The following is a 72089-nucleotide window of genomic DNA, read 5'->3' on the forward strand; positions in this document are numbered from 1 at the left end:
TATTTCATGGCTGAGCAATTTGAGTTCTCTAAATGCAAGACACTAATGTGAAAAAGACCTTCAACTCCACACACAAACGCCACTTTACACAAACCTCTATCTCATACTTTCATAAATAAACAGTATTGGAGTTGTATAATCAGGAGCAACATCCTTAGTCTGGAGTAACAACACTGCTTCAAATTCGGCACAACACTAGTTCAAATTTGGCTATCCAAGTCTCATCAACTGAAGAGTCCTTGGTCATCTCATTAAAAGAGGTCATCTCATCAACCTTCTTAGCGAAATGGGGTGTTACCAGATTACTTGAGTGTTCGACACATTGAAAGTTGAACCTTATGTGAACTTCACAGTGACTAGCAACGTTGTCTTCATGGTCTAGAACCTAAGGCCAAGGCAGACGTGTTCCTTATCACTCAAATATAGGAGTCAGAAGCGCGTTCTACACCACCACCACATTAATTCTGCCAAAATTGGCACGCCGGCATTCACTAGAAGAACGTAATTAGTTCTTAGTTACTCGGTCTATGCCCCACGTAATCTTGGTAGGTTTTAGAGTCAACAAATTCACAATGCAATTTGTAAACGTGGTACAAATAACTTTTCATATATTGCTCATTCTAAATGAATGAATTCGACGGATTCTTGGTTTTATTTTTTAATTTTTTAAATTTAACTAGTATATGCCCACACACAAAGTGTGTATGAAATTTTTTATTTTTGTTTTTAAAATTGCAGAAGAGAGTGAGAGAGAATGTGAGAGTGGGGAGAGAGGGAGAGAGGTTTAATTTATTTATAATTTTTTTAATTTTTTAAAATTAGTAAACAATAAAATTTTGTTTTGTAAAATTACGTTACAGCCCCTTTTTTTTTTTGTTGTGATAGAAGACTAAATAATATTTTTCACTCTTTTTTAATTGACAAACAAAGTTCTATTAAGGGTTTTTATCACCAATGGCCCCTGAGATTGACCAAACTCATCATTTTTGTCCATCACTTTCAAAATCAATCAATGTCGTCCCTAACATTCACTACCACACATCAATTTGGTCATTCCATTTAGATTTCGTCAATTATTCTGTTAGTTTGTATGTGGGACCCACAAATCCAATAAAATTGTGACATGTGAATTACAGAAAAGAATGATTTTTATCACAAATGGTCCATAACATTGATCAAACTCCTCATTTTGGTTCCTGAGTTTCAAAAATCAATAAATTTGGTCTCTGGCTTTCACTACCGCACATCAATTTAGTCATTCTATTAAAATTTCGTCAATGTTTTATGTAAGCATGATAATATGGTCCCATTAATTTAATCATATGGCGCCACATGGATTAACTATAATTTTTTTTTAAAGATTTAAAACTAAAAGTAAAATAAGAAATTAAAAACTAAAACTAAAAAAAAAAAAAAAAAAAGACATCATCATCTTCATCCATGTATGCTCAAAAAGAAAAGGAAGGCATCATAACATCACTAAAGCTCTTGACCTCCCAAAATCCTCATTCTCTTTAGTTAGTTATAATCCTATCAAATTTGAATTAAATTTGGATTCGATTATATCGAATTTAGATTGAATTTTATTTCCCAATTGGAATTGTGGGATGGAAGAGAAATGCTAGCGTGGAATACGTCACTCTAAAAAAATAGTTTCTTATAATTAATCCACTTAATGCCATATGATTGGATTGGTGAGATCACATCAGCATACTAACAAAAAATATTGACGAAATTTTAATGGAATGACTCAATTGATGTGCGATAGTGAAAGTCAAGAACCAAATTTATCAATTTTTGAAACTCAAGGACCAGAATGAGGAGTTTGATCAATGTCGGTGATCATTTGTGATAAAAATCATTCTTTTGTGTAATCCACGTGTCACCATTTTATTGGATTTGTTTGTCTCACATACAAAACTAATAGAATAATTGACGGAATCTAAATGGAAGGACCAAATTGATGTGTGATAGTGAATGTTAGGGACAACATTGATTGATTTTGAAAGTAAAAGACCAAAATGATGAGTTTGATCAATCTTAAGAACCATTTGTGATAAAAACCCTTCTATTAATACGTAATATGTAGTTTAAATACTTGTACAATGTTCCTGCTTGTCGAAACTACCAAGTATTCAATTAGATGTTTTCTTTTGTGTTTTTTTTAAGGGAGTTTTAACGAAAAATCCGCGATACTGTTCATTTTAACGAAAAACTACATTTTTACACTAAAAAGTCAATCATGGTACTATTCACTTTATTCTTTATTTTGTCCTTATCGTTAAAACTCAAAGTTTTCAAGTATTTTTCATTAGTTTTTCTATTTCCAAACCCTTTTTATTAGTTTTTTTTTTTTTTTTTTTTTAATTCATAGATAAACCCCTTTGATTACTGCCTTGACATTTTGGACCAACGCCAAGACAAATACGGCTCATCTGCCCTCAGATTACAACGAACCAAACACCGACCCAGCCAGGATGGACTCCCTAACCCCCGACGCCAAACAGATCTTCATCTTATCCGGCCAGAGCAACATGGCCGGCCGCGGCGGCGTCTTCAGGGACCACCACCACCACAATCGCCAGCGATGGGACGGCGTCGTTCCGTCGGAGTGCCAGCCCCACCCTTCCATCCACCGCCTCGACGCACATCTCCGGTGGGTGCCCGCGCGTGAGCCGCTACACGCCGACATTGACGCCAAGAAGGTTTGCGGCGTGGGCCCGGGGATGGCGTTCGCGAACAAGGTGAGGGAGTGTGCGGGGGAGGTGGGGCTCGTGCCGTGCGCGGTGGGCGGGACGGCGATCAAGGAGTGGGCGCGTGGGGAGCACTTGTACGAGAGTATGGTGAAGCGGGCGAGGGAGAGCGTGAAAGGCGGGGGTGAGATGAAGGGGTTGTTGTGGTACCAAGGGGAGAGTGACACGTCGACGCAGCATGATGCGGATGCGTACCAGGGGAACATGGTGAAGCTAATTGAGAATGTGCGCCAGGATCTTGATTTGCCTTGGCTTCCAATTATCCAGGTTGGTGAGCTTGTAAATTATTCTTCAGTCTTTGCATTCATGGCCATTTTATAAGCATATAATTTAGTTACTAACCATTGCAATTCAAACGCAATAGTTTTGATTTTGTGCATAATTACAACGAAATTAGCACATGAGCATCTTCAACCGATGCTTCAAATTGTCAAGTGGACGCGTAACCGTGAAAAATGGCATCTGGGAGATCATCAAATTGAAATTTAACATGATGTTAAACTGCCACGGAGATCATCCAATTGAAATTTGGTGTTCATCATTTGACGTCTCATTTGAATATGCTACAAACTCACATGGTAATTTTGTTGTAATTAAGCTATTTTCCTTGAATTGGAACAAGTAGTCAATTACAACTCTGAAATTGCGAAAACTGAAACCTCAAAACATAATTTGATCAATTACATAATTTTTTTTTTTTGAACAATTACCATTATCTAAACTAAGGGGAGGGGTTGGGTTTAGCCTCACAATGAGTTAGCAATAATGCGGTTCAAATTCGCCTTTGGCGGCGAGAATCGAACCTAAGACTTCTTACTAACCAGTGAAGAGGAATACCACTAGACCGTAACACTAAGTGGCATAATTTGATCAAATTTAAAATTTCTTTCTTTTATATTGCTATTGATACGTTTTTGATTTTTTAGGATCTCGATTGTTTCGGTTAAAAATGCTATTAATACTTTGTTTACAGGTAGCTATTGTGCCCGGGGACAACAAGTATATAGAGAAAGTGAGGGAGGCCCAATTGGGAATGGAAATCCCAAACGTCGTGTGCGTGGATGCCAAGGGATTGGAGCTCGAAGATGATCATCTGCACCTCACCACCAAATCCCAGGTTCAGTTGGGTCACATGTTGGCTGATGCATACCTCCAGCATTTTGGACCCTCAGAACCCAATTCTCATGCTGCCCTTTGAAGTACACTATCTAATTTCACGGCGTTACTTCTTTTAAGGTGCGTTTGGACCAAGAACTTTAAACCTAATTATTGATACGGTGTTTGTTGGTGTATGACTAATGACTACGACTTTGGTGGGATTGTGTTTTCATTTGGTCGTATGGTTTGGGGACGAGGCCTTACAATGAACTGAATGCAGCTTTCGGGATTTGATCCAATGGGCCTAACATGCCTTGCACTAATGCACCAGATCTTTGTGTTGATGAAAAAATAAACCCTAATCACGTTACGATGTATTGACTTTTTATCTCTCTTTTTCACGTGATTGAAACCGAGGTACGGTAATCTCTAATTAACTGATGACAGGTTTATGGACTCCGTTAATTTGATTGAAACCTTTTATATGTTGATTCCGTTTGTTAAGTTAATTTTATTGTCGCTGATTTTATAGTTTGGTCCCCCTCATGAAGTATACATAGAAAATTATATATTATGATTAAGACAGACTATTTGAGTATATTATGTTAAGTTGCTAACTTGCTAATCATATATGATTTTTACCTCTTCATTTTATAATTAGACAACATAGGGTTGGGTTACACCGTACTATAGCAGATTTTCGTGTTTTACCATCTTATAAACAGAGTAATCTCCGATTTTCATGCAATGTAATAACGCTATTTATATATGATTTGTAAGCAAAAGAAGTAACAAATGGATTGAGCAAGGGCTGGTTGGTATTGTTGTGCTTTGAAAAAAAAAAAATACTTCTGCTATGTTGTGAGAATAAGCCGCTGTGAAATAAAGCGACAGAGTGTTTGGTAAACTTTTTTGTAAAAGTGATTTTGGAAAAAAAAAAAGAGCAGTATTATAGTGTTTGGCAAACTTTTATGTAAAACAGCTGTGATTGTGTAAAATGATCAAAAAGGGTTTGGTCTTATTTAACATGCCTTGGGGGGCCCACTCCTTTTATTTGGTCTCCCTCTTCTTCTCTCTTTCTTCCCTTTTTCCCGTGAGACTCTCCTTTCTCTCTAACTCTCTCTCTATGATACTCTCACTCTCTCTAATTACCGAGAGAATCACCCACACCAACACCAATTTTCGAGTGAAATCCATACCAATATTCCTTGTTTTAGGTGTAGTTTGACCTATGGATTTGAATGGTGGCGTTGCATGTGAAGATCAAGTACTCAAAAATGAAGAAAGCCAACCCTTCCCTCTTGGTGAAAATCTCTTTGACGAGTTGACCTGAGGCTCGACGAAATTGAGGTGCTTCAAACTCAATTCAACCTTTATTTAATTTCAGGTACAACTTTTGTATCCTGCATATCGAATTTTCGCATGAAATTCTTGGGATTTAACCCCAAATACCCTCTGTGTTCATGCCCAGAAATCTGGTGACCTTCTTGGTCATTTTTCCAGCGAACTTGAGATTGAATCTTCATCAATCGCCAAATCTCAACTCTGGGTAACTCTGAATCTACACTGAGCCGGAGAAACCTGGGAGAACGAGAGAGATATGGGATTGAAGTTTTCTGGTTCAGGTTTTGCGAGAGCTGAAAGTGTGAGGAAAGGAGGGCAATTTTGGGTTATTGAAAAATTCATCAAAGATTAGTGTTCACTCGTGTTTTTAAAAATAAGCTAGGTTTTGGAAGCTGCTATTTGCAGCTTCATGTTTTGGGCTTATTTTCATCCAAAACTTTGAAATAAAGTTGATTTTGAGAGTTTACCAAACACCAAATACCTTCCCAACTTTCTTTCATACCCACTTTTTTAAAATCACCTCAATGCCAAACCAGGGCTAAAAGGACCTAAGATATAGTTTGAATGACGTCATCCGTGCAATAGATGTTGAGCTAGGATTTAGATCCCATCCGGATCTTCTTAGGGATACTTCGTACGGTTAGAAATCATTTTGAATTTTTTTATTAAAATTAAATAGAAATAGTACCTAACGAAAGTCGGCCGCACAATGTATAGTGAACGGATAGGATGTGAGGATTCTTAGGATCCTCAAAAAGAAGATTCGGAGAGGATCCTCCGTTGAGCTATTACCGTCACCTATGTTAACGCTCAAAATTTGCAGGTTAATAAATTAAAATATTGAACCCTTGGTGGGTTTGGGGTATGGGCTGAAATGAAATGAACACAAAAGTGTAAGTGGTTCACCGCTTAAAATTGGGCTACTTCCACTGTTTTACTTGGATTTAATTGATTACAAGACTAAAATAGAACTTGGCTAATACATGAACTCTTTTTTTCATCAGACCTCTATACAGATGGTCCTCACCCTTTTATATAGGCCCTCAATGAACCTCCCAGCCTTAGGTCTCCCTAACTTGGCATTTAATATGTCACCTATATAGACTAGGCTGCCAATGAAATGCCGTGTAAAGCCAAAATGGTGCATTATGTCAAAATAATGCATGTCGAGCGTCCCGCTCGCCCTTGGTTATCCAACCCTGCCTGTATGAGTGTCGTTCCGACTATCTTTACATTTCATCTTAGGTCTCTGCCCCAAGTTGGAAAAGTTTCCAATACAGCTGTCAGTCTACTCATGTGCCTCCTGCCCGTCGGAAACTCTTCATATGTCCTGGTCGAGTTGAGCTTACAGGAAATTGGCTTCAGCACTCGGGAGCGCTCCTCTTAGGCTTTGGGCTTCTTGATCTTTTTAGGGCTTCTCGTGACTTCTTTTTAGGTCTGTACAGTTAAATGGGCCTAAAAGTGCCTAACATTAACAATCCGTCCCATAGGCCGTTTAACTTACTACAATCAGTATATTAGTGACCATTTGAATGGTTGTGTTAGGCACATGTTTAATTTAGAGGGTTGCAAACTAGGACGTTGATCTCGCATCCGAGAAAGTGCGGAAAAGTAGTTCAAGAACTTGGATATAATAATAAAATCCGAAAGGGGCTAAATTTTACTCATTTGGTGCATCCAGTCATCCTTTTTCTTCAATCTAATATACCAACGCTGGCATGCCTTACCAAATTTCTGAACTAATTATATGCTGCTGTTTCTTTTGTTTTCATTAAATCATACATTGCTTCAAGTTTTGGAGGCAAGGATGACTATCCCAATTGAAATTATTAAATTCATTTGGCCGGTTCGTTTAGAGATTACAATGTAGAAAGCGAAGGGCTGAAAAGCGTGGAGGAAATCTATCGATGGAACCACATTAATCAAACGTACGATGATTTTGTGAAGAAGATGAGGATGAACGTCCGATCGAGAACTTGTTGCAAACAGCTGAATTCATGACCTTGAAAAAGTGCTTCTTCTTTCGAAATTTGGAGGACTTACCCAACGAGATGTCGTCGGAGACACCGCCTCTAGGTTGTGCTTTTGATGACGGCTTGTTCATCATCCACTAACACTCGTTTTATCCGTTATTGTTTGGATCCGATTTTACATTATCAGTCCGTTGTATTGAAGCCGTTGGATGACTCCGAAGATGAAGGAAACTTTGTTGTAAATTGTAATTACTGTTATAGTAATTACTTTAGAAATATCTTTGACGTTTACAGAGTTGACTTGTGCATGGGATTCTATTAAAATTAATTATTAGTCGATCCAATTGGTATGGGATAAAGGAGGATATGGACTGAATTCGTATTCCATAGCCGAAAACCATGCATGCAGGTTGTATTTTGGATAATAGAGGGATTTGTTGATCATCATCAGTATGGGATAAAGCTACAAGTGCGATTTGATAAACAAAGTAATCCTGATGCTGCACACATTCCAAGTGGTGCACGTGGGTTTGGAGGTAAAAGGACTGGATTCATACATGTACGTAGGGAATTAGGAGACCATTTTCCATGCAATTCATGCATGTAGAATCGTAGATGATCTGGTGAATGGGTTATAAGATATGGCGCGTGGTGCTAGGAATTTGAAGTTGGCAACAATTCTAAATATGAGCCTTATCAGGAGACTAGTGTATCTGGTCTGGATGCAAGGAAAATGCAGTTGCCAACTATTCTAGGATATCAAGATGATGACAAAGGCTTCTGTGATAGCAATCTCAGATGAGTGATCTGCTTTGGGTCGGAATTGCACGGGTTAGCTAGTAAATACTTCACTACTATAAATATGAGGTGTTGTGCAACGTGCAAGAGCCCCTCCAAACTAACACACAACTGCGCTGTGCAAACAACTTCTCAAAGACCTTGAGATTCTTTTTTTTTTTTCTTTTTCCCGCCCACACACTTTCAGTTTGGATAAATAGCACCGTGGAGGCAACCGAAAACATCTTCATCATCAGTTTGGATAAATAGCACTACAGCCGTAGAACCAGCCGAGGAGGAGCACCTTCAGTTTGGATAAACAGCACTGCTTCGAGATCGATTGGTTATTTATCCAAGTCTCGATCAACAAGGATTTCCAAGTCCTTATTGGAAGAGGTCATCTCATTAGCCTTCTTGGCGAAGTGAGGTGTTACCAGGTTACTACACTGAAAGCCGAATTTGATATTGAACTTCGCAAAACTAGCAGCTTTATCTTTAGGCGTCTAGAACCCAAAGGCCGAGACGTGTTCCTTCCTCGGTCGTAGCCGAGAGATCAAGAAGTCAGTAGCGTGCCCAATGCCACATCAACATTCATTTTACTCCCCGGTCGAGCTCGATCGACAAGTTGGCAGGCCCTGCATTCAACTGAATGATGTAGTTAGCTTATTAATTACTCCGCCTGCACACCACATAAGTTAGGTAGTTTTTAGGATCAACAGTTACATAAGGCTGGTACATTGCATATAAAGACTTCATGAACAAGGAAGATGAAGAGAATCTCAAGTGGATTCAAATATTCAACAAATATGACGTGTACTACAAGGGAGCCCTACATTGATTTCTTTTAAGTTATAATTGAAGCAAAAATGAAATTTTATTCAAACACTTACTCTTTCACTCACCAAGACAACAACATACCAACCTAAGAATCATGTAACATGCACCATATATCCCCACCCATGCACAATTTGATTTTTGTTATAAAAGCAGTGTGAATGCCCACTGAAAAGGTAGTATGGATGAAGATTTTGGAAGATAATTAATGTTTACTATTCACTTGATGGCTTTGGTTCCCATTAATATATTAAAATAACTCATGTGATACGTTTGTTAAGTCTTGACTTTTGCTTATAAAAGATTGAAGAATACAAGAAAGCAGTGAGGTGAGAAACATACGGAGGAAAGGAAGAGAGAAAAGAAGGAAGAGATACAAAAAAGGGAAAGAAAGAAGAGAGATGCAACAAAAAAATACCAGTGAGCCAGGCTAGAGAGGAGAGAAACTAGTGAGAGTTGTTTATATTCTAGTACTACATCACCTGAAGTTGGCGCTAAGCGCATCACATACGAATCTAAACATCTAACCTTGGGACAAGCTGGCGACTTTGGATCCAAAGCGAACACAAAAAGTGCATGTGAACATACACGTGAAGCTGGTCCTTGGCCAGGACAATACAAATAACTAAGAGACATTGTGCAAATATGTAATAATGAGCAGATAATATGCAAGGATGTCATGCCACAAGTTTAATACTCACAAATAATATTATAAACATAAAATGTACAAAATGTCTATTTGTAAAGCTAAACATGGCATGTCACATCATAGTACATTAAAGCAGTCGTCGGGGAAAACCACATATACATATATATACATAAAAATGAAAACACCCACTCACAGTTACTTGCGAGGTCGTAGCCGTTCTATCTAGAAAAGGCAGGGTCACAATAGTAATCTCAACTAAACATAATATAGACTCATTAGTAAAACTCAATTAAAACATTTGAATTTATAAAAACGGAGTGCGAAAATGGAACTAGTATGTTGGAATACCTGAGAAGGGGTCTGGGGAAATTTTCGAAAGAAAAATCAACACCAGACAACTTTGACAGTCAAGGGTTAAAGTTAACAGAATATTACATAAGCAACAAAAACACATACACCATTAAAGGGTTATAACCACCAAGAAGGACTAAGCAAGAACTAAACGAACTGAACAATTCAAACAGAAAATGGGGGTGGACATGCCACCCGCGAGAAAACACTCCCATAATGCAAGAAAATAAGGCGATGTGCATTTTGAACGCCACTTGTGTGGCGATCAGTCGAGTCGGTGCATAACCTCTTTGACTCGTCTGGTATTTTAATTCAATTTGATAGGCAGGAACTTAGACTTTCCTCCATATTAATGTTCACAACGTCTTGTTACCGTGATAGTTTTAGAGATATCTAATCACCAACTGTAAAGACTCGATTAGTAGGGTGTTCATCAAAGTATTGAAGAAATGCAGATCTTAGCATCCTATGTATTTGGTCAGTTCTCTCAAATTGTATATCCGTCTAAGAATGACACGCGATGATGCAGGGTAGACGAGCACCCAAGGTTGACAGGAATGCCTTCCAATACTTAGAAATGTAATTGGGATCACGGTCAGAATTGATGCTGACCGGGATAATAGAGAATCTGACAAACTCTAAAATGAGGGATTCTACCAAGTGGTCTAGAGGGAAGTCTTCGTGGACCGGCAGAAGATGCGCTGACTTAGTGAGTCAGTCGACAATCACTGAAACATCATTATAGTATTCACGTGTACAAGGTGTCTCGTACAAAAAGTGACTGCAACAACTCGAACAATTTCTTTCTTTCTGCTTTGACCTGTTGAAATATCAGATTTTTACTTACTGACTCCATTTTCATCTCAAGTAAAAAATATACAAGTTGAACTTGGAAATTAGTTAAGGAGGTATCTTGATGATTTGTAAGTAATGTCACATCAGTACTCATGAGTTCTAATTGAAATGGGATATGATAGGTTAAAGGGTATTTAGTCATCTAAAAGGTTCTTCTAGCGAAGGTGTCAGCTACTAAGTTTGTACGACCGGGTTAGAAACTTATTCACATTCAGCGTCTCAAACTAAATTGACTCTCCTTGGTCAACTTGTGAGGAAAAACACCATAGCCAAAAAATCGTTAACAACCCACCAAAAGTAATTGAAAAGACCAGGACATCTTGTATTTCACAACACTTTGTGATAATTTTCAATTTTCTACAACTGCAATCTTTTGGGGAATAACAAGAACGACATCTGTTAAGATTATGTGTCTCAATAGAAACTTAATCTAAACAGAAATGGCACTTGTTAAATTCATTGTAAAGTTGATTCTCTCTGAAATCGATCAGGTCTGATTGTCGATGTTTAGAAAGTTTGACTTTGTTGTTGGAGTAAACAAGGATGTCGTCGATAAGCCTATCACGAATCTGTCGAGATATGGGCGGAATGCCCTCCGTTATGTTTATGAATGATATTGGAGCGTTCGTCAACCCTCATGACATCACAAATAATTCATAATGTCCATGTCGAGTCTTGAGTCTTGGAAACATTGTCGTTTTTGATCTTCAGCTGGTCGTAACTAGACTTCAGATCAAACTCAAAGAGAGCTCGGGCTCTACAGAGTTAGTCAGAGAGACCATCAATTCGAGACATGGACCAACAATTTTTAATTGTCATAAATTGAATTACTTGTAAATAGTGTGCAATCTTAAGGTTCGGTCTTTCATCTTCATGAATGGGATAAGGGGTCTCTCTGGTGAAGGTTCAAGGAAAACAAGTGTTATACCTGGAAGTACATCAAGTGACAATTGATCCTTCAAGATTTGCAATTGCTTTTCCCTTTTACGATCATCTGTATTAGCATAAACAATAGTAACCTCCAGTTGCACTTCTTTTCCACATCCGCAATCAAAACCTCAATAATAAATAAATAAATAAAAACTCACTATATTTGACAAGCAAAGTGTTATTTTCTTTCTTCCACATTAAACACAAACTCCCCACACTCCCTTTTGGTTCAACAGCATGCATCTCTACCATATGCAGTCTTCTCTTCAAATACTTATAACAGTGACTATGATTTTTTGTTTCAATCAACGCCACCATCTAGGGGAAGTGGAACCTATTATGCTCTACTAGATCATGAACTACCAAGTCCTCCCAAATACCTTGGCAGTTCTAACATAAAATCTTCATTGCGATCGCGGAGACCCCTCCCCGATGGTCTATGTTGCATGCTCAAATGCATAAACTCTTTTCCTTACTCCGTCCATAACCTCCTCAAAAACCATATCTTCCTTCACACGAGTTGTCAACGATCTCTTTCTCCATCCCCTATCATCTGCATCAATCAGTGGAAGCAAGTCAAAAGGGTCTAAGTCTTGAGTCATAACTCCGTCATTCACAACTAATTATTCCATCTGAGCAACCCTTTCTAAGCCAGGTTGTGACTGAAAAATAACACTCCCACCCGCTGGTTCTTCCTCTTCTCCATTTACGACAACATTCAAGTCAAAAACAACCTCATGGTTAGAATTCATCCCCATCTCAAGATGGTCATTCAAAACCACCCCAATGGTTACCAAGTCTACTACTCATCCATGCTTAATGAGTCTCGCATCAAAAGCCCACTCTCGCTCCTTTCATCATTGCTCTTTAGCTTCTTTCCCTCTTCAAATTCTCTCTTGTACTGTCTCAGTACCTGGAGACTAGAACCCCACACCATCAGCATTGCTCGACTCCCCCAACATTGAAGACCGCCTCCAACTCTCATTATTCGAAGGCTCACTCCTCCACATATTGCCATAACCCCCAAGTCCACTTCCCCAGCGGCCCGACATTAATCTCATATTTCCACCACCATGCACTGATGAGCGGCGAGAAAAAGTTAAAATTAGATTGCCCCAAAGATCAAATTCAACATCTAAACCCTTAAACCCATACAACTTTTCAACCTCTTGTTCCGTGGAATTTTCACCCAGCACCAACTCCTTGCAAACCCTAGTTACATGGCTCAATTTTCCACAAATCAAACAATAATCTGGCAAGCCTCCACGCATCAATGGTTCACGAATATCACATGAGAGTTTTGACTCTAAGAAACTACCCTATGCAATCCCGTCCATCATCCTTGTCCACTTTTAAAACCTTCCTAATCACAACACTGATAGCCTTGACTACTACTTCAATCATACTAAGTGGCAGAACGTTGTTTAATTAGACCCAAATAGTCGCCAAGAACAGTAGAGCATCACTCGCACGTCCCTTGTGAGAACCGTCCACCACCAACACCATGTCGTCTCTAAACACCCAAGGTTTATTTATCTCCAAAACCTTAAGCATATCTTTCTTACCAACAAATCTCACAAAAAACCATGCACCTCCTAAGGCCCTAATTTAAACCTCTTCCTTTCCTCTCCACAGGGGGGTAAACTGATCAATGAAAGCATGATCATTCGCTTCCTTTACTGTAAACACTTCTGCGATCACACTATAATGGAAGCCCACCAATGCCCTTCCACATCCCTTGGCTCAATTTTTACCCCAGTTTTCTCCTTGTTTGATAAGGAAAGGATTAACCCAAATTGTTTCTTTAACTCCTCTAGGTTCATCTTCTCCATATTGGACGCTATACACAATCCCGGCCTAACACTATGATAACCAATCACCGCCCCTTACGAACTCAGTTTCCGTCGTCCACAAGAAAATGTAGATGAAACCCTTGCGGCGCACTTTTCCCTCCTTGCGAGGACATACAATACTTTAATAAACCTTTACATATATTTAGGAAGGCCAACTTTGTTGCTGATGCTCTTTGTTGTTGATGCTCTTGCATCTATTGGTAGGGATGTTCAAAATTTGCATGTTTAGGAATCGTGTCTTCCTAGGAAGGCTTTGCAAGCTTTAGCATTTGATGCTAGACGATCTGGTTGTGTAAGAGGTTTTTTGCTTTGATATACTCTTTTTCTAGCCAAAAAAAAAATTATACGTAGTATAGATAATAAATACTAATTAATATTGTGAAAAGAAGAAAGAAAACAACCCTTGATTCCTCTTTTCACAAACGTTTATTACTAGCATTTGATACATTATTTTCCCACCATGTACTTACTCATCATGGAAAAGAAAAAATGATTTCTCATGTCTTAATTCATTTTCGCATCAACCAAATGCACTAGATGTTTACTTATTAAGAATGAGTATGAGAAAAAGTGTAATTATTATTCTAATTCTTAACTTCCACACATTTATTAGCACACATAGTACATGGGTGACAAATCCCATCTCAAAATCAAGATCCAAAATCAATCATCCAATTAGACATGACCCGTTAACACGATACGAAACGACACGAAAATAACAGGTTTCGGGTCAACAAAAAAACTAATTGGGTCACACAATAATAACCCGTTAATAACAGGTTCTTAATAGGTTTACACAAGAGTGACATGCGGGTAACCCGTTTCGACACATTAAGAAAAAAGTTATTTTGATGATTTTAATTTTTTAAACTACTTAAAAGACTTACTATAAAATGCAATAGCCATAGTGCATATGTATATATTGTATATTACTATATATTATTATATTATTATTGACACACCCCGACCCAAAAAGTCCACTTAGACCCTGAATCGAGCTATGATGGCCGATACCTGAAAGGTGACGAAGCCATAAAATGTGATAGAGTGTAGAAAAATGTGAATAATTTGAACCTAAAAATTTTAAATACCAGAGTACGTTGTGAGCAGGAACGAACCCATTTTACACATGACGTCAGAGCATAAGTAAGGTACAAAAGTGTGGGTAAGAAGCATACCCTCAAGAGTATCCATCAATACTAAGATTCGCCACAGATCCTTGTCGATACAAACTCAGCAGCTAAAACCTAGAGCGCACCAAATAGAGAGTGTGAATGAGCAATAAAACCAAACTTCCCAAAGTTATTACCTCTCTAAAAGTAATGCCCCTCAATGTAAAACCCGTATCGTTTTCCATAAGACAATACAACATATATACATATATCTAAACCATACTCAAAAATGGCCAAAACCATGGTTTGCCGTGTCCATCAACTCCACCATGCATTAATAAGTAGGCCAAATGAACTTAATCAATACAAAATGATATATCAGTCGGAGTCATCTAATGTGACCTATACGACTGCACCCATATCTCGTCAATCAATGCTAGCACTTAAGTCGGAGTCACCTCTTGTGACCTGTACGACTTATCCATATCTCATCAATCATGGCTAGCATATAAGTCGGAGTCACCTCTTGTGACCTGTACGACTTATCTATATCCATATCTCATCAACCATAGCTAGTATATAAGTCGGAGTCACCTCTTGTGACCTGTACGACTTATCTATATCTCATCAATCATGGCTAGCATATAAGTCGGAGTCACCTATAGTGACATGTATGACTTATCTATATCTCATCACATATCTCATCAATCATGATGGCCAATAGCTCAATAAATATACCTGCACACGAGTCAGAACCACCTAAAGTGGTCTGTATGACAAGGTTGGATGTAAATAAATACACTCAAATGCTACGATCACGTGAAGACTGTGCGAATAATCGCGGGTCACCTATGAGTCGGAACCACCTAAAGTGGTATGTACGACAGGACTGTGCACCTACCTTGGATCCAAGGTGAGCGTAAGGTGCGGGAGGTGAACATCACATGAAGGACTATGCCTTAGCCACGAGTGGGAGCACTAACACCAGGGTGCAGGTTTATGAGCTATAATATATCTTAACACAATCATACTCACTGCCATCACTATCATCAACATGTACTCACCTAAAGCTTATCTGGGCGTCCGTGGTGTCATTTAGCACTTCAAAGCATTCACAATAGTTAGGTTCAAGTAATATCCATATGAATATGCCATGATGCAATCTAAACCCAAACATTTCATGATATTCTCAAAATATATAATACGGCGTAACATGTACAATCAATAACACCCTACTCCCAAACTATTTACTTTTGAGAGTAATCATCAGTAATAAGCCCAATTAGACACTAGTTAAATTAACTATCATTACTTACCTTTCCTTACTTCAATTTCTTGATTCATCACGCATTGATTTATGATCAACATTTAATCATCAAATCATAAAGCCAAATCTCACACTTCCCACCAATGTCCCTCACATTGCTCAATTCACTAAACAAGGCTATTGTCTCGATCATTTAATCTCATTTATTATATGGATGCATTTAACGTCTTGCTAGACTGACGACGTACCCTAAACAGGGATCAAGCCATTCGTAGTTCGCAATGATTAATTGTAGGTAACAAGCATAGATCACTTTAGAAGTGCTTGTGGAACTATCAATTATCTGCTTATGAAAGAAAAAGACCCACTCACCTGGAGTCCACACTATGATTATCTTGTACGCACATCGAGACATCACGATCTATCGTCGCCTGTGACCAATTATCAAATCACGTCTCAAAGTTCTTACCGATAGAATACATAATTTACATAAAACATATCCTCAAGGACCTTCAAGAATAATTTGAGACCCATTGACCAAAAGTGAACTGTCGATCTTTGATCGACGGTAGGGTCTACAGCCCTGTATAACTCGATTCGGAAGATCCGCATATCAGATTTCCAATCCGTAACTTCCAAAGATCCACATTATGCTTTTAAAATAACATACTAAAATTTTATTACGATCCAACGGTTGTATCCTCACCAATTCCCAAAACTGATTAACGGTTAACGTTTTATTTTGTAAACTTACAAATCCAATTCGAAAAGATCTATACATTGGATTCCCAACCATAAGTTCCTACACTCTTCAAATATTATTTACTATAATGTAACAAAGTTTGGTGACGATCCAACAGTTGGATCGTCGATTCACATAAATACCTATTAATGTATCATAGAGAATTTAGGTTTCAACGATCAACCTACGTCATTCAAATATCAAGACTAAATTCAATACATTTAATATAGCCAAAAAATAGCATTGGCAGCCCACTGGCCATGTGCCGCCGTGGGTGGCGGTCGGCAACCCTGACTCGCCGAAAAATCCAACTATTTCCAAAAATTACCAAACTTTACAGTAATGAATATCTCAAAGAGATGAACAACTTTCATACCTGCCACAAAGTCCAAAAGTGGACGAAAGGGGGTCAATTTTGCTCACAAAGCCAGCGGGTGCCTAAAACTTCCCGACGTCAATTCGTCATCTACAGTGGTCCAACGGGGTCAAGGCTGGTTGGGATTTTCTCCTGGAATGATGTGCTACAAAGCCCAAGTGGTGGCATCGGCCATCGCTCTGCCGATTTCCCCAAAATTTGAAAAAGGTGGTTGGAGTACTATTGATTTTCGTCAACTTTCGTGGCCTCAAACCGCCATATACCGTGGTTAATCAAGGTGGTTCATGGGTGGATTTTGTAGAGGGGAATGAGAGCTTCAAGATGGTTGTGGTGGCATCGAAAATCTCCACCGGAGTTGGCCGGAATCAGCCTTGGAAAATGGGAGCTCGCGGTGGTTGTGGGTCCACGGGAAGGCTACTCCCCCTTCTTTTCTTTTTTTTTTTTTTGTTCTTCTTCTTTTCTGATTTCTCATTGGTCCTCCATCCCTTTTAATTTGATTGGTCCCTTTTTCTCTACTTAAGGCTGATTAGTTAGTCTTCCCACAAGGTGGGAGTTCAAATAATTTAACTACCTTTAAATAACCAACTTCAAACGTCCATAATTATACCGTTATAATTCGGACTCGCAAACAGCTTTCGCCTATGCATTCGTAGTGGCAAGTACTACGAGGATATGCTAAAAAAATAAGTCATACGTCTCTCTAACCGATGATCAACGGAAGTCAAAGTCCTTGCCTCTAGGACATTTTCGTAAATTCACGCTTCTAAAATTAATAAAAACATAAAATTTGGGACGGGTTGTCACAATTATTGTATATAAATTTAAAATTTTAGGTTTTATTTATTTATTTTTATAGTATATTATAGGCAAAGGGTGAGATTAAAAAAATTATAAAACACATTAAAAATAAAAATACCAAACACATTAAAAAAAAAAAATCAAGTAATTTAAAAATGCCAACACATTTGAATGCTTTACAATGTTTGGTTTTTTATGCTTAGTTTATGTAGAAGAGAGTGTTAATAAGCCTTAATGAAAACATCGTCAATATAACTTTTGAAAACAACATATCAAGTCAAAGTTCAAATACCATTTCCCTTGGTGATTGATGAAAATTGAAGGGTTTTATTGTCAAAACGAGTAAAGGCTTCTCAACCTTGAAACGCAACTCTCTTCATTTTGCATATCGTTGAACATTTGCTATTCTGTATAAATGTACTAATATTTTTTTCATTAGACTCTTATTTTGGGGTATGTAATATTTGAAAGACAAATGTTTTTTTTTTCTATGTTTTGAAGTAATATTTATGTAACAACGTAGTATGCATATACTAATTTAGTATTATGTTTTCTATTTTTTAGGGGTTATATTATGTTTCATTTTCATTATTTATTGATTTAAAATATATTTTCCTTAACGCGTAATGGGTCGGATCATATTACCGGATAATATTAACGGGTCTATTTCAGGCCAGGTCATATTGCTCGTTTACTTTAACGGGTGTTACACAACACGACACGTTAAGATATCGAGTATGTCACGAAAATGACACAAACATGGAAAACACGACACAAATGCCAGGTCTACATCCAATACCTAAAAATTAAGAGTAAGATCAACTAAGAGGTAGTAGTTGTGTAGATGGAGGTTTACCACAGCAGCAAAAAAATAATGACATCTACAAACGCTAGCATGCATTCAATTCTACCAATCACCCTGTCCCATAACAATTAACAATTTAACTCATGCTATTATTTGTAAAAATTAAAAAAATATATTAAAAAAAAAAAACTAAAATTCAGTTGTGATACGATTTCTATTCTTTGCTGATCCCACACCTAAAGCATGAAAACAATTAACAATTTAACTCATGCTATTATTTGTAAAAATTAAAAATATATATTAAAAAAAAAAAAAAAAAAACTAAAATTCAGTTGTGATACGATTTCTATTCTTTGCTGATCCCACACCTAAAGCATGAAAACAATTAACAATTTAACTCATGCTATTATTTGTAAAAATTAAAAAAATATATTAAAAAAAAAAAACTAAAATTCAGTTGTGATACGATTTCTATTCTTTACTTATCCTACGCCTAAAGCATGAAGAGATAGGATAAAAAGTAAAAAACAAATATAGCTTGATATGCCTCAACAAAAGTATCCTTTATTTCACATCCATGGAAATTTACAAAATATTATTTGGTCCAGAGAACAAACATTGTCTTTTCTCCAAAAAAAAAAAGAAAGAAAGTATAATCTCCAGAGCTGAGGTAATGTCCCCTCTGCAATCTGTATCTGACTCTGTAGTGCAAGCACTGTCTTTAGCTTGCTCTTACTAGGAAATGTGTTGTGTTGAAAACTCGAATGATATTTTTCAAAACTAGGTCAAATCAAATGTCATCTTCCTCCTTCAAGATCTTGGAGATATTCATGGGTAGATGGCCTCAAAATAAGTTGCAGGAATTTCCGAGAGCAAAGACAGTTTTGCCACGCTCTTGTTCTGCAAAGAAAAGAGTGGAATCGTCATGGTCAGATAAACGTTTATGGAAAGCAGCGATTACAAGTCCTACAAGTCGGGTAGGGTTCCAGAAATGCAAAGAAACTATAGTTCTTTGGAAGTTAAATCCATAATATAACCAAATTCGCAAGACGCGTAGTTATCAGAGGGTAAAACTGCATTACCTTTGGTCTCATGTACTTTTCTCTTATCGCTTGCAGATAGCTTGATTTTCTGTTCAACTGCAGGTCATGAATCGCAAGGACACACATTTTCAAGTCGGATGGTCTATAACCAGAGTACAATTGCAACGCCAAGCTCTGCCAAATATATAAACTAATTAGTGATCCAAAAATTCGTTCCAAATATTTCTAATAGCCAATCATCAATCTTCCTCTAGCTACAAGATTCTAATTTTACACTGATAACCTATTCCACAAGATCTACGCCTTGCATTATGATGTATTTCTCTTCCCCCACTAATTGTACTCGTGAACTTTGTACAATTTACGCCTAATGTTTATAACTTTTAAAGTTATCACTACCTTCTTAAACTGTATAGAATAACCTATCTTTACTGGTTTTGGAATGCCAAACCTCAGTTGATTACTACACTCCATCCACTCCGTTATTTCTTACCCAAGGATGCACATTAGGTTGGATTGTGAACCATGAAAGGAAAATAGCTGATGCAGCAACAACTGATGGTAGGAACTGGACACAGCTGTAGTCTAACAAACTTAGCTCCAAAAGAAAGCAACTCAAGAATTCGAACATACCAGCAGAATGTAAAAGGAAGTAAATAACAGAATCAGTGACAAACAAGGGAGAGTATATAATTCAGCATCAGAACAGTATGAAGTGGTAGCCGTACTTTGTTGATCTCCAGGGCTTGTAAAGAGCCTGGAAATCCATTGCATTGGTTAACAGTTGTACGACACAATCACATCAGTGCAAGGAAAAGAAAAGCAAAAACAACATATAACTAAGATGACCAAAAAGACATCAAACCATTTTCTTGCCTTAGGAAATTCTTTGTTGTAGGAGGACCGGTGTCAGAGTTCAAAAATTTGACCACATCCCTCTCCATTTCCAACATCTAAATTTTAATTACAAATTCAACATTAAGTTTTAAAAACTCACGAATAGAAATCAACTAACACAAAGGCACTCTAATTGCCCACCTCTTCCACCATGTAAGTATTATCTGTTACATAGCAGAAGTCTTCAACACATGGATGGCAAATCTCTTCATATTTTCTGCATCACAAAACCATACTCAAGTTACCATTTCAAGAATTTCCAGACAACTTTTAAAGTTAGAACAAAGCTAGTATAAGGTATGCAAGTTCGTACGAGGCAACAAACATGCAAGAAACACCAAGAAGCTGTAGCTTGCTCCTGCTGACTGCATATGAAGAAAGGTATCTGTCAAGATATGATACAGCGAGATAAAGGGTGTCTGTAGCAAGCTGGTATTCCTCTGCAACCTCCACCAACCAATCCACCAGAATTTCACGCATGTTTGGCGAAATATCATTTTGAACCCTACCCATGTAACTGGGTGACGGCCTCTTGTTTGCCTCCATCTGAACCACACACTACCAGTCTCAACCATTAACTTAGATACCATTATTCTATCTATCTACAGATACAACTGTGTTTGCTGATGCAAAAATGAAGGTAGAGAGAAAAAAAAAAATGGGATTATGTTGGTTTCATTGTTATACTGAAAAAGTAAAAATTTACACCAACTTAACTATATGTCTTACTTGAGCTAAGCTTCTGTTGATAGCACATTAACCCTATTGATTTTTCTTCCATACAACTGCCTAAAATACACAGGCCGATGGTGCAAAAACGGGTACAAACAGCTTCTGAACAAATCAAATGGATGATATGAAAAGCCAAACTTTTTTTAATCATAACCGTAAACCAAACAAAACTGCCACTTGGTTTTGTGAATCTGAAATCAAATCCAAAAGCTGATTTCCCAAATCAAATGTCAACAACAAATCAAAATTCTTAACATATGATGGTAACCAAACAAGGTGAAGAACTCACAAAAAGGAAACTCACAGATCAAAAATACAAGCAAAAATGAAAGCATGAACCCACCACCTCCCAAAAAAACTGTAAACCCATCATATCTTCAACAAAAAACCCAATCTTAATAATGGGGATTAGATTTCATAACTCCAGATCCAAATAACAACAAAAACCCAACTCTCAGAACATTATGCAAATCAAAACCCACAAACCCAAACATCAAATTTCAAATCTTTACTGGAAGAGCAATACCATCAAGCATAAATTAAATCAGAAACCCAAAAGTTCCAAATGATATACCTCCAAGGAGTGAAGATGCTGATATATAGAAGACAAGCATTCAAACTTGGTTTGATCGACAGAGCTCGCAACAATCTCCGTCTCTTGAACCTCCATTTCTTTCTTCATCATGTTATTCTTCCTCATGGGTTTCTTCCGATCCGAGTTCTGAATCGGCGAGTTGGTGAGTTCGCCCAGGACAACTCGCCTCTTGGGAGCGGCAATCTGCAGGGACGGAGAGGTGGAGGAGGGTCGCTTATTAGAGGAGCGGTTGGTGCTGACGGTGTCGTCCATGATTGAGAAATACTGAGAGGGTCTGGTTTTTCTTTCCTGAAAGCAGCGATTGGAGGATGATGTGGCTGCAGGTTTATCAAGCTTTCGGGAAGACAAAGGAATGGAATGGCGGTATTTTTCCATTTCGAAAATCGTTGTTTCCCGCTCTGCACAGCGTCGATTTCTTTTCCCTTTTTTTTTTTTTTTTTTTTTTTTTTGAGAAAGCTGGATAGATTAATCAGGAAGAAAGGAAAGCCAATAGGAGACCGCAAATACAGTGAAAAAAATGAGGACAGGGCATACAAAGGCGCCACCAAACATGGCACCAGCGTCAACCCTCCCCCATGAGCCAGAAACAAATTACGGAGGACAAGGTAGTCCATCTTTATTCAAGATTCCTACGAACGAAGATTAGGGTCTTTCAACCTAAACAGAGTAGCTCATCTCCGTAGACTGAAACGAAGCAACAAAATCCGCCGCTTGATTTCCCGATTTTCATACCCAAGACCAGGTGCAAAGGGGTAATGAATAACTGATATCCATTATCCGAGACAAAATGGGGTATGTCTCCCATTGAGCATTTTCCAGACTATCCAACAAGCAAGTGATTATATGTTTGCAATCAGATTCCACTACTACCTGGGACATATTATGTTGTTGGGCAAGCATACAACCTTCCATAATCACCATTGCCTCAGCTGCATACACACTTTGCATAGCAATGTCCTTCCTTCTTACCGCTAGACACCGGCCCAAATGATCCCTCATCACCACCTCAACAGCTCCTTGCCCGCAACCGGCCTGCCAACTAGCATCAACATTTATTTATAACATGTGCGGCGGTGGAGGGGTCCAAGATCGACAGTGATTTGGGGGCCGAGAACTAGTGACCGAAGGGATATGCCAGAGCTTTGGCCTTCATGAACAGATCCACTTCACCAACAATGACCTGAATAGTTCAGAGCGGGGATGGAGGCTTTCCATTAAAAAATTGACTTACATCGATCTTTCCAAATATGCCAGCAAGTAAAAGCCACAACCGTAAGGAGAAACTTTGTGTCAACTGAGTTCCTCGAACAATCCTTAGAAACCATGAGTATCCAGGCATCAAGAGTTGTCACAATCATCGGATCCACCATATAGTTTAATGGGCTTCCAAACCACACTTGACTCATCCATGGACAAAGCAGGAGAACATGCTCCACAGTTTCCTCATGTTCGTTGCATAATAGACAAATTGGGGAAGGAGAACATCTTCTTTTAAAAAAGATTTAGCTGTGTCACCAATGCACCCTGAAGCCCTCTCCATAAAAAATTCCTAATCTTCGAAGGAGCATTGATGCCCCATATACACTTCCACACCAAGGGATCAGTAAATCTGGATGAGAAAGGCCGCCGAGATCTTCGATGTTGAGCCCTGTCAAGAAGCCACCTATAACCATACCTGACAGAATACACCCCCTTCTATGTGCCGGCCAAATCAGCCTATCAGGTTGCCTTGAATTTCCAACATGAGTTAAGGATATAGCCTCCCGCTCCGCCTCAGGGACAATGCTGTCAATGGCCTCCCATTGCCATCCCTGAGAATCTGGTTGAATAATGGAAGAGACCCTTTGATTTGCGTCCACAAAAATACCCTGAAGAGGAGTGGGATGTCCCATAGGAATTTTGGGAAGCCATCTATCAACCAAAATGCGAGTCTGGTCCTCACTCATGATCTGCCAGTGGGTTGCTCGCAATAACAGCTACCTTCCCTCCAGCAGACTCGACCATGCCCAAGAAGCTCTACCACCATTTTTCGCTTCAAAAACAAAACATTGGGAAAGTAACAATCCTTGAGCACTCAAGCCCATAAAGAGTTGGGTTCATGAATCAATCTCCAACATTGTTTCGCAAGGAGGGAGATGTTAAATTCCTTCAAATTTCGAAAACCCAAACCCCATTCCACTTTAGTTGCTCTTATGACATCCTAACTGACCCAATGGATTCTCATTTCCTTATCTCGGGTGCCCCACCTATAGCCGCATCAACATCACTACACAAAATTTATGTGAGTTTAAACACATTCATGGGGTAAGTCGGCACAGCTTGTGCAATTGCCTTAATCAACGTCTCTTTTCTAGCTTGTGATAAGAATTGTTGCTTCCACCTGGTCAACTTCTCCATCATACGATCATTAACATATGCAAGGGCATTCTTTTTCGATTTTCCCCACATCATCGGAATGCCAAGATAATTCCCAGGATCCTCCACCTTCGACATATCCAGGATATCACAAAGTTCCGTAGAGAGTTGCAATGGAGTATTGGAATTGAAGTACACTGTGGACTTTTGGAGGCTCATATCCTGCCTCGATGCATGACAATATGAATCAAGGAACTTGACAATATTGATGCAGTTTGTCTTTGTGGCTTTGAGGAAAATTAGTGTGTCATCAACAAAAATGAGGTGTGATAAGCATGGTCCTGTCCACTCACCTAGATGCCTTCAATGTAACCCAACTCCGAAGCATTCTGGATAAGTAGCAATAAGACCTCACTTAATAATCAGAAATAGGTAGGGCGACAGTGGGTCTCCTTGTCTTAGACCTTTAGTCGGCTTGAACTTCTTTCCAGGCCTCCCGTTGATTAACACCACAAAGTCGACCGTTGTAACACAGTGCATCACTAACTGGAACCATTTATCATTGAAACCCATATTCCCCATAATAGCTTAGAGGAAATCCCACTCTACTAGGTCATAAGCTTTATTCACATTAAGTTTCATGCCCAGCTTAAATCTCATCTTGGCTTTCCTCAACTTCAAGAAAAGGAAGGCTTCGTGAGCAATAATGATATTATCTTGGATTTGTCGACCTTCCACGAAAGCATTTTAGCTTGGAGAAATACTAGTTGGCAGGATTTGCTTCAACCTATTGGCCAGGATCTTCGAAATGACCTTATAGGAGTAATTACATAGGCTAATAGGCTGAAATTGATTAACCAATTCGGGATAAGGGGTTTACGAAATCAACACAATATGCGTCGAGTTCAGATCACGTGTACTGTTTTCACCATTAATAAGCCCAGTTGCTAAACCCCGAACCTTTGGCGAAATAATCTCCCTGAAAGATTGGAAAAAAAAACACCTTGGAACCCATCAGGTCCAGTGCTTTCAGTCCTCCCATCTGGAAAACAGCATGTTTTACCTCCTCTTCCGCAATAGGCATGGTCAGATTTTCGTTAATTTCCCTGGTAACAACAGATTTCACACAATCCAACAGGGACCCCCAGTCATGGGTACCATTGGTGGTGAATAAATTCGTAAAATGATCATCCACAGTACCCCGGATACCCCGCTCATCCTCCATCCACTGATCATTTGCATTCCTGATTTTTGCTAACCTGTTGTCTCCACCGTTGGACCATAGATTCATAAAAAAAGGAAATGTTTGAATCACCAGCTTGCTGCCACTTAATTCGGGATCTTTGTTTCCAGTATATTTCCTTTTGCGCCTCTAATCAGTCGACATTTGCCGAAGTGTCTTGTATCTGCTCCAAGTTTGTTTCCCAATCCATTTGTAGATCCCTAAGTTTCTCTGTAAGACTTGCAATCTCCATCCTTCTAGCCTTAAATTTGTCTTTACTCCAAGCCACCAAATTACTTTTACAATTTTCCAACTTTCTTTTCCATCAGTATCCCCAACCTCCAACTACTGGAAGCTCCCAGGTTTTTTCCACTACTTCCTTGCAGCCTTCCTGTTTGACCCACAAAGCTTCAAAACAGAATGGGGCCTTCCCACATGGCCTGCCCTGAATCGTTGAGACAATCAGGGGACAGTGGTCAGAAGCCCGGACCATTCCATGGATGACATTCGTATACGACCAGAGTTTTTGCCATAGGCCATTAACTAAACCTCTATCCAATCTTTCCTAAACCACTTGATTGTTCTGTGTACCCCTCCAAGTGAATCTCGGACCATTGAAGCCTAAATCAATAAGCCTCATATGTGTCATAAATTCCTGCAAATTCCGAGGCCTCGTGTGTGAACCCTCGCATCCTCCCAATTTCTCAAAATCCCACAGGTATTCATTTAGATCACCCCCACAAAACCAAGGTTGGTCCAAGGGTTGAAGCACAGCCATTGTCTACTTCCAGAATTCCTCATTCGTTGCCCTATAAGGGTTCCCATACATCCACATAGCTTGAATACAATCATAAACCCCTATAATTCGCATCTCAGTATGGATCAAATTTTTTTGATGAGATTTTGATGTTTACCACCACATGATCATTCCACCAAAGACTGAGTCCCCCTGCGGCCCGATTAGGCTGAACGTCAAAGCCCATATTAAAGCCCATTCACCTATTCTATGGTTTTTCATTTTAGTTTTAGATAGAAAACCATAGAGGGTCTATGTTTCCTTATGAGCCCATGCAAGGCTTGAACCACCATGTCCGACCCAATACCATAGCAGTTCCACATAAGGTATATCATGGCGATGATACAGCTATTGCAGGCTAGTCACCACTGCCTTGGTTGATTTCCCTTTCCCACTAGTTGTACCAGGCTCGGACTTCTCCCCAATATTTCCTTCAATTAAGGTCCAGACTTCATCATTTTGAACAAGTACCTCTTGTAAAGCATTTTTGTTAAAGGAGTTCTGAACCCCACTCACGCCACTAGATTGGGTTTTTTCGTTACTCCTGCATCCTCTCCCCCGACCCTTGGAAACTCTTAGTGATTTACAAACACCAATGGTTATACCCTTCCCCCACTCTTTAAACCCATCCCTTCAGAGAGTTTCTCAATATGTTTTTAGCCTGTCAAGTCCTGGGTGCTTTGTATCTCAATGGTAAAGGTAAAGCTCTATTGAGGCATTAGGTCACTTTGGTGTCCTTCAATCCTAAGTGTGGTCTACTTTCCCACCTGGGTGCCCCCAAATTTCCTGTTTTGTCATTTTGGTTAAACTTGACTTTCACTGCCCAACTGTTGGGATGCAACCCTACTAGCTTGAGCCACATTGCCCATCCTGTTTCATTCCATTCAAGAGTTTCAATTGACCCACGTTCACCATCTAATTGTTGCATCCCATGTGAGGTTGTTTCCCCAACGGGCATGTTGTAGACTCTACTTAGGGAAGCAAATCTACTATTTTGCTCAACGTGAGTGTTCAACAGATACCTTGTGCTTTGTACTGGCCCCCACTATTGGTGAAGATCAACGGACTCACTTGGTCCTGTTGTACTCTGGCTACGCCCTTCCTCAGACGTGAGATTACTCCCCATCTGAACACTGGCTCTCTGCGCAGACCAGGCTATTCCTGGTTGACGACGTTCAGAAGACAAGTTCTTTTTCTGTCTTGGTTCCTCTTGCTCTTCCCGAATCATTTTAGCCTTCGTCCATTCCTCATACAACCCACCTCCACCCAAGCTTGCTCAAAGGAACATTCTCTATCTGAGTGACCGATTCTTCCACACATTTAAAACAGAAGTCTTGTAGATGTTCATAACTAAACTTTATCCAGGTATCACGATCTCCATCCCTAGAAAGCCAACACCCAGACATCAGTGGATTTTTTGTATTGACCATTATTTTGACTCGCAAGAATCTTCTTGCTTTTCCTCCGTATTTAAGAACAATGGTACCCTTTTCATTTAAACCCAAAAGGGGACCATCTCCACTGGAACTTCCTCCACCGCACAATCATTGGGCCATCTCTTAACCGAGAAATTCTTTTTCATCACACACCATGACACCTGATTCAAAATCCTGGAGGCTATTTCTTCATCCTTAATTATGATAATGAACATATTATTCTTCACTTAGTTAATCATGACCTCCCCCAAATCGCTCCAAGCACTCTTGAGGATATTCCTTATTCCCCATTTGTTGAGTTGTTGGTCCGCTAGTACCGCATCAACCAATTTCACCCTTTACTCCATAGTCGATAACTCTAAGGATCCTTCCAATCGCACCACCAGTTCATCCACCAAAATTTGTGCCATCACAGTAGATTCACAACTTGTTTTTTTCCTTCCACAAACCCAGATCTTCCCAAAGCTTGAACTTTTTGGACCCCAAAAACCTACACCTTGTCACCTCGCCGCACCACCAACTACCCTTTCTTTGATACCTAGGCCATCTCCAACCAAAGAGGCTATACTCTGTCCAAATTATAATCATACAATAAATTATTTTTTAATGAACAATGTTGGATCATATTCATATACCATCTCCAACGGAATGAGGTTATTATATAGCCCCTTCAATAATTTATTATTTTAAGTTTGTTTTTTAATTTTATTAGTTAATTGAATTAAATTACCATATTAAAATAAGGTTTTCGGACATATTTTGAGTGCTACTTGAAGATGTGGTCATTTGAAAATTATTGAAAAAAAAAATTTAGAGGAAAGATTATTGGAAGAGGTAAGAGAGGGGTGTGTATGAAAAGAGTGTTTAAGGTGAATAGAATGTGAAGAATTGAAATAAAATGATGTAAGATAGTATGGAAGAGTGAGAAGGATGTGAGAAATGGTGTAGAGTTGTCTTAGGTATTTATAGGAAAAAAAATGAGAACTTTTTATTTTGTCATAAAAGAAAAAAAAAATCAAGTTGGGCCCAACTGAACGGCCTGGCTGGCTAAAGATTGCCAGCTCGCTAGCCATATGGCTGGATTTTGGCCCGATGGTCCCAAGATTTTTTGGTCCAGACTTTCATTGGAGATGGGTTTTGTGTCAAAAAGGGCTATCCCCCGTCCAAATTATAAAAATTAGTTTTTATTGAACACTGTTATATTTATATATCATCTCCAACCAAAGAGGGCTACTTTTTAGCACCCTCAATAATTTATTGTTTTTAAGTTTGTTTTTTACCTTATTGGTTAACTGAATTAAACTACCATATTTATAAATGAGTAACTCTTCCTATTTTTTTATCTTTATGTAATCTTACTAATTTTTCAGAATACTATGTTGGTTTTGCTTCAAAAAAAAAATAAAAAAAATTCGGATATAAGTTTAAAGAATGTGAAGAATTGAAATAAAATAAGGTAAGATAGTATGGAAGAGTGAAAATAATGTGAGAAATGGCTTAGATATTTATAGGAAAAATATCTTTTTTTTAATTTCGTCTTAAAAACAATTCAAATCTAATAGAGAGTTGATGTCAGCTAGAATGTGTGTGGCTGACAGCTGGGCCCAGCTTTCGGGCTGGCTGGCTGGCTTCAAATGCTCAGCCTAATGGCCATGGGCTAGAGTTTGGCCTAGTGGTCCCCTTTCTCCTTTTGCCTGGACCTTCATTGGAGATGGTTTTTTTCTTCATTTTGGGCTATAAAAGAGCCTATAGCCCTATGGCTGGATCCATTGGAGATGGCCTTAGGCGATTTCTGATGAAAAGGGCTAAAAGTCCAAAAATAAAAAATTGACCTGATTTGCTTAAAAACTCATCTCCAACTGATGACTCATAATTATATGGAGCCCAAGCCATTATTTGGCTAAGGGGCATCAGGCTGGCTAAATGTAGCCCCTTCTTAGGCCATCTCCAACCAAAATAGCTAAACATAGCCCTGTCTAGAATTATAGCCCCCCAAAAATTATTTTTAAATGAACAGTGTCATGCCATACTCATATATCATCTCCAATCGGAGGTGGTAAACATAGCCCCTTCAATAATTATTTTATTAGTTTTAAGTTTAAATTTATTGGTTAATTTAGTTAAACTACCGTTAAATGTTTTCAAATCTAGTCGCTTAATTTGAATCAATTATTACAATTAAGAAACTGAGCTCCAAAAAAGGGCTAAGGCCATCTCCAATCGATTAGGCCCTAGGGCATCTCCAATGGATCAGGTCATAGGGCTATAGGCTCTTTTCCAACTGAGGTTCAGACCAAAGGAAAAAGGGGACACACTAGGCCAAATTCTAGCCCATGGTCATCAAGCAGGGCAATTGAAGCCAGCCAGCCCAAAATGCTGGGGTGGCTGTCAGTAACTCACTTGGGATTTGACTTTTTTTTCTTTTTTCTTTTTTTTTTTAAGACAAAATTTTAAAAAAAAAATTAATTGTAATTTTTTCCTATAAGTATCTAAACCCATTTCTATACCATTTCTCACATCTTTTTCACTATTCCATACAATCTTACCTCATTTTATTTCTATTCTTCACATTCTTAAAACTCTTATCCGAAATTATTATTATTTTTTACTTTGAAGCAAAATATAGTTTAATTAAATTAACCAATAAATTTAAAAGTGTAAACTTAAAGTTAATATATTATTGAGATGTTATGTTTAGCCTATTCAGTTGAAGATGATATATGAGTATGGCATGCACTGTTTATTTAAAAATAATTTTCTGGGGGGCTAAAATTTTAGACAGGTTATGTTTAGCTCTTTCGGTTGAAAATGACGTAAGTTGTGGTTAACCCTTTACAGTTTAGTAGTTTTGTTGTAGCACGGTTTCGGGTTTAGGTTTAGTGTTGCTAACCTTCAATACTTTTAGTTACTATTTAATATCTAGATGCGGCTAATCTACACCAAAGTTAGATTTAATTTTTGAAATAAATTGGACTTCAACTTTGCTTAGTTCGTCAAGCTTGTGAGCAGCTCAATCGTATTTACGACACAAGTGAAGTTTGGTTTGAGCTTCCGTTAAACATGTGTTATAAAGACTTTTTTAATGACATGTATTCTTAATTGGATCTGAAAAAATTATGGAGATGATAGAATAAAAAAGAATGAGACCAACTATTCCTGTAAGCAATATAATACCTAATTTTCAAGCAATGAATTTCATATTGAAATGCAGGCGCTTCATATATTTTGATTGCTGATACAATTAATATAGAGCATGTATTAGTACACGTAGTGACTTAGAGAACAGAAGTTGGATTAATTTCTAAATTCTTATTTGAATAAGTAAACTTGTTATAAATTTTAGGGAATTTTTAAGAAAAGGGGTTGGGTTAAGTTTATTTTAACCTAAAATCATGCTATAACTTTATTTAATAAAAAAGAATTAATATTAATAAAAAAAAACCCTTTAACTTTTAATAAAAATGACAAAAGAACTTAAAATTTAATGAAAATGACACAATTTTAATATAAAAATTTAAAAAAAAAAAAAACAAGACCTGACGCTCGGGACCTCGTGCATCCATCACATACACTGTTTATGAAACTGAACACTGTTTATAAAATTGAACACTATTTATGAAACTGAACACTATTTATGAAAACGGTACTACACTATTTATTGGTCTAGTTTCATAAATAGTGTCTAATTCTTGGTCTACTTTCATAAATAGTGCCTGGTTATTAGTCATGTTTCATAAATAGTGTCTAGTTATTAGGTCCAGTTTCATAAATACTGTATAGTAATGGTATAGTTTCATAAATAATGTCTCTTTCTTGGTTCGGTTTCATAAATATTGCCTAGTTATTGGTCCACTTTCATGAATACTACCTAGTTCTTGATCACGCTTCATAAATCTTGTTCTTGGTCTAGTTTCATAAATAGTATATAGTCTAGTTTCATAAATTGTTTCCACCTATTGGTTTAGTCTTAGAAATAGTACCTAATTTTTTGTTTCGTTTCATAAATAGTGTCTACTTATTGGTCCAGCTTCATAAATATTTACTTATTGATCCAGTTTCATAAATAGTGTATACTTATTGGCCAAGTTTTATAAATAGTGTCTAATTCTTAGTTACGTTTCATAAGGTTTGAAACTTAAACCCTGTTTGGTCCTCTAAAAGCACCTATTGTGCCGACAACGATGAACCCAGAAATGATCCCTTAAATCAAAACCTAAAGAAATTATGTTCTCAATGATTATATCTAAAAAGCTGTTTTCAATTATCAAATTAAAATACTGGATATTATGTAAGTGGTGGGAAATTTTATTTTTTATGTTATTAATTTTTTAACACAAAAATCTCACCACTTGTATAGAGACTCGTGATGTACTATCTTGTGTTCCGAGTGCATTGAAAAATCTCTCATCATCTTGATTACTATTAGGAAACAACACCAAAAAAACCCAAAACCATGTTCTGGGCCCAACACCAAAAAAACTAAAACAAACCCTAACAACTTGTAGCCTCCATCGTTGTTGGAACGCCTCCTACCCACCATCTCAGACCATCACCCCAATAGACACTTGAGATTAGGCCATACATGGTCCCCAAACTGGATGAAAAGAAAACAACAACATCCTCGAAAGAGCACCACCGAAATCTCCACCATAAATCGAAAGAAACATGCGGGAAGAACTAGCTCGCAAGTACCAGTGCCAACAAAGGCAAAGAGAAGGAGTAGGTGGTGTGAACATCATTATATAAATATATTGATACTAAATATGAATGTCATATCATAATATCTAAGAAATATCCGTAACATGTGAACAACGATGTCAATCAAGTAAAAGATGTCAGAAGAGGGCCCAGATAAAATCTTCAGGGATATTCTTGCGGTGACGGATTTTGTGTAAAGCAAGGTTCCCAAGATCTCCATCGTCTCCACCATTTCGAATCTATTATGTCACATATACATGCATATATGTAAACTCAAGGCGCTTAGTATTATTATATCGTGATATTTTCTTTTATTTGTGAGTAAGAGATCTTAGGTTCAATTCACGTCAAAGACGAATTTGAACCATATTATTATTAACCCATTGTGAGACTTAACTCACTCATTTACCCCCTTAATCTAGATAACAGTGTTTGTCATAAAACAAAAAAAGAAAAAAAGAAAAAAGGAAACCCACATCTTAGATCTCCACCATCTCAAATCTCTACTGCCACAACCATTGAAGACACTGACGCTGTCATTAAAACCATCGTCACTCTGACTCAGCAGCCGCCGCCGCCACTACCACCACAATTCAACAGTTTTGGGTTTTTCCAATCCGATTGTAAGCGTCCTAATCGCCATTTGGTTCGTTGGTTTAGATCCAACGACCAACGTTTAAACGCCGCACAGAGAAAAACATTGCCTCATATTACAGTTGTGCGCACACTCAATTGTCCTCAAGGGGGAGTCAGGACCAATGATTAAAGTCCATAAGCACAAGTTCCAAATTTATAAATACCAAATGAGTTTTAACAAACACGAAGAACAAGCATATAAAGTGTTTATCTAGGCATTCAATAAGTATCTCATATTTTGTTGAAAAATTAAAATGCAAAATAAAAGTTTTCAATTTTCTATTTCAGTGAGAGTCACAATCTAGGCGGATTTAGACGGGCTAGGTGGACACTTAAGCAGGTTTAAGCATACTTTCTTAATTTTCAAATGCCTAAGGACTAATTGGGGCAGTGGCCTGCCAGCTAGCGCCTAAGTTGCACAAGGCGGGAATTTTTATATCAATGCCAACAAGGATCAAGTTTAATCAAGTAATTGACTGCATCACATTACTAAATGCTAAACAAAGGAGTACGGGCCAATTTGTACTAAACTCCGTAACACGAGTCTAGCCAAGCCAAGCTAAGCAAAGCACAACCTTGATCTTTCCACAAACAAGCCAGGCTCAAACTCAACCGATCCAAACTTAAGCACCTCGTCATTTTTCATTGAAATAGAGTCCTTCAGGTTATAGGAAAGGAAAACAAAAATTCACATATGGAACACCGGTGAGAAGACGGGAGCTGTTTCATAGCAAGAACAACAATTCAGTAATTAAAATTCACAAACTCATTATACATAAGTATAGGGGAGCAATTTCTTCTGACTCACCCGAAACAGGAAACAACCCAAGCTCATCACCAAGGTACATAAAAAATTGGCCAACTTCTTGGATTATCCTTCAGGATTTTGCCAGATTTTCTCGCCACACAAGAGATCTCTCTTGCAAGGACTAAATGGTTAAAATTATTCTCCTACAAGACCAAAACTTGAATCAAGCAATCGATTTCCTTCGTCTAGTCATAAGTCGGGTACCTTTTCTATTAGTTTCACGTGTCTGGTTTTCTGGATCAAGATCATCTGATTGACGCTCCCTCTTTCTATTGTTTGGAGTAATAGCCTTTCGTTTACTGCTTTTCGGAGTCACCAATTCACTATCTTTCACATCCCCGCTGCAGGAACCTGTCATAGGATCATCTGTCCTGGGTAACTCCTTGTTTTGAGCTCCAAAAGTTGTACCATCTTGTTCAAGTTGTTTTCCATTTGTTTGAGGCAAGGGCGTGCCATTTCCTGCAGCACTCTTATCCACACTCACTTTCAAACAGTGGCGAGCGTTTTCAAACCATTTGCTTACCTGCAATAATAGACCAGGTTAAAGAAATTATGATTTCATGTTAACACATTTATAAAATTAAGGGAACTTGTAATACTGATGCCAAGAAAACAGTCTGACCTGCTTAGCCATTATTCCTAGTTCTTGGGCCAGACTTTCCTTCATAGATCGGTCTGGATAGTGGTTTTCCTTGAACGATTTGGATAGTCGCTGAAATAACAGTTAACAATCGTTTCAAATAACCTCTAAAATTTTGGCAAATAAATAATAAATAAATAACCTTTATGATATTCATTTCTTCACAAAGAAAAGAGAGAGAGAGAGAGAGAGAGAGAGAGAGAGAGAGAGAGAGAGAGAGAGAGAGAGAGAGAGCTTCGAAATCATAGAATAGGGTAATTTTCTCTTGCAAGATACCATTTTATGTTGTTTGATTGTCAATCTAGACTACACATTTCAACAAGATTAAACCTGATAAGATAAACTTAACACAATTTGTAGTACATCCTGAAATTTACGTCCAATCTTTCATTCAGACGCATTTGCCAGTTGCCTGACTCCTGAGGCTGGTCGACCAACGGTGTTTTCTTTACTCTCAATTGACTGACACAGGTATCTCACCTAGAGTTTAGGTTTAAACTTTTAAGTTTTGCCACATTTGAGTTCTTACACAAAAATTTCAAATAGGAGCTAACTGCATGCAGATGAAAGATTGACCGATTGACCAGTGCCACCGACCCCCCACCCCCCGGTCCAGTACCATAAGTACCCATCTTTTACAGGCTGCGTTTTATCAATTTTTGAACTTGTTCTCTAAATGCTTTATTCCTTTAAGGTGGAGAACTGCCATCTAGAGCTTGGATTTTTTTTGTCTTATCATCAGGTTGATAACATTATAGATTAATGTGTTGAATCTGTTGATCCATCAACATGGAAGCATATAAACCGACGAGGTTAATGATAATTTTGGTTAACCATAAAACCGGACTCTCCAAACACATAAGAGTTGCACAAACAATTGTGATAGCTTACTTACATAGGAAAAAAAAACTAGACTAACGGAACCAAGGATAAGATGTTATAATATAAGAGAGGGGAAAAAAAATAAGGACAAGTTTCAACTTCATATGCTAGAAAGAGTTAGAAAAAACTTGGACCATAATACCTGAGTTACAGCTTCCCCAAGTTTTCGATATGTTGATCTTGACGATCCACCTTTCTCACTAGTAGAAGCGGACTGAGTAGAGCCGTTACGTGATTTGTTCGACAAATTAATTGTATCTTCAACCTTTGACTTTCGACGAGCTCTCTTAGGAGTATTTTTATTTCCGTGAGGAGTCCTTTTAGGAGTATTCTCATTCTCATCTAGATCATGTTTTATATCATTTCTGATCACTCCATTGTTAATGTTTGACGAGTCTCCATTTGGTGACACCGTAGGAACTTGTCCAGTACCTTTCTTCCTTTTCCTCGGTGCAGCAAAATCATTCCACTCTTCATCATCACTTGAATCCGTAGGAACATTTCCATACGTCTCCTTTAGAATTCATGGTAAATAGAGCAAACATAAGCAAACTAGTGACTGAAATAAAACAAGAATAAAAGAGAAACATAGTAGAACTACGATACACAGTACTGAACTACTGATAACAAGCACAGTACAAACATTACCAACAAGGGAATGATACACAGAGACGGGAGTTAAAATTTATAACCTATTCATACTGCATAATAGATTTCAGTCACTTATTATTTAACTTTTTAAGGTAAAGGGCCATGGATTTTAAAGCACTGAACACTACCAGTCATTATTACAGGAGTCTAAATTTTCAGATTCACATGTGTAGTTCGCAACACCGACTATACCACAACCAAATCTTAAAGTTAGACAGGAAGAAAAGTAACCCTGAATGCTTGAAAGGACACGGTTTTAGCAATCAAAGTTGTGAGGCCTAAAGTATCAATTATTACTACGTCTAATGGAGTAAAGATCGTATTCTCCAATTCAAACTAACCAAGCATACTGGGAAACTTGTGGAGTAGAAATAAATACCATACTACGATATTATATAAGGCAACAAGTGAAGGTGGTATGATCATAGAATCAAGATGCGCTTGGAAAAGACACTCACATCATGCAGCTTTTTGTAGTCCAACCTTTCTATGTGCCTTTTCCCAGAAACAGGAGCTGCACCACCTTGGCCAGGACCCGACTCTAATAAAGATAATAACTCATCTTTTAAAGGTTGTGTCTTTTGCCCACGTCTAGAACTTTGTTTGCTGGAGCCTCTAAGAGGCCCACTTTCGTCCAATGACGTTGACTTGGGACCTTCAACATCTTCAGCAGACATATTATTGTTGTCAAGAGCAGCTCCTAGATCCTCAGAGTCAGATGTAAAATCAGAACTTGAACTTTCCTTCTTATCATCCTCAATGACTTCAGGTGCATCAGGATTATAGTCATCATCTTCTGAATCATCAGAAGGAAGTCCTAAGTACTGCTCGTCATTATTTTTTGGAGTCTCAAGTCCATCAGACGCAGATGCATATTCAGATTCATCAGAGCTTGATTCTTCTCCCTGAACTTCATCATCTGTTTCTGGACCATCAGGGTCATAATCATTATCATCAGAATCATCTGATGGAAGTCCATGGGTGTGATCCTGATTATGTCCTGATGCTGCGGCAGCCGCTTCGGGAAATACCTTCTGCACATGAAATAGGAGTGTGATAAGAGATCAGAGTGTTTAAGCAAAAAAAAAATACAAAAAAAACAAAAAGCAAAAAAGAAAGCATAACAGCTTTTGGCATTGACCTCCCAGCTGTCAGTGACAGAAAGATTTGTTCCTTGAGAGTCATTAAGCAAATCAAAGCAGTCAACTTTGCAGTCACATCCAGGGCATAGCCAACCCTCGTCGTCAGGTGGAACTGCCAAATGAATAATTAAGCAACTAAGCATAATAAGTAACAAAAAACAAGGGAGTGCTTGGCCATTACTGTCTTCACTTAATAGTGGTGGTTCTAAACAGAACTGGTGGAACCCACGGTCACAAGCACCATCACAGAGTATAATATCATTCTGAAGAGAAACGTCTTTGGATCCGCATTTTGCACAGAATATCTGCCCAATGATATAAATTTTAAAATACAGTTACACTTCATGTGCGAAACAGAAAAAATCAGAATCAGAACCCATACGTAAAAAGCACAAATAGAAAAACGTAACAGTATTGTCATGCGACTCATGCCAGAGGAAAAGTAAACCAGACGATAAATCACGACAAAGAAGAGAAATATAATTTTCTTAACAAGTGGAACAACTTAAAATTGAAGAATTCTCCTACATCCTCACTGTCAATCTGTCCTTCGGAATCAAATAAAGATTCTGGAAACATTCCTTCAGAACATAGCGAATCAAGACGTTGAAATAGATCTCTTATCTTCAACTTGCGTCGAAGTATCTCAAAAGTCGCTCTTTGAAGCTCCTTCTCTGGCTTCAGTTTTTCTAGGCTGCAAAATTACAAAAGCAGTCAGAACTCAGAAGCCAAAGCCAAAGATATTACTCACCATAAAAAGTAGAAAATTAAACATGACCAAATTGCCGACAACAAAAAAGCCATACCACAAGACCTCAAGTATTAAAAAACAGATTTTTCTGAAACACAAATATCTAAATCCTCTAGCATCTGATAAATAAAGAAACCAACTAGACATCAAAATTACAAATGACTCTCTTCATAAAGAAAACGATATAGGAGAACTTATGCACCTGGATCCTTTCCAACCTTCACCGGAGTAAGCATCAATCAGAGATTTCTCATAGCTTATCCGGTTCAGCAAATATCTCAGATGTTTCCTGACTCTTGAATATTCATCATCTATGACTCTATTCCGTTGTCTCTGCTTTCTCTTCTTCCTTCTTTTATGTTCAACATTACTTACATTTGCAACACTGTTACTTGATTCAAGAGTTGCATTATTACTTAATTTAGGATGTCTAGGCTTCTCCCCTGTCTTCGAGCGGAGAACTCTGTCACTGCCAAGGGAAGATTTTGACATATATTTCTTCTTTCTTGATTTTGGTTTTTGCTTATCCTTGGGTCCATCCTTAGATGGCGTTTCTGTCTTTTCAAGACTAAAATTTTGGGTCACATCCTCTGGAAGTGGTTCCATTTTTTTATCATTAGAAGGACTCTTGCTTGCGCCTTCAACGGGTAGTTCCAAATGTCCAGTAGGGGGATCCTGGGTCACAGCTTCAATACAGGGCCTCGATTGTTCAAAAAAAATAGAGCTGGGTGCTGCTTCAGTAGTTGTAACTTCATTATTATGAGCAGGTAGAGAGTCAAGCTGATCTTTTTGTGTTTCTGATTTGCTATATACACTTCCACACGCAAATTCATTGGTCACCTGTAATGTAATCTGGTTAGAGCATGAAACTTTGCCAGTCTGACAAGTCTTTGACAGATCTTCAGGAGGCAATCCTGCTTGTTCGTTAAGAGAAGTCATGTTCACATTTTCACTAGATGACTGCAATTGTTCATTGCTACCACAAATGGATACTTGATCATTTTGTACACGATCTGAAGCAGAAGGATGCTTTTCTTCAGCTAGTTCACCAGATGAAGTTCCAAAAGCACAATAACTTTCCTGTTCCAACGGCCTTTGTTCAGAGCACGAAGTTTTATTGGTCGGGCTGTTCACACCCAGATCTTCAAAAGGCATTTCCATTTGATCAATAAGAGAATTCTTGCTCACATTTTCAGAAAATGATCGCAGTTGGCCCTTCACGGTACAGGGAGACACTGCAGTTATGGTTTGTAACGATTCATCTTGTTTGTATCCCGAACTGGAATGAGATCTCTGTGTTGTAAAAACATTTTCAGCTCCGCTTTGACTACTCTTGCTCACATCTTCAGAAGGCTGTCCCAACTGTTCAAGATGAGAATTCTCAGTCACATTTTCAGATAATGACTGTGACTGCCCACCGGCATTGCAGATTTCCCGTAGCTCATTATGAACAATGGCGCAGCCAATGTTTTGTTTTGTTGGTTCACTACAATGACTTTCAGAACCAATTTCATGCATCTGTCCTGATGTACCTTCTTCTTCGCATTTTGTTGCATGACTGCTATCACGTTCTGGAGGAATATCCAGTTGTGTAGCATCAGCCATATTAAGATGGTAAGAATATCCACGGATAAGTATCAGTAACTCTGTCTGTTTGATACCCTGTGAAGAAATTGGTTTTATTTTTCCAAGGACTCGGCGTAGCAATGCTATTCAAATATCTAATCAGGATAATAACTGACCAACACCTCTTTCTACTCTGCTACCCGATCATATTTAACAAATAAAAAATCTTTAACATACAATACGCCTCACACAAAAATGACAATGCAAATACGATTTCCAACCATACAAAGACTCTCGATGCTGTTGCATTGAATGAAACCAGACGCCTGCAAGCAAGAGTAAAAGATTATAAGATTGCTATTTGGACACCAAGCATACCACCCCACCCTCATTAATAGAGGGCGAAAAGAGAACAAGATAAAGATGTTTCTCATCCTCTTGACAAAAGGTTGAATTAGACATGGGGTTCCCCTAACATACCAGTGAAAAAAATCGTACTTAAGTATGTATGAATGGGGGAGTACAAGGCAGAAAGTAACAGGAAATAAGCAGTAAAGATTATTCGGCACCACAAAACTCGCCGAGTGTGTACATACTAAATGCATCTTGCCTATATCTAATTTAACAGTTAAGAGACAGGTTCTAATCTAACGACAACATTGTTAGAGAACAACTATTTATTAGAGAATAAAAATAAATAAATGTTTCTTTCTACCTCAACCTCTGTTTGGTTGCCAAGAAACGCCGAGAAAATAACGAAAACAAAACTGCTTCAACTTATCCGCAGCTGAGCTCAATTCTTCCCCCACCGAAACTCAGTGAGGTCAGGCAACTTCTCCAACAATAACCAAAATTGGAGAAGAAGAACAACAACAAGACCTAAAGCATGAAGCTATTTTCTCAGAAACCTAATTTTTCAAAAAATAATAATTAAAGTAAAAAAGTAAATTAAGCTAAAAAGTTACCTGGTGAATCTAGTGGTTTCCCCCACTGCAGAGAGAGAGAGGGAGGAGAGAAAGGGGGAGAGAGGAGGTTGAGATGGGAAGGGAATTGGATCTGTGTTGTGTGGTTGTGCGCGGTCCCGACAGTTGCTCACGCCGCCGAGGGAAAAGAAACGGTTCCCCACTAAACACAGCCGTCTATAAATCTGGGCCACCGTTGCGCGCTCGCTCTCTCTCTCTCTCTCTGCTATTTTGTGCTTGCGGTGTGTCTGCCGTGTACTAAGTGGGCTGGGCCTTGATGAATAGAGAAAAGTGTTTGCTTATGTTGCGGGTGTAGTCTGCTATCAATGTCGTTACATGATTAGGCCCAAAACCCAGCATTGTATGGGTTGCCACCACAACTTACTCAACTTAGGTATTCATATACCATCTCTAACCGAATGAGCTAAACATATTCCCTTAATAATTTATTAGTTTTAGTTTATACTTTAAATTTATTGCTTAGTTTAATTAAACTAATGTTTGATGTTTTTAAATCTAGTCATTGAATTTGAATCAATTATTGCAATTGAGGAGCTGATCCTAAAAAAAGGACGAAGTCGAGGGCTACATTTGACTAGTCTAATGTCTCTTTAATCAAATAATGGTCCGGGGGGCTCCACAAAATTATAATATAGCCATCGATTGGAAATTAGTTTTTTGACAAATCAAACCATTTATTTGCTTTTGAACATTTAACCATCTTTATTGAAGATGACAAAATACAACGAAGTAAAGAGTTTGGGTTTGATTACCATGAATTCATTATGTTGCCTTCATGTCAGTCCCTTGTCTGTACGACAGAACCAAAAAGTTCTTATTCATTACCGGAAACAAAAATCTTTAATCTTTTAATTAGAGTTTTGTCCTTGCAGTTTTCGGAAACAAAAATGTTTTGAGCTTCTTTTCTTATTTCCAAGTTGAGTTTACATTAGCATTGTTAGAGATTTTCTCCATTTTTCTCATCTTTATATATAAAGTCAACGGCCTAATAAATAGTATTTTTTTGTGTCACAAGCTTCATAAAAGTAAATGGATAAAAATGCCCCTCAAACAAAAAACTTCAAAATCAATTTAAAATAATGCATCAAATGTATATATAAAGCCAATGGCCCAATGAATAGTATTTTTTGATGTCACAATCTTCATCAAAAAGAATTGGACAAAAACGCCCCTCAAACAAAAAACTTCAAAAGCAATCCAAAATAATGCATCAAATATGACAGGGGTATTTTTCTCATTTTAACAGTGTTTTTTTAATTTTTTTTTTGTACAGTTTTTTTTTAAATAATTAGTACCTCACAATAAGCTAGCAATAATGTGATTCAATCAGTTGTTCATATTTTCCCTATTTTTAAATATGTTCAAAACATCTTAAGAGGCGTGTAATGTCAGTTATAAAAAAGGTCTTTCGCATGCAGATAATAATGTGATTAAATTAGTTGTCAAATGATCGTTTTTTTTTTTTTGAACAAACGATATTATCTACACTAAGGGGGAGGATGTGGGCTTAGCCTCATAATAGGCTAGCAATAATGTGATTCAATGTGTTGTTTATTAAATATTATTTTCTCTATTCTTAATATAAATACAATAGAGACTGATTTTATTATGTAGATTCAGCTGCTTTAATTGGTTTATAAGGGTTTTCTTCTAGGCCCAATGAATAGAACTTTTTGGTGTCACAAGCTTCAGCAAATAGAATTAGACAAAAATGCCCCTTAAACAAAAAACTTCAAAAGCAACCCAAAATAATGCATCAAATGTGGCAGGGGTATTTTCATCATTTTAACTATGTTTTTTTAATAATTAATTTTTTTTTTTGTATAGTTTTTTTTTTTTAATAATTATTACCTCACAATATGTTAGCAATAATATGATTCAATCGGTTGTTCACTAAATATTATTTTCTCTATTTTTTAAATACGTTCAAAACATCTTAAGAGATGTGTAATGCCGGTTATAAAAAAAGGTCTTTCGCATGCGGATAATAATGCGATTAAATTAGTTGTCAAATGATTGTTCTATTTTCTTTTTAACAAAATATATTATCTATGCTAAGGGGAAAGGGGTGGGCTCAACCTCACGATGGGTTAACGATAATGTGATTCAATAAGTTGTTTATTAAATATTATTTTTCTCTATTCTTAATATAAATTCAATAGAGAACCGATTTTATTATGTGGATTCAGCTGCTTTAATTGGTTTATGAGGGGTTTCTTCTAGCATAATCAAAGATTATTCATTTACTTCAAATATTTGATTTTTCCTTTATCAATTTTACGCATATAAATACATTTAAAACGTGTAAGTAGCATGTAGCATGCTGTGATTCAAAAAAACGTGCGTGAGTGCGTATATGAACCTTAGTAAACTCTTATTTGTTTATGCATGTCTATACTTTATTCTCATGTTACTTTTTCACTTTCTTGAAGGAACTCCATGAAGTCAAGAGGAAAAGTGCTAGTCTTCAAATGTAACAGTTTGTTGAGAAAGAAAAGAATGATTTGTTGGACTATTTGAGATCATTATAGCCAGAAAAAGGTTACTATTTCTTCAACATTGAAAACTCTCCTGATTTTTTATTTTCCGAAGTCAAATATTTAGAAACTATATCACGTGTACGGGGCGCTTTAGAAGAAACCCTAAACTCCATCTTTATTCCTGTCGCCAGGCTCTAGCTTCTGCTTAGGGTCGATGGCAGCCAACTTTTCAAACTTGTTTTCTTCCTCCTCCTCCTCCTCCTCCTTCTCTTCCTGCCCAACACATGCGATGACCCCATTTCTCATCTGCAATTTGGGGATCTATAGTTGTTCTCCAGAATGAGTGGATGGAGCACGATCTCTAGGCCTTTTGTCTTTCCCCACACTTGCGGTGGCCCCGTTTCCCGTCAAGGAACGGTGGAGCAACCCACCATCTACGGGTGGTGTGGATGGAGTACTATCTCCGGGCTGTTTGCCCATGTATCATGGTAATTTGATTTGGAGCCTTTGGGCTGTAATTTGGGGCCTTGCGCTCAAGATCTTCCAAAGCTTCGAATCAAATTCCAAATTTGGTGGATCTTACCTCAACACTTGATTGCTGCTTCTTTCATGCTTCTCTCCGGTCAAAGACAACTATATGTTGTCACCCTTATAAAGGTCTGGTATCTCTTCATAATGGTGTTTACACCACCTGACCTTTTTTGTTACTGCTTGGTTCTGGGCATTTAGTTGCCCATTGTGTGCTTGGTATCGGCTGAGGACTAGAAATGTGGTGATCAGTATTGGTGTGGTTTCATTGGATCTGCAGATTTGGCACTTTTTCCCTGGCATTGTGACTGTGATGGGTTCAAGTTGTGCTCCATGTGGTGGTTTTTCTTGGTTTTTTGTCTGCTGGGCATCTTCACTGTTTCGCCCGTGTATGCGGTTGGTGAAGCTATGTTTAGGGTTATTAGGTTTTTTTGTGTGGTCACTTTTGGGCCTCTACAATTGGGCCTTAACTTCTGGGCTCCTATGTAATTTTTTGTTTTCGGTATAGATAGGAACATTAACTCATGCATTGTGTGCATATGTGGTGTCCTGTCTGTACCGACCCCTTTTATGGGCTATTTTTATTTCTCGCTTTCACTTGCGGAGTCTTTGTAATTTGTTCTTATGTACTTTGTTATAAAAATTCCCATCCACCAAAAAAATAAAAAAAAACCTCTCCTGATTTGGTATTCAAAATAGTAGGTGAATCTACATTTCCGATAGTGGGCCTTCGTGTATATACTCATATGCTACTGACCAGTGCAACTACTGCATGCTTTATAATGTCATGTTTTAGTAACATAATTCTATGTTGATATTTGTAAATTTTCTTCTAAGTATATTAGATTGTACTATGGTTAATCATTGTCAAAAGTTCTATCCCTGACAAGCGATGTTGCAAGTGATAACTCTGCGGTGATCAAATTGCTTAAATGTTTGTCTCACTTCCGTTTAATTGTACATAGATGTGTTGATGAGTGTATACAAAATTTGTATTTTGATATGAAGATACCGAAGTCTGAAGGTAGGTACTAGTGTAGTCCGCATACATGTATACCGTAGATGGAAATTTCATTTATTGCCAAAACTTTAATATAGTTAAGATTGTCTCGTTTATCAGTTATGTTAATGGATTGGTGAAGGAATAAACTGCACAGAAAGAAAATGGAGGAATTTTATCTGATGACAAGGGGAGGAAATTCAAGTTTTATCTATGTGCAAAGGAGAAATGTGATTTTGGGTAGACCTGCTTTTTTCTTTGCATTGTTTGCTAAACTATAGTGATTAAATTAGAACAACTGAAAGTACATGATCAAAACTAAACAGTCCGTGAATATACAACAATACATTTCCAATACAGTAGATGGTGAAAGGATAAATTAATTACGAATTTGTCATTCTTGATATCCTAACATAGTGGTTAGCTAGACAAAACTGATATTAAAAGGTGGTACTATCTACACAGTCTCTGTTAGTTTTTTTTATTTTTATTTTTGAAGAATCGATATTATCTATACTAAGAGTTGGGGGAGTGAGCTAAGCCTCACAATGAGTTAGCAATAATGTGGTTCAAATTCGTCTTTGGTGAGAATCGAACCTAAGACTTCTCACTTACAAGTTAAGATAAATATCACTAGACCGTAGTACTAATGGCCTGTTAGTTTTTGTCCTTCGAATCTTTTCACTTATTTTGATCCGATGACTATAAATTGAAGGATAATGCTAGGAAGATCAAAATTTTTAAACCAAATGATATGTCACCAAGAAGAAATAAACACGTTAATCAACACTTAAGTAATAATCTAATTATCAACTTCCACATCAATTGATTTATAAATTTGGTTTAGAATTTTAGTCTCCCTAACAATACCCTAAATTAAAATAACAAGAGTAAATTACACAAATGACACACCCCGACCCGGAATATCCACTTGGACTCCAAATTGAGCTGTGTTGGCTAACACCTGAAAGGTGACGAAGCCATAAAGTGTAGTGGAATAAGTGAACAGATTTAAACCTAAAGGTGTTGAATTTTAAGAGCACACTTATGAGCGGAAATGAACCCATTTCACATGTGATGTCAGAGCATAAATAAAGTACATTAAGGTAAGATAAGAACTATACCACCAAAGGTAGCCACTTTCACTGAGATTTGCCAAGAATACTCGTCGACACGGATGCTCAGCACTAAAACCTAGAGGGGCGAAAAACAAGGGTGAGTGGGCCTGAAAATAAAGCTTTGTAAAAAAAAAAAAAAAAAAAAAAAAAAAAACCCTTTTCAAAAATGTAATAACCCCTCGCAGTAAAACAAATATAGTTTCCAAAAATATACATACTACGTATAGTAGGAAATTACTTACCGTAGCCTGCAAAATCTCAAGAATTCGATACGGCACAATATTTTGTAAGTAAGCACATTATGTCCGTAATCACATATTCTCGCATAAATAAACATATCACATCGAGTGCTTATCGACACGTGCTGACACACGAGTTCATGAAGAGGTAATCTGACATGAACAAGACTTGGTGTAATCATAATATACGCTCTAGTACTACAATCACTTGAAGACTGGCGCTAGGCGCATCAAATACGAGTTGGAGTTGCCTATTGCAACTGTATGACAGGACTGGCACCTACAATGGATCCAAGGTGAGTGTGCGGTGTGATATGAACATATATGTGAAGCATGACCCTGGCACGGGTGAGTACTAACACCGGTGCAGCAACGATGAGCAAATAACACAAATATAATCATGCTATAGTGATTCGATAATTCTAGTCGATGTCACATTATTCATGAACATAAATATAATTAAGGCATCCCCTTATAGTAAGCTTACTTGTGCATCCCGTAGGATTATTTCATAATTTTCCAACAATAAGGCATTTCTTATAAACATTAATTTAATTATGGCAATCACTTAGAAAATTCATTGATTAAGTATATATGTGGAAACTAACCAATACACACACACACACACACACACACTCACACTATATTAAAGAAATAACCCACTCACAGTTACTTGCGAGGTTGCAGCCGTTCGAACTAGGATAGTCGGAGTCTCCGATAATAATTGCACCTAAGCATAATATTGAGACACATTAATAAAACTCAATTAAAACGTTTGAATTTGAAGAAACAGACGGTGGATTCGAAATTAGCGTGTCGAAATACGCTAAGAGGGGTCCTGGGTAGTTTTTGTAAATAGTCAACGAAAAGTCAACGGTCAACCCTAAAAATCAATCGAGACATTCTGGTGGTCAACTATGTTAAAACTTTGGAATTTCACTAAATGGATGTCAAAACCGGATTCAAGCCGCCAAAATTAGCCTAGGAGGGTTTCCGATAAATTTTGAAAAAGACAGCACAAGGAATATTCTAAGAATATTCCAAAGAATATTGTAAGAACATTCCAGAGAATATTTTGGCCCATTTGGAACCGGGCTGGGCTGGCACATCTTTTTTTTTTCTTCTTCTCCTGCGGGTTGCCACTACAACCGCTGGATTTTGAGAAAATGGTGATTGGACTCCGACCAACCCAAATACTTAACTAAAAATAGCCTTCCATATATAAAATTGAAGCTCGGAGAATAAGGAATCCAAATATACCATTAGATTCCTCGACCGTGGCTGAGGCTGGTTGGAAAACAGCTCGAAGTTGCTGGATTCCTCGCCAGAAAACTGGGAAACTTTCTCGAGTTATATCTACCATAAATCCAGTCCAAGAATCACCTACCATGTCTAAAATTGAAATTAAACTATGAGAGAGATTCACCCAAGGTATTTCTGAGACTCACCTTCATCGAAATATATGGTGGACAGTGGCCATGGCTGCCATTTGCAGAGAAATGTTTTAGGCCTAGTATCGTGAGTAAAATAAGGTGATGATCGTAGTGGTTTGCCATGAAGCTGGGTGGAATAGCAATGGTTTTGTGGTGGCACAACTCGCCAAAGTTGTGAGGGTTGGTAGTTCGGTATTGGATGTGCGAGGGAGGAACGAGAGGGACAATTTTGAGAGGGAGAGAGATAAGTGAAGAGAGAAAGAGTGATGAGATCTGGCGAGTGAGGAGGAGAGGGAGAAAGGACACGTGGCACAAAATGGGTGGAGAGCTTGAGTGGACCGTTGGATTATAACTTTAAAGGAACACCCTCTTTGTATTCGTTGGATAAAAATCCAAAGGCTCACAGTTCTTGGTCAGGAGAATCCTCTCCTTGGGCTCAAGAAATGATCCAAGTTCGGTCCCACGGACTAGAAAAATTATACAACATTCAAAAATCCACTTAGAAAGTATTAAAATAATAAAATACCCAAATTTCAAATTTCATTAAACACCCTGAAGTTTCGTAGTTCCATAAAATCTTAGTCGTAGCTCCAAATTCGATCGTGCTTGCACCTACACGTTCGTATCGTCCAGTACTTCAAGAATACACTAAAATAATAGCTTATACACGTCACGAAAAGATGATCAATGAAAATCAATCCTCATTTAAAATTTATAAAATCGTAAAATTAAGGACGGGTTGTCACAACAAAACTACCTTAATTATGGATCAAACCACAATCTCATACCTCATGTTTTAAAAATTGCAATGTCATACCTCAACTTATAAATTCATTGCAATATCATACCTCGTTAATTTTTTATTTAACAATTAAAATTAATTAAAAAAAAGAATCTCTCCATCCTTTCTCCCAAAATGCCTCCCTTCTCCCTCGAACGCCGTCGTCCCTTCAATCTCCCTTCACTCTTTCCTCCTCACTCCCACTTGCCAGAAAGGCATACAAATCCAAACCAAACTAGAAAATTATACCATCCCATCCTAAACCCAGAAGAAAAAAATAACACCGTATCCCCACCTATTCTGTCTCCTCCACTTATTCTCCCCGACCAATTCCGCATATTCATCTCACTCTTTTAGTCCCAGATTTGATCGGAATGGACAATGGCGATGACAAAGCGACCCTACGGTTTTGAACTACAACGACAATCAATCGGATTCCCATGCTCATTGCAGTTGAAAATGGCTTCCGTCGATTTTAAAATTAAAATAACGATCGAAACTACGCAATCATCGGGAAAGGTGATGAACTTCGGCAGCAGGCTCAAAGTGTGATGAGGGTGGAGCGTAGAGGTCGAGGATGACCATATTGTTGTCGTTTTCATCTCCAGATCCGGTGAGATTCGACCGAAATCTCGCATTCAAACCGTCGATGGACCGCCCATTGGATTTGGGTGTCGATGTAATCTGGGTTGGATCAGCAGGGTGCAAGTTAGATGGGGAAAAGGCCCTTTGATGTCGTTTTGGAGGAGGGCAAGATGGGGTTTTCCTTGCTTGAGGGAGGAGCAGATGAGAAAGTTTTGGGTTTAAGGAAGAAAATGGTAAACGGGGTTGGAGATTGGTTTGGAGGGAGAGTCTTGGATTCTGCAGAGCTGAAGAAGAAGATTAGAAAGCTGAGATTTTTGGTGAGAAATTCATGGATTTTAATGGAATTTAACTAATTTGTAGAGATTTCATGTAAATTTTGATTTAATTCCTTCGAAATCTCAAGGGATACACTACAAAATTTCTCCAATTCCTTCTAATTCCTCAACTTTTCCAAATTCTTTAAATTCAAATGCTAATTGAATACACTTGCAATGTTATAAACTTCTTTAAAATTCTAATTGAATACACCAGGATTTCTAAGGATTTTAATAAATTATCTTAAAATCTTGATTGAATACATATTGAATTTCAAAGAATCACTTAAAATCCAGATTGAAATTCATTAAAAGAATTAAAATTCTTCAAAATCACAATTGAATACATATCCTTAGATTAAAAAGTTTAAACTTATGATATTTAATTAATTTTTAAATTCAATTGGACAAGGAGTGGATGTTGCACTGTCACGTCATCACTTAAAATTGATAAAAAATTTAACAAAGATATGATATTGCAAAAGCATAAAATATAAAATTATGATTTGGTCTATAATTAAAATAATTTTATATAATTTATACGAATGCCATCATTTACGTAAAAAGAATTGTATGGATTACACCGCCACTAAAACCTTTTAACACACAGCCCACCGCACCAAACAGGCAGACAGACCAAAAAGACAAAAGGTCCTTCCCGTCAGTAATCAATGACTGCAATTGAGTTAAAAAAACCCTAAAAAAATTCCCCCAATTCTGAGATTCAAAAACCCCCCAAAAGTCAAAACCCTCTCTCTCTCGTCATATTTCCCCCTCTTTCCCTCTGACAAACAAAGAAAATAGAGAAGAAAATATCCTCTGAAATGCATAGCAGTGATGCAGAAACTGCTTCGTATAAGCTCATCAGGCCCCATTCTCTGCACTTCGGCTAAGGCCGCCCCTCTTTCTTCTCTCCCCTTTGCTTCTGACCTTCTATCGAAAGCTCTCAGCGTCTCACCCAATAAACCTCCAACAATGCACGCTGCTGCAACCGCAGCTTTTCCCGGCGGCGGCGGCGGCTCGGCCCTCGCCTCTACCATTCACTACAAACCCACTTCCAGTACTCCCTCCTCTCGCTCAAACTGCGGCCTCTGCCGCTGCTCTGTCTCTGTCGGTGGCAGAACCTCATCCCGGGCTTGGCTTGTCCTCAAAGACTCCGGCTTGGGCTCTCGCCCGGCGTGGCTACACACGAGCTCTGATGGGTCATTTTCTGTTTCCGCCGTGGAGGGTTGCAAGATTTTAGAGGAGGGTTTTGAGGGTTTGGGCGGTGGCGCTGGTGAAAACCCTGAAAAGGTTTCGGGGGATGAGAAGCCGAATAGGTTGAGTCGGCGACAGAGGGGATCTGTAGACGGTGGTTTGTTGGCCGGAAGCCCGGACTTGTTGGCGATTCCTGGCGTAGGGCCGAGGAACTTGAAGAAGCTGATGCAAAAGGGTATTGGGGGAGTTGCCGAGCTCAAGCAATTGTACAAAGATAAGGTATTGTGTATGTATTGTACTTATTCTTAAGAGCTTATATGTTGTGAATGTTATGTTCTGTTGCCATGCAGGTTTGGGATTGATGATAATTTTTTTCCTTGAATTTTTAGTGGTTTAGATTATTCTAAATTTTGGATTTCTGGAATGAATTTGACTAGATATTCAAGCCTTTTTCGGATTAGTTCGGGAATCGGTAAGGATGATTTAGAATGCTTACTTTTATGTAGCATGGATTTTGGAAGCTGTAAAGAAACCAATTCTCTTTCTCTAATAGTTACATTATAGCTGATATATGGACACCTATGAATCTATAATGACAAGGAGTTTTGAGCTGCTGCTTGCAGTTCTTCGGAAAATCTAGTGAGAAGATGGTTGAGTTTTTACGAAGTTCAGTAGGAATCATCCACAAAAACCATGCTGAGAGTATTACTACTTATATTAAAGAGAGTGTCGATGAAGAATCGAAGGAGGACGGCTCAAACTCAGAACTGAAGCTAAAGCAGAAGAAACGACTTACTTTCTGCGTTGAAGGAAACATCAGTGTTGGAAAGTCAACATTTCTTCAGAGAATAGCAAATGAAACACTTGAGTTAAGAGATCTTGTTGAGGTGGTTCCAGAACCTATTAATAAGTGGCAAGATGTTGGCCCTGACCATTTTAATATATTGGATGCTTTCTATGCTCATCCAGAGAGATATGCCTATACCTTCCAGAATTATGTTTTTGTTACAAGGTTAATGCAGGAGAGAGAATCCTCTGGTGGTATGAAGCCCCTCCGGTTGATGGAAAGGAGTGTTTTTAGTGACAGGATGGTAAGATCCTGTTATTCTTCAGTTACTTAACTTGAATTATTGCATCTTTGTTTCTTTAAATTTGTCCGTGGAGTTGGGGAAAACTGTTAACTCCACTCCTTATTCTGTTATATCATTATATATAACTGTAAATGCTCCGCCATTAAGAGAAGGAAAAAAACAGTTTTATTTGGAAATGGATTTTGAATTTTTGTAGCCTCATCTAAATTCCAACAGTGTCCAAAATTTATGGAATTGAAACTTTGCAGTTCTTTCATTTTCCTGTTTGGTTAATAATTCAAGGGGAACCAGACCTGACTTAAAGTTTCAAGGCTGATGCATTTATTTCATTTTACATAATAAAGGTTTTCGTTCGAGCGGTTCATGAAGCGAAATGGATGAATGAGATGGAGATCAGTATCTATGACTCCTGGTTTGACCCAGTTGTATCATCCTTGCCCGGGCTTGTCCCTGATGGTTTCATATATCTGAGAGCAAGTCCTGATACTTGTCACCAGAGAATGAAGCTACGCAAGAGAGCAGAGGAAGATCAAGTCAGCCTAGAGTATCTCCGCGGCTTACATGAAAAACATGAAAGCTGGCTTTTCCCATTCGAGAGTGGCAATCATGGTGTATTGTCCATTAGTAAGCCTGCCTTACAAATAGACAGCTCATTACCTTCTGATATCAGGGACCATGTGTTCTATTTGCAGGGTGATCATATGCATTCCAGCATTCAGAAGGTATCATATTCACAATTCACATTAATCTGGTTGGCCTTCTGTTACCTCATGTCCCTGATAATATGATTCGTTTTTCTTTGATGGTCTGCAGGTTCCTGCTTTGGTTCTTGACTGTGAGCCAAACATTGATTTTAACAAAGACATTGACGCAAAGAGGCAGTAAGATAGCCTATCCTTAAGAAGCTTGCACGAGAATTTTACTTGTTTCTGACTTTTTCTTGGAATTATGCTTTGTTATATTGTTGTTTGGAGTGTCTGCTATGACTATGACTCAAAGTTGCATATTCTTTGTGTATATTATTAATAGTTAATCACTTCATGTCCCCGAGTAATCTGGCTGCTAAGTTTGTTTTACTCATCATGTAAAAACATCATCGAGTATCGGTTTGGTTTAACTGTTATGTGATAAGCATAGGCACATATGCAGACTGCCCACACACCCCAAATTACTTCCCCCACACCCTTTTTAATTTTTTAATATTTTCCATCAAGTGTTAGTGGTGTGTCAAAAAATATTTAAAAAATAAATAAAAAGGTGTGGGGGAAGTAATTTGGGTTGTGTGAATATAATCTCTCTATATCTATTTATATCTCATATATTTAAAAGTATCCATATGCTCTTGGATTGACTTAATTGTTTGAAATCTTAACGAAAACAGCTAACATGTGTTGTGTTTGGCCTTTTTTGGGCTAATCATATTCTAATATTTGGTAGGAGTGGTCTCTAATAAAGTGATGACTTTTGTGAAAGAAATGTCAGTCTGAACTAGACGTTCTGAACCCGTCACATTCTTGTGGATGACAGTACGGGGTTGTGCTAATGCTTAAGAAAATTACCTCCTGACCAGTTTTATTGATGATATGGTCCGGTCGCTAAAACAATAATCACCTGTTAGCATTACTATGGTGCTGTTTGGGTACTTAAATCTTTCGCATTCCTTTGTATTTATTACATATTAGGACTGATCTGTTATCTATTGGTGCTATGCTGATAAATCTCTGTCATGTTTGTTCTAACTGCCATTCTAATTTGTTTTGCAATTTGGATTTTGAAGGTATGCTCGACAAGTAGCGGAGTTTTTTGAGTTTGTGAAGAAAACACAAGAAGTTCCATCTGCAAAAAGTTCTGCAGAAGCCAAGAAGACTAGCCAACAACAAATTCTGCTGCCACGAAATGGAGAATTATGGGTTCCTGATAAGCATTTTCCTGGGTCGGCCCTCAAATCTTTGGATTTTAGACGAGCCATGTCTTTCATGTCGGGCTAGCGGGTTTGGTACTCTAGTTTCCGTTCAAGCTCTGCCAAGATTGATGTCATGGGTCATTAGTTCCTGGTCTCATTTGTGTTTGGGTGATGATGTATCTAGATCTTTTGTGCTTGTAAAAATAGGTTTTTTCTAACCCTAGAGATGTAGAAAAACTTGTGCTGTTGTTTAATTAATCGGAGTGTTGGTTGAAACTTTATTAATTTGAATTGAAACACTCTCAATGTCTACCTAAAAACGAGAACAGTGTCGGTTGTAGGTGTACCATCTTTTTGGAGCGCAAAGTATGCCAAAGAAATGAGAACTTAACTAGATGTTTTTGAGTTCGAGCATTGACAAACTTAGACACCCGTGAGTTTGGACCCATCTCGCTACCCGACTCAGTGTTGACATGCTCGCAACGAGCATCGACTTGAATTGAGTGCACGCACGCTCACTCTAATTGCAAAGCCGTGTATAACTTACGTTCACAATGGTCACTTAGTACAATGGTATTGTGGTATTTCACTTCCCTGGTAACTGAGATCTTAGGTTCGATTATCGTCAAAAATTAATTTAAACCACATTAGTGAGGCTTAGCCTACTCCCCACTTCCTTAGACCACTGCCCAAAATTAAATAGGTCTAAATTAATTTAAGAAAATTATTTAAATCAAATTTAACTTAAATCTTTTTACATACTTATGTATTTATTTGATTTTTAATTACTTATCGGAATTTAAATATTTTTAGATTAAAATGTTCATAAAATAAATTAGAATAATCTACATAAATTTTAGGGTAAATTACATTTTACTCCCTCATGTTTGTAGTCAATTGCAATTTCTTACAGCATCTTTAAAAACATTTCAATTTCATACATTTATTTATCATTTTATTTCAATTTCATACATTTGTTAAGTAAACCGTTAAGTGATGACGTGGCAAATATGAGATCCACATTTGTGCTTACGTGGCTGCCAAATTTGTGTCACGTGGCAAAAAATAATTTTTTATACATTTAAAAAAAAAAACCGGAAACCCATATTTGCCACATCATCACAAATTTAGGTGGGGTGGGGAGAAGATGGGTTTTTGGGGGTTTTTTTTAATGCATACAAATTTATTTTTTGCCATGTGGCACAAATTTAGCAGCCACGTCAGCACAAATGTGGATCCCATATTTGTCATATCATCACTTAACGGTTTAGTTAACAAATTTTCTAACGGATGTATGAAATTGAAATAAAATGATAAGTAAATGTATGAAATTGAAATGTTTTAAAAATATTGTAAGAAATTGCAATCGACCCTAAACTTGAACGGGTAAAATGTAATTTGCCCTAAATTTTATTTTAAAAAAAAAATATCAAAGAAAAAAAAAAGCCAAAATCATTATTTAGTAGTCTCAGACTAAAATTTTAAGCTATAAGGGTTAGAAGAGAAAAGTAGTTTTTGGATTATAGTTTAAAATTTAAGCTATAAATTTTTACGCTTTATCTCTAAGAATTGGAGATGGTACAGATAATATCGTTTGTTAAAAAAAAAAAAATTAATGCATGTTTTGTTAAATTTAGGAACTTCAATTAATGAAAGTTTAGTTTAAAACTAATTGTAAACTAAGATGAATTAGTATAACTACAAGCATCTAGAAGACACTCTCAAGAGTATGCTTCTTCCACACTTGAACAATTTTCTTCCTCAAAAGCTCAGAACTTGCTTCTGTTCATCATCTTACTCTGCTCTTCATCTTCTTCACACACTCTCACCCTATCCACTTCCCAATCCCTCCACTGATTTAGCTGTTTTTCTCCAGGGCCGTATTTCACACCCTCTCCTCCTTCAAATCCACGCTTTTGTCTTTCAGCTCAGTGCTCACTAGGACAACTTGATCGCCACCCGTCTCATCGGCCATTACCAGTTGCGTCTCGCTCTCTCTGAGTCTTTCATCAGCTCTAAAAACCCAACATTTTCCTTTTCAATGTAATCATCAGGGTTTTGGCTGAAGAGGGTCTATTCTCCCATGCATTTTCCCTCTTCAAATACTTAAAATAAACCTCTTTTTCGCCTAATAACATCACCTGCTCGTTCCTTCTCAAAGCCTATTTTCGCACCGAAAATCCTCGTTATGTCAAACAGATTCAAACCCATGTTACCAAAATGGGGTTTCTTTACAATGCATTTGTTTGCAATAGTCTGCTTTAGGTGTATGCTCGCGGAATTAAAGATTTGGCTTCTGCACGTTTGGTGTTTGATGAAATGCCTCAGAAGCGTAGTGTTTACTATTGGACATCGTTAATTGCTGGTTATGCTCATTCAGGTCAGAATGAGGAAGTTTTGAAGCTTATCTTAATGATGGTTAATGAAAATTTGGGGCCAGAAGATGATACAATGGTCAACGTTTTATCAGTGTGTTCAAATCTTGACATGGTTGTAGTTGAGAAATGGATTGAGATCTTATCAAATATTGTTGATACTAAGAATTTTGGTTGTGACTTTGTTGACACTGTCCTTTTATTTTTGTACAGGAAATGAGGAAAGGTTAAACAGAGTAGGGAAAAATTTGATGAAATTGGTGATAATGGAAAGCAAAGCGTGCTTGCTTGGAATGCCATGATAGGTGCATATGTTCTAAATGGTTGTCCTCTGGAGTCTCTGAGTCTTTCCGCTTAATGGTAGAAAACCTCAATTATGGGCCTAACCATGTTACGAAGGTCAGCGTGCTTTCAGCTTGCGCTCAAATTGGCTATTTAGACCTTGGTTCATGGGTTTACTAATACCTGAAATCTCAAGGAAGCAAAGGGTAATTGGGTCAAACAGAATCCTAGCCACTGCATTGAATCATTGATCAACATATATTCAAAATGCAGGAGTTTGGAGAGGGCAAAAGAAGTATTTTATCAGATGTTCATGAAAGATATTGTTTCATTCAACACCATGGTCATGGGTCTTGCGGTTAACAGTGAAGGAGATGAGGCTTTGAGGCTATTCTTTAAAAGCCAACAGTTCAGTTTGCAACCCAATGCAAGTATTTTCCTTGGTGCCTTATGTGCATGGGGTCACTTTGGTTTATCGGAGGATGGACATTAAATATTTAACAGTATGACCTTAAGGTTTTCTGTTTATCCGAAATTAGAACATTATGCTTGTTACATTAATATCCTTGCAAAGGTAAGCCTACTTGAAGAAGCTTTAGAGGTTGTAAAATCCATGCCCCTTGAGCCTAATAATTTTGTGTGGGGTGCTCTGCTCGGTGGCTGCCTGTTCCACTCTAGAGTACACGTGGCTCAATATGTTTCCAATAGACTGGCTCAAGTGGATCCTGAGAATTCCAGAGACTTTGTGATGCTAGCTAATACATTGGCATCCGATCATCGATGGGGTGATGTCTTTGAGCTGCGACAGTTTATGAGGGAGAAGAGGGTGGCAATGCAACTCAGCTGTAGTTGGATCAGCATTAACGGTGTTGTGCAAGAATTTGTTGTAGGGTGTCCTTCACATCCTCAAATTGAGGGCATATATAATACTTTAGACGGATTGGTGAAACAAATGAAGGTAACAAGTCTTTAGGGAAGTTTAGAAGCATCCAAGGAAAACAAGATTTCTATCATCCAAGGAAAACATGATTTTTTTTTTTTTAGTACATCGATATTTTTACATTAGGGGAAGATGGGAGTTTGGCTAAGCCACACCATGAGTAGCCTAATTTGGTATTGAATTCGCCATCCACGAGATTCAAACTTAAAACCTCTCACTTCTAAGTGAAGAGGAATACCACCATACCGTAGTATTGAGTGGGAAGAAAAATAAGATTTCTACTCAGTAACTTTCTTAGCTAGTTCAATCTTCTCCACTTTTGTAGAGCAAGTCTCATCAAAGAGTTTATCATACTTAATGCACAATTCATCATAAGTCATCACCTCATTGCCATTCAGAACAGAATCATCATTACTTAGAGACACTTCCTCAATTAGAGCAACAAAAGTAACAACATTTTCTTCATCATCTGACGACTCATCAGACTGCATAGAAACTTGTTCATTGTCATCACTCCAAGCACCCATCATTGCCTTTTCGCGCTTTTAACTAAGGAGTTTAGTGTTAGCATAATCAGCAGCTCGGTGCCTACTTCCACCGAATGCAAAGTAGGGACTAGGTATCTTCAATAAACCTTTGTCTCATTTTCTAGTGAATCCTTTATTCTTCACTCCAGTGAGTTTTTTTTTTTTTTTTTTTTTTTGACTGCTTGATGGCTCACTAAACTATTTAGAATCTTTCCTTTTGTTTTTGAGAATTCTTCTGAATTGTTTGACAAATAGAGTAAGATCATCTTTTGAGGCATGTCTACACACATCACTAACAACCTCACAGTTCTGAACAGCATGAAGGGCCACTTCTTTTCTCTTCTTGCAATCACTTTCATCAATGTCAAACTCTATCTCATAGGTAATGAATTTCCCAACCAATTTTCCAAGCTTGATGTCATTTAGGTCCTCAAAACTTTTGAATGACAGCCTTTTTTGCTTGAAATCTCTTGGGCAAGCATCTCAAAATCTTTTGAACACTGGTTGTTTAATCAATAGGCTTCCTTAACCCCAAGGCTTCATTTGTTAACATTTTAACTTTCTCATAGAAGATCGAGAAAGTCTCAGACTCGAGCATTCTCAAATCCTCAAATTTTGAATGGGTCATTTAGAGCTTAAGATCTCTCACTTGTTTATCACCCTCATGAAGAATTCAGAGTTTGTCCCAAGCTTGCTTGGCAGTAGTGCAATATCAAACATGAGCAAACTAATTAGACGAAATGGCAGAAACAATTGCATTCTTTGCTTTCCTATTTGCCATAGCCGAAGAAATTTCTCCTTGAGTCCATTCACCTTTCGGCTTAATCACAGACTCTCCATTGACTAGCCTCAATGGAGCCTTCCACTCAATAGTGGGATAATCAACAACAATAAGATCGTGTGCCTTAAGAATGATTTGAAACTTCTCGTTCCACCTCTGGGTTAAAAACCGGGAACTCTCCATTGAGTCTAATCCACTAGTGTAAACAAAGATTCATACAAAGATCACACAAGCTTAATTCCTAGATCCTTATCTACAAAGCAGCTTTACCTTTGTGCAACCTTGCCTTTCACAAGATGGACTTCTTCGGTTTTCACGAAGTGGCAACTCCTCCTAAGCTCATCACCTTGTGGCATCGAGATCAACACGATTAATGATGTGATATGATTTTATGATATGCACATGAAATCTAGATTCAAATGAACAGTTAGATTCTCCAGTCAAATAGTTGAAGGAGGAATCTAACTTGAATCCAAAAGCTTGGTCTAAAACAAATTTAAAGCTTAAAACCAGAACAAGCCATAAATGCAAAACCTTAAAACAATGCAACCCTAATATATAATGATTCGATGTTTAATGCATGAGGAGGTGTGGCAGTTAAGGTTCATAAATGGAGAAGATGCAAGCTTCAAGCCTTTAAGGCAACTCTCTTTCTCTAAAACTAAGTTCTAAACCCCCAAAGAACAATCTAAAACCCTAGAAGTAAATATACCCAAGGAAATTATATTTTCCATCAGCCAACTTGTCTTAAGGACACTTGTCGGCTGCAAAAGAGATCTAGGAAGATCAATGGCTAGAAACTGACTACCATCAGAAAGGTGTCAATCAGCACATATGGACTGTCTTAATCTGTGTGCCTAGATAGCTAAAAGTCAGTGCGCAAAATTGACTAGACAATTAAACTAGGCAGAATGCAACACAAATAAAGATATTAAATGCACATGCATGAACAAACCTTTGCGTTGAAATGTGCCACTTCTTGAAAATTTACTCCAGTAGCAATAACCTATAATCTGAGTATATTATAAAGCTAGATTGAGCATGTGTGATGGTTCAATTACAATATTTGACAAGGAAAGTCAAACACTTAAAGCTAAACTTTAAAAAGTCTATCGTGGCTAATTCTGGGAGTTGTCCAGTGTAGGTAGTCGATGCATTTAGGGGGGAATGAGCAGTGGAACAACCCATCCACGTCTGGATATCCCGGATTAGTTTACTCTCTCCTGATGGGAGAGCATAAGCCATGCCTGCAAGGGCAGATGCGTTTTCTGCTTTGGCAGGGGTAGTCAGTTGAGATGTTTATGCATTCTACCAAGGTTTGTGAATAATTCCTTCAATCTTCATTGAAAATAGAGAAATGTATTAACTTTGCTTGTAAGAAAAAATAGCATAACAATTGATAATCCTCGGCATATGAGGTCTTGTTCGCTGAGTTGCTTGAGTCATCAAACTTTATTTGCCTTGGACAGGGTCCAAGGAATGGTGAGAGGTCACACGTAGTACTTTATCAAGTTGTATGCATTCCACTGCTTTTTGATCTCTTTGTCACTCATAGTGGTGAAGGTGTAGCTGCACTTCCTGCCTACTCGGCTAATTTTATACGGACCTTCCCTGATGGTAGCCAACCTTTTAGAGCCTTCTCGGCGGGCAGTTATGAAGGCTCTTCTGAGGAATAAGTCTCTTGGATGGAACTGCCGGATCTTTGTGCTTTTGTTATAGCTAGAAAGGAGTTGCTGCTGATAGGCCACAATGCGGGTGATAACCTTTTTGCGCTTTTCCTTTGCCAAGTCTAAGTTTGTGGCCATCTCCTTCTTATTCTGCTCAGAATTTGGCAATTGATGTTGGGCACCACGACGTTGGGAGGAATGATTGCCTTAGAGGCAAACGCCAGGGAGAATGGAGTTTCGCCGGTTGCTCATCTTTTGGTGGTGCGATACGCCCATAAAACACTAGGGAGTTTGTCTGGTCACTTGCCCTTCTTGTCTAAGAGGAACTTCTTGAGGCAGTTAAGAATGGTATTGTTGGACGCCTCGGCTTGCCTATTGCCTTACGAATATTAAGGCATAGACATTTGTGCTTGATGCCATATTTTTCAAAGAACTTTGCCAAGTATTTGCCCACGAATTGCAGACTAGTGTCTGTGATGATGAAGTGAGGGATGCCGAAATGGCATATGATGTTCTTCTATGAGAAGCGCTATATATCCATCTAGGTAGTTGTAGTCATGGGTTCAGCTGAGACCCATTTCGTGAAATAGTCGGTTGCTACGATCATCATGCCTCTACTCTCATTCGCTTGTAGGTATTACGGGCACGGGCTTAAAATGCTCGCAGCTGTCACAACATTAAACATACTCCTTGGCGTCTTGATGCATGGTTGGCCAGTAGTATGGTTGGCCAGTAGTAGCCTGTGTTAAGAGCTTTTTGTGCCAAGGAGCAACCTCTAGAGTGGTTTTCACATACACTTTGTGGATTGAGGTAAAAACCTTCAAGTCACTGGGAGGCGATAGGCAACGGATATGTGGTCTTGAGAAAGATCATCGAACGAGCATTCCGTTCCACATGTAGAAGCGCCTTGCCTTCGTTTGGAGCTTGCTGGACTTTAGTCTGTTTGCGGGGAGCGTTCCATTGACTATGTAGTTGATGATGAGATCGTACCAACTTAGAGTTTTGTTGATATGCGCCACCTCGACTATTGGTTCTGTATCTATGCTCGGCTTCTCCAAGTACTCGACTAGGATGAAGCGTTTGAGTTGATGGTCTAAGGTAAAGCCTAATACCTTCTCGAGGAATGTCGCTAGCTGGCCTCATACCTTCTCGAGGTATCGGGCCATCCTTGGATGTTTTACTGCGTACTCCTTTGAGGTTTGGTTGGTGATCAGCTAGGAATCGAAATAGATCGTGAACTTCTTCATTACTAGGTCTTTTACCAATCAGAGACCTGTTAATAGGGCTTCATACTCCGCTTCGTTGTTTGACTCTTTAAAGCTTAGAGTGATTGCATGCTCGAATATCGAACCGTCCGGGGTAGTGAGAAATAGGCTTGCTCCTGATACCTGGTAGTTGGATGAGATGTGTAAGTACATGAAATCTCCTGCAAATGGGGTTGATGCGGATATGGTGTGCTCGGTTGCCTCTGGGGTGTTTTTGGGCTGAGTTGTTGTGTCATTTAGGCTTGGGGTGAATTTTGCTACGAAGTTAGCCAATGCTTATGCCTTTTTCACCGTGTGAGGTTGGTATGCTAAGCCGTACTGGCCAAGTTCCAATGACTTCATCATTCATTGAAAAATGTATGGACAATGTAAAACTGATCGCAATGGGTATTGGGCCATAACGATGATTGGATGTCCCTGAAAGTAAGGTATGACCTTCTGAGCTGCAACAACTAGCGTCAAAATTAGTTTTTCAATCTTTGGGTATCTGGCTTTCGCATCGAAGAGAGCTTTAGATGTGTATGATATAGGTAGTTAAGCTCCCATTGTTTCTCGTATGAGGGCAGAGCTCACTCCTACCTCTGATACCGCCAAATAGATGTATAGGTTTTTCGTTGCTTTCGGATTGGATACTAGCAGAGGTGACGTTAGGTACTACTTCCGGGCAGAGCTCAATGTTTTTTTGCACTCATTGTCCTATTAATCTTTTTGCGCTTTCTTGATCGCCTTGAAGAAATGATTGCATCGATCGGTGGATCGCAAGAGGAAACGATTGAGTGCAGCTGCTCGTTTGGTCATACTTTGGATTTCCTTTAGAGTTGTGGGAGACTTCATGCTCAGGATTGCTTTGATTTGCCTTGGATGAGCTTCGATTCCTCGCTGGGTTACAAGGTACCCTAAGAATCGGCTTGATGAGACTCCGAATGTGCACTTAGCTGGGTTGAGCTTTATTTGGTACTCTCGGAGGATGTCAAAAGTCTCCGCCAAGTTGCCAATGTGGTATGACCGCTGCTTGCCTTTCACCATGATATTGTCCACGTAAACCTTTATGGTTACTTCGATATGCTTCTTGAACATCATGTTAAACAAGTCGTTGGTAGGTAACTTCCTCGTTCTTGAGGCCAAATGACATGACTTTATAGTAGTATATGCTTCGCACAATCATGAATGCGGTTTTCTCCTTGTTAGGCTCATGTATGGCAATCTGATTGTAGCTTGAGTATACGTCCAAGAAGTTGAGTTGGTTCCTAGATGTTGAATTAATGAGCAGGTCGATTCGGGGAACCAAATAGTTGCTTTTAGGGCACGCTTTGTTGAGGTCGGTGTAATCCACATATACTCTCTATTTGCCCTTCTTTTTTTTCATCACTAGCACAACGTTGGATAACCATGCTGAGTGCACCATTTTCTTAATGAATTCGGCCTCCAGTAGCTTATTCATCTCTACTTCAATAATCATTACTCACTCAAGTGTGAAATGTCGCCTTTTCTGAATCACAGGTTTGGCAGTGGGGTCGACATGCAACTTGTGGCAAGCTATCGCTGGATCAATGCTATGCATATCAGATGGTGACCATGCAAAAATGTCACAATTCTCTCTAAGGAAAACTGTGAGTTCCTTCTTCTTCGTCGGGCTTAGACGTAAGCCAATCCTAGCCGTATTCTCTAGCTGGTGGGGGTCAAGAATGATGTGATCTGCGTTCTCTTTGGGTTTCCATCCTAATTCATTTGCCAGGGCATTGTCAACCTTGACGTCATCTTCTTGACTCGTTTGCTATAATTGCTATTTGGTGGAGGTAGAATCGTCTTTCTGCACTTCAGCTGCTATTGCTAGGGCGAAATACTTCTTCTTCGATTCCTTCAGAACTTGTACAGTGCATTACCGAGACATGGCCTAGTCACATTCGATCTCTCCAATTGATACTCGATCGAGGTCATAACTCTAATCTTCACTAACAAAGGTTGGCCTAGAATCCTGTTATGGGGGGATGGATCGTTAATGATCATAAAGTTCTATGATAAGACAATTGGAGGGCTTATTACGTCGAGCATGATTGTACCAATGGTAGTTGAGGTAAGTCCGTTGAATCCAGTCAAGACCTTCATTTTGCGTTTAATCGTGCTTTCTAGGCCCATCTTCTAGATGACTGACAGTTTTAAAATATTGACTGAGTTGTCACCATAATTCTATTAACGATGGCATGGGCTAGTTGAACAGAAATCACCAAGGCGTCGTTGTGGGAAAGTTTACTCATTTAGCCTTTTGCTTAATGAAGCTGACGATCGGTCCAGGTATAACATCTATGGCTTGAACTTGAAAGATCGATCTTAAATGCTGAATCTTCTTCTTTTTAAAACTGTTAGTGGCCCCTTGATGCTCAAATTTGGCAAAGATGTCGTTGATTCGAATCGTCTTAGCTAGGGGTTTGGCATTGGCGTCTACTCCTCGCTGGTCTATCGACATACTGGTCGCACTTGCCTTCCTTCATGAGCCTTTCAAGGTACTTCACCTATGTGGTGTAGTCGTTGGTTGCGTGTCCCAAACCTCTGTGGAATGTACAGTATTTCATCTAGTCCATCTTGAAAGTATATTTCTTCATGAGTTGCGGCATCTTGAACCACGACTTGTCTTTAAGATCGCAAAGGATTTGGTTGATTGAGATTGAGAACTTGGTGTACACCATGGGCTTCGAGCCTTCTTTCGCTAGGGATCGATCACTGCATCTGTTTCTTGGCTTATTTTTATTATTGAACGGTTTATCGCCCATCTTTTTCTAAAGTAGCTCAGTGCCTTTGCGCGGCTGCTCAGGTGGCTTTTGGGAATGTTTAGCCCTATCCCAGAAGGAGTGTTTTTTTGCCAAAGCATAAAAATTTGCTAGGTTCAAGTTCTCACACATGAATAGCTTTCCGAAAAGTGGGTGATCTGCTGGGAGCCCCTTTCGGAAGGCTGAGCTTACAATGTTATCATAGCATCTGACGATCTTTGCTTTTTCCGCCTTAAACCTCTTGACGTTCGTGCGAAGTGACTTCTTCAGGTTTTTCTTCATGTTAAAAAGGTGATCAGACTTCTTCTTGATTGAGCAGTAAAACGAATATTCCTTAGTGGAAACCAAGGAAAGTTTGCTGAAGTTTTGGATTGAGTGTGGCGGTAGGGTATGAAACTAGTCTTGTGCCTCGCCTTGGAGCGTCCTAGCACATGAGAACGTCATTGTTGTTGTAAATGGTCATGGTGATTTGATAGTGCATTAGGTGCCTATCCAGATCTTTATCTCTTTTGAACAAGTTGAAATATGGCGGGCTAACTTTCCGTGGTGGCTCTGTCTGCTCGATCTTGTTTGTAAACTGTGACCTGCTTATGTTGGCCTTGTCTCTACGAAGGGCATCTTCGATAATCTCAATACGCTGGAATCCACACAGTTGCTCTGCTACAAGCTTTTGTACTTCCTTCTGGATTTGCACCTGATGGGGCAGCTGATCCTTCAGCTGCCCCTGGTGTTAACTTGCTGGTCTATAATGCTTTTAGCGGGGGCTGCTGGTGGAACTCGAGCTGGATTGTTCTCGTACTTTTCTTGGTCCGTCATGTGGTTGCCTACTCCGGTGCCTTGCAGGAGGATTTCCTTCTAGGCCTAGCCTCGTGTGGACGCTTCGGTTAGAATGTCTAAAGTGCTTGGCGGAATGTAGACCCAACCTCAAATGCACACTGACTCGTGAGCCCAGTCGAGAATGAATGTTTCTTTGCGCATTGTGGTAGGAGAAGACGTTTTTTCAAGGGCTTAAACAAGAGTGCACACTACCCGAAATCATGGTTCAGGATGGGCTGAGCGGCTGTTTGCCTAGACGTCATTGGAACGAGTCACGATTATCTGCCCTTGTCCTACTTTAGGATATCTCGTCTCGAGTGCGCTGCCTTTCGATGCGCTCAAGGAGCTGGTTCACCAGAGTGGTCTGCTGCGCGAGGGCACTGGTCAAATTGGCAACCTGCTAGGGTAGGTGATGCTTGTCGTTTGGGTTGGAAGAGTTTGGAGGATGGGCATTTTTATGTGTGGTGGAAGTGTAATGGACTGCAAGTACAAAGCTTGAGCCAAAAGTGAGCATTCTTGCGTGAAAATAACTCTAGGTCGATCTCGGGACTGGTGGTCAAAATCGGAATCGTCGGAGATGGCCTCAGATTGGATTGAGTCGGGGGCCGGGTCGCCAGAGTGGGTCGCGGGGCAGGCCAACTCGACTAGGTGGACGAAACATGTGCAAGGGTGCACTGGGCACGTATGTGTGGAAGCTGGCCTTGGGCCTTGATTTGGGCCGCTATTTTTACGATGGTCCTTGCCGTGGGATGCAAAGTGGTGACTGCGACAGTGGTGTGGCTTCACGGCAATGGGGCTCCTCCCATCGTCGCGTTGAGTCTTAAGGATAGCTGTTATGGGTCTACGTCCTCATCTCCGCTCTCCGATCTAAATCCTTGTACGTACATGGTTTCGTTTGTCGTGAATTCCGAATTTCCTACCATTGTATATTTTCTCCAAAGATTGATCAAGAAACTTTTCTAGGAAAAATTAATTGATATGACGTGTAAGAAATTCAACGTAATAGAAAATTCAAGAAACCAAATGCAAGAGGCTTATTTGAGTATTTGAATAAGCTCTTAATGAAAACACCAATTTGTTGATGCAAACTTTCGCCATCTCTAGCTTTGACGAAAACGCACCTGCAAAACAATCAACACCTTTGATCAAGGACCTAAGCCTCACGCACCCAGGAGGCGGGGGTAGGGGTTAGGCCAATGGATCTTCGATGCCTAAATTAGTTTATCTGAAAAATAGTAAGTGTTTAGGGCTTTTAGGGATAGGAAAAGCTCATTGAAATTTGGTAGAATTGGAGGTATATATAGGGGAGTGGCCAGCCATGGTGTTAGGGTTTTACCCTACACATGGCGGCATCCTATTGGCCAAGGTTTTATGGAGAAATATTCTCAAGATATTAAATAGGAGATAGTATATTGAGATAATGGAGTAAATATCCCTAATTGACTTAAATAGGGATTACTTACTTTGACGAAGTCAATCTTCAATTGGGAATGTATTAAAGATAGGATTTGGGTAATTAATTCTTATCTTTAATGCTTTGACATTTCCTTGCTAAGGCAGGTGAGCTGTGGATAGTCGTATTCAGCTGCAGAGTCCTTCAAGGGTGTGTGCTACATGTGGGAGTATCTGAGGAGCATGCCCATTTAATGAGGGCAATCTTGTCCTTCTTGAGCAAAAGTCCATGTGTCGTCTCTAAAATTTTTGAAATTATTTTAGGCTCCACATGTATTATGACTCTAATTAGTAATATTATCTTACACAAACTACATAATATGTAAGTTTCAATCTACTAAAAACCCGAAATGAAGACGGGTATAACTAGTAAGTTTATGTCATTCAGAATTTGCACCACTTACTTGGAAATAAAAGAGTTGGAACTGCAATTCACGTCCCAAATGGTAACAATATCAAGTCGATACCATTAATTACGTGGAGGAAGAAAATTATGGAGGTGACAAATGAACGAAAACAGAACGGAACTGTTGATAGCTTTTCTCATATCATGGAGTTAGCACAATAGGGGGCTCTCTCCGAATTTTGAGTCTTTCGCTTTTCTTTTGTGTTTTTACTTTTCCGTTCAAGAAAACAAATTTTAAATTTCGGCTTTTCTTTTATTTATTTTTTTTGACAAAATTACCTTGCGAATTTGCATCTATCATTTTCAGTCAGTTTAATATATATATATATATATATATATATATATATATATCATTTTCAGTCTGTTTAATATATATATATATATATATATATATATATATATATATATTTTTAGCAGCTTTTATGTTCAATATTTTTTTGGTGAAGTCTTGTGACCTTAAAGTAGGGTTCTGACTTTCTAATAGTAAAGATTATCTAACGTTGCTTTGGTTGGTTTCTATTTCACAACATGGTTTCTATTAAAATTGGTCCAAATTTTTTTTAACTGTAATTAGTGTTAAAACAGAGTACTTAGTACTTGTTTAATACACACACGAGTTGGGAGAATAGTCTTATTTAACTGAACAACTGGGTTGGCTTTAAATAGCCTTACGAAATAATTGAATCAGCAAATATTGCAGCCCATGTTTAACAAACCTATTAACGCGGTACATGACCAAGGAATATGTCAAACAAACAAGTAGGGCCTTAAAAGTAGGGATTATTAACAGATTGCCGACCTAAACTCTAAAGACTAGGAAACACTAACAACTTTTAACATCCTCCATTAAACTGAATGCTATTAGCAATCAGTTTATGCCTAGATACAGACACACACCTATTTAGATCACGCATCGTCAAGAACACATCAAGCTTTAAAGGCTTTAGTTATTATGTTTACAACTTGCTCCTGAGTATGACAATGAGCCATATTCACAATTTCATCCTTTATGAGCTCATGAAGAAAAGCGAAACGAATATCTATGTTTTGTTGCGACCATGAATCATTGAATTCTTTGAAAGCTTAATTGTTGAATTGTTGTCGCAATAAACTATTGCGAACTTGTGTTGAACGACATGACCGAGTTGCACCGATTGTCTCATTAACCTTACTGCTTGATAGACACCTGAAGCTGCCCAACGAACGCAGCTTTAGTGATATAAGGTGACTACATGTTGTTCCTTTGAGGACCATGACACTGCCCATGAGCTCATCATAAATAAATATCTCGAAGTGCTTTTCTGTCTTCTTGATCTCCTGCATAATTAATATCTGTATAATCAATTGTGAAGTTCAGTAGGATCACTATCTGTATAATCAATAATGAAGTTCAGTAGGACTTTCCATGTATATGCTGATTAGATTCACTACAAACATCTTATTAGGTCGGGTGGCAGTTAAGTACATTAGACTCACTTCCCACAATATGCTTATGAGAGTGATGCCAAGAAAGTATCTCATTTTTCCAAGATCAATCATATCGAACTCGACCACCATGGATCGTTTAAACTCAGTAAACATAAGTTCATGATTTCCAGTAAATTTGAGATCATCAACATAGAGACAAGCAATTAAGATCTTACCTACATCTGCTACTTTGACGAACAAGGTATGTTCATAAGGACACTTCTTGAAACCTTCTTTCACAAAATAAGACTCTATGAGACTATACCAAGCTCGAGGAGCTTGTTTAAGGCATATAGTGCCTCTTTTAGTTTGTACACCTTCTGCTCATTACCCTTTCGTTCATATCCAGCTGTTCAATAAATACTTCTTCACTCAGTTCGCCATGCAAGAAGGCTGACTTCATGTCTAACTGATAGATCGTCCACTTCTTTTGGGCTGCAAGTGAAATCACCAATCGAATTGTATCCAATCGAGCTACAGGTGTAAATACTTCAGCATAATCCACTCCATATTGCTGATTGTATCTTTTTGCTACCGGTTGAGCCTTGTACTTATCCACTTCTACATTCTCATTGATCTTTGTCTTATAAACTCATTTTACTCCAATCTTCTTTCCTCCAGCAGGTATCTGTCAACTCCATGTATCATTTATTTGTATGGCTTATTGATGTGGAAATTAACTTAACACACAAATTAACCCTCTTTTGACAATTGTAGCATATAAATAAGTAGGGATCGTTCTTACACCGGGGATTAGGAGGGATTGCTAAACACTCTAAACTGACTCAAATAAATAAAACTGACCTTTAAAACACTTAACTCACTTAAAAAGACTCAAACAAGTTCACAAGACTCAAAATAGGCTAAAAGCACTCAAAACTGTCTAAAAACACAAACTGGGCAGTTTTGAGCCTAAACACAAACTTGGACGAAAATTGGTTCTAACTTGACTCAAAACTCTTAAAAACACAATCTAAAACATATTTGAACCAATTAGACACTCTAAGACAATTGGGGATTTGGTTTTGGACGAAAATCAAACAAACAAAACAATAATGTAAACTAGGCAGATTTGGGCGAAATTGAGAGAATTAAGTGGATGGTGAGATGGCTAGGAGGTTTTTTCTCCACACATGGCATACTTGCATACAACACAATCTTCAGTTGCTTATTCAATGAATTATGAACCTCAACACCCCAAGTTAATTAAGTATGCTTAAATTAACTCTCAGATTTCCCTTAGGTCATTGAATTGAATGGAATTAGTGCATTGCAATCAAATTATTCCTTAAAAGTTTTCTATATGAAAGCGCATAAAAGAAAGACGATCAAAGATCATTAAGTTCTATGGAAATCATAGGTGTTGACGAGGCATTCGTAACTATGAAAGCGCATGATACTTATGCCAAGAATTTACTTAACATAATTATGACCAACAATCTTAACTACTCATGAATATAAGTTCCCAACGATTAGGTGAAGTTCCCTTATACCCTAGCATCATATTTATGCATGCAAATTAAGTGTGCACTCTCAATTCATAGACATAAACAAGTTTTAATTAAAACAGATAAGTAAATTGAATTCACCATTCATGAAATCACAACTGAAAGTAATCAAATCATCATGCAAATATAACCATGGTTTCGAAATTCCCCCCTAGCCAAAAGGGGATTAGTTCCTCATGCTTGCACAACAAAAAGTATTGAATTTAAACATTGAAATCATAAGAAAGATTACACCTAAACGTTTCAGCAATTCCAAGATGGATTTGATGCGCGGCTTGGCTCCTCTTCCTTCTCCTTGCTGCGGCACAAGGTGTGTGTGGTGGAATTGGGGGTTTTGGATGGTGTTTTCTTGTTTAGAGGGATGGAGGATGGTTGATTATGGTGGTAAGGGTGTGGCAGATGTGTATGGAGATGTAGGGAGGTGTATGGAGGTTGAGAATGGAGGCTAGGGTGTTGCGGCAATAGGTTTCTGAATAGCATAAGGGGGTGTTCAAATTTTTGGCTGAATTTATGTTTATATAGTCCTAGGGTTAATTAGATTAGGGTTAGACATAACAAATTTGGTGGATTAGGGCACTAGAATTCGGCTATAGGTGATCAAATCCACCTAGGAGAGAGTTTGGCCCAATTAGTTTCATAAAAGGATTTGTGTAACCCAAATCCACAAGGAATGAGGCCTAACAAATCAGAATCCAAAAGGGAAAAGGTTTAGGAAATTCGTCCAAAATTGGGCCTTCTAGAAACTAGGTGTTTTGTGGCTGATTTTGGGTTTTCTAGAAGAAATAAAAGGGGGAAGGGTGAGGCACCCTTTTAGGGTCAGATAAGGCTTCTAGAAATTAGGTTTTTAGGTCCACTTGCAGCTAACAAGATTAGGTTAAGATAAGATAGGATGAGATAAGGTTTTGGATAATGTTGGATGAGGTTTTAGATAAGGTTTTGGATAGGGTTTCCTCTTTTGATCTACTTCCTTATCCACTTTGTCTTGAGCTTAGTTCCTTCCTCTTCTCATCATATTTCTAGCCTCTTGAACTCCAAATTCGTCCATCCATGTTGGCCCATATGCAAGCTATCCACATAATGCCCAAAACTGCTCCAAAATGCATCAAAATGCACTTTCTTGGTACTTTAACCCTTTGGACCTACAAACACACGAAAATGAGTTATACTATGACATTAACTAGGAAATAATAGCACAAATGCACAAGAATAAGCTAGCTAAGTCGCCTAAATATGCTCCTATCACTTATATCTTCGAATCCATTGCTATTCTCCACTTTGCACTCTTCACAACATCTGTATATGAAGTAGAATCACTGTCTTCAAATATGGCTTCTCCATGTCCTCTTCCTCAGAAAGACCTTGTCCACTTTCATAATCCCTCATCGAAACTGGTTCCCTTCTAATTCGTGCTTCATTAGGTGAGTTTTCTTTTATTAATTATTTGGAACACCATTCTCCATTTCTTCTTCTATAGTGCCATTGGATCATTCGTTTTCTCCTTCATTGTCATAAACTATTGTGCCTTCTTCGTCACTCATGCCCCAGGCAGAGAGTCTTTGGGATCTACTTCTCCGAACGCATTCTTTCGAACTATATTCATAATAGCCTGATTCTTCCTCTTTGCAAGACTTTTTTTAATTTTTTTTTATGTGGAGTGTATACGGTTGTCAACTGTCTACTAATTTCATTTACATTACAAATGTTGGTGAACTCTTGTGATGTAAATTCACCTCCACGATCAGTACAAAGACCTCTTATATATGCACCAGTTTCTTTCTCAACACGAGTCTTATAACTTTTAAGGGTGACAAAAGCTTCTGACTTCTCAACCAAGAAATACATCCAAGTTTTATGGCTAAAATCAGCGATGAAGCTAATGAGGTACCTTGTTTGAAATGGGATTAATTGGTCCACGGATGTCGGCATGCATTAGTTGAAGAATTTTGGAAGCCCTTTATGTGCTCTCCTTTAGAAATGGATCTCTCTGTTGTTTCCCAGCAATTTTCACACCTTTGAAGGAGTTTTAAGTTGTGGCAGTCCACTCACCATCTTCTTTTGCTGAAGAGTTCTCAAGTCGTTGAAGTTAAGTGTCCATATCTACAATGCCAAAGTCGAGCTAGATCTTGTGTAAGAGAGGCTTTGGTCCCTTGGCAAAGATCGAGCAAGCATGATGAACATTCTATTTGAAGACATTGCAGTCTCTATAATCAGTCCTCTCTCAGGGATTTGATAAAGTGTATTCTTGAGTGCTACAACTACCATGAACTTGGACATTTATAATGTGAATGCCCGAAGAAGGAAAAAGACACAAAGGTTAACTACGTAGAAGCAAATGAGGAGATTCTATTGATGGCTTACATGGATATCAAGGAAGCTAGTAGAGAAGAGTTATGATTTCTTGACTCAAGTTGTAATAATCATGTATGTGGCTAGAAAGATTTTTTATTTTATTTTTGATTGATGGAAGCTTCAGACAGTATGTGAAACTGTAAGACAATTCAGGCATGGTAGTGCTTGGGAAAGTTAACATCCAAATGCAAGTGAATGGGATTATACAGATAATCACTGGGGTGTTCTATGTACCATATCTGAAGAACAATTTGTTAAGTATTAGTCAGCTACAGGAGAATGGGCTTGCATTTCATGAGAAATGCAAGCCCCTTATCTTGTAGCTGAATGATTAACAAATTGTTCTTTATAACTAAGTACATAGAATACCCCAGTGATTATCTGTATAATCTCATTCACCTGCATACGGATGTTGCCTTTCCCTAGCACAACCATGCTTGAATTATCTCCCAGCTTCACCAACTCTCTGA

The 72089-nt window shown here is 38.3% G+C and overlaps 4 protein-coding genes and 1 pseudogene across 11 annotated transcripts; 3 read left to right on the forward strand and 2 right to left on the reverse strand.

The window, feature by feature from the left end:
• Positions 1–2383: 2383 nt before the first annotated feature.
• LOC148693559 (putative carbohydrate esterase At4g34215) lies at positions 2384–4342 on the forward strand. 2 transcript variants are annotated; one of them, XM_088678801.1, is made up of 3 exons: positions 2384–3020; positions 3151–3331; positions 3727–4342. In XM_088678801.1, exons 1-3 carry the CDS (start codon positions 2478–2480, stop codon positions 3840–3842), a joined length of 840 nt encoding a protein of 279 aa, XP_088534927.1. In that variant the 5' UTR covers positions 2384–2477; the 3' UTR covers positions 3843–4342. The 2 variants fall into 2 exon arrangements, with proteins under 2 accessions (XP_088534927.1, XP_088534928.1); XM_088678802.1 differs by lacking the exon at positions 3151–3331 and having other exon boundaries at positions 2387–3020.
• Positions 4343–19061: 14719 nt separating this feature from the next.
• On the reverse strand, positions 19062–22280 carry LOC137727250 (G2/mitotic-specific cyclin C13-1). Its single transcript, XM_088678051.1, has 7 exons — positions 21764–22280; positions 20771–21003; positions 20599–20674; positions 20401–20513; positions 20054–20252; positions 19600–19734; positions 19062–19417 (listed from the first exon to the last, which is right to left on the reverse strand). Exons 1-7 carry the CDS (start codon positions 22157–22159, stop codon positions 19346–19348), a joined length of 1224 nt encoding a protein of 407 aa, XP_088534177.1. The 5' UTR covers positions 22160–22280; the 3' UTR covers positions 19062–19345.
• Positions 22281–33341: 11061 nt separating this feature from the next.
• LOC137729182 (uncharacterized) lies at positions 33342–40554 on the reverse strand. 7 transcript variants are annotated; one of them, XR_011067974.2, is made up of 11 exons: positions 40333–40539; positions 40083–40246; positions 38004–39693; positions 37579–37744; positions 37232–37355; positions 37050–37162; positions 36367–36942; positions 35400–35771; positions 34358–34447; positions 33736–34258; positions 33342–33647 (listed from the first exon to the last, which is right to left on the reverse strand). XR_011067974.2 is itself a non-coding variant. In XM_068468033.2 (10 exons), exons 3-10 carry the CDS (start codon positions 39404–39406, stop codon positions 33899–33901), a joined length of 3204 nt encoding a protein of 1067 aa, XP_068324134.2. In that variant the 5' UTR covers positions 39407–39693; positions 40083–40246; positions 40333–40539; the 3' UTR covers positions 33536–33898. The 7 variants fall into 7 exon arrangements, 5 of the variants coding, with proteins under 5 accessions (XP_068324134.2, XP_068324136.2, XP_088533896.1 ...); XR_015952300.1 differs by lacking the exon at positions 40083–40246 and having other exon boundaries at positions 40333–40554; XM_068468033.2 differs by having other exon boundaries at positions 33536–34258.
• Positions 40555–49457: 8903 nt separating this feature from the next.
• On the forward strand, positions 49458–53339 carry LOC137729048 (uncharacterized). The gene is made up of 5 exons (XM_068467871.2): positions 49458–50304; positions 50649–51116; positions 51461–51838; positions 51930–51997; positions 52894–53339. Exons 1-5 carry the CDS (start codon positions 49666–49668, stop codon positions 53102–53104), a joined length of 1764 nt encoding a protein of 587 aa, XP_068323972.2. The 5' UTR covers positions 49458–49665; the 3' UTR covers positions 53105–53339.
• Positions 53340–54748: 1409 nt separating this feature from the next.
• LOC137728176 (putative pentatricopeptide repeat-containing protein At3g08820) lies at positions 54749–56923 on the forward strand (annotated as a pseudogene).
• The last annotated feature ends 15166 nt before the right edge of the window (positions 56924–72089 follow it).

This window comes from Pyrus communis, chromosome 10, assembly GCF_041283825.1.
Source record: "Pyrus communis isolate YQ-2024b chromosome 10, ASM4128382v1, whole genome shotgun sequence".
Classification (NCBI taxonomy): Eukaryota; Viridiplantae; Streptophyta; class Magnoliopsida; order Rosales; family Rosaceae; genus Pyrus; species Pyrus communis.

Excerpts from the sequence above, each read along its gene's own strand:
- LOC148693559 (XM_088678801.1), top strand. The coding sequence starts at position 2,478 with ATGGACTCCCTAACCCCCGACGCCAAACAGATCTTCATCTTATCCGGC. Across the intron at positions 3,021-3,150 it reads CTTGGCTTCCAATTATCCAG|CACATGAGCATCTTCAACCG; the intron begins GTTGGTGAGCTT and ends CAACGAAATTAG. Across the intron at positions 3,332-3,726 it reads ATATGCTACAAACTCACATG|GTAGCTATTGTGCCCGGGGA; the intron begins GTAATTTTGTTG and ends CTTTGTTTACAG.
- LOC137727250 (XM_088678051.1), bottom strand. The coding sequence starts at position 22,159 with ATGGAAAAATACCGCCATTCCATTCCTTTGTCTTCCCGAAAGCTTGAT. Across the intron at positions 21,004-21,763 it reads AGCATCTTCACTCCTTGGAG|ATGGAGGCAAACAAGAGGCC; the intron begins GTATATCATTTG and ends TGTGTGGTTCAG. Across the intron at positions 19,418-19,599 it reads AAAAGTACATGAGACCAAAG|AACAAGAGCGTGGCAAAACT; the intron begins GTAATGCAGTTT and ends TTTTCTTTGCAG.
- LOC137729182 (XM_068468034.2), bottom strand. The coding sequence starts at position 39,406 with ATGGCTGATGCTACACAACTGGATATTCCTCCAGAACGTGATAGCAGT. Across the intron at positions 37,745-38,003 it reads GAAGGTTGGAAAGGATCCAG|CCTAGAAAAACTGAAGCCAG; the intron begins GTGCATAAGTTC and ends GTAATTTTGCAG. Across the intron at positions 34,259-34,357 it reads TAGGAATAATGGCTAAGCAG|GTAAGCAAATGGTTTGAAAA; the intron begins GTCAGACTGTTT and ends CTATTATTGCAG.
- LOC137729048 (XM_068467871.2), top strand. The coding sequence starts at position 49,666 with ATGCAGAAACTGCTTCGTATAAGCTCATCAGGCCCCATTCTCTGCACT. Across the intron at positions 51,839-51,929 it reads TGCATTCCAGCATTCAGAAG|GTTCCTGCTTTGGTTCTTGA; the intron begins GTATCATATTCA and ends GATGGTCTGCAG. Across the intron at positions 51,998-52,893 it reads GACATTGACGCAAAGAGGCA|GTATGCTCGACAAGTAGCGG; the intron begins GTAAGATAGCCT and ends TGGATTTTGAAG.